A 52582-nucleotide genomic window follows, 5' to 3' on the forward strand; every position below is an offset into this window, starting at 1 on the left:
CTTTGGAGACAATAAAAAGGGAAAGATAGTAGGATCAGGTACTATCGGAGGTACTCCTACTATTGAGTCAGTCTCCTTAGTTAAGGGTCTCAAATACAATCTATTGAGTGTAGCTCAGCTGTGCGATGGCCGTAGACAGATTGTATTTGATGCTACTCAGTGTCGGATACTCGAGGGAAAAACAAACAATTTGATTTTAACTGCCCCTCGTTTTGACAATGTATATATGTTGAGTTTAGAAAAACATTTTTCAAAAAATATATGCTTAGTGTCTAAAGAGGATAACTCCTGGCTATGGCATATGAGACTTGGTCATCTAAGCATGGACCTCCTTGCCAAATTAGCTAGAAAGCAATTAATTGAGGGACTGCCCAAATTAAAATTTGAAAAATATCAATTATGTAATGCTTGCCAGCAAGGTAAACAAACGAAAAAGTCTTTTCAAAGTAAAAACATTGTCTCAACCAAAAGACCATTGGAATTACTACATTTGGACCTTTTCAGACTTGTCCAGCCACTCAGCTTGGGCGGTAAGAAATTCTCCTTAGTCATTATAGACGATTTCTCTCGGTATACTTGGATCATCTTGCTGAGTAGCAAGGATGAAACTTTTGAGATGTTCACAACATTGATTAAGAAGCTTGAAAATGACAAAGACCTAAAATTAGCTCATATTAGAAGTGACAATGGCGGAGAATTCAAAAACCAACAGTTTGATGAATTTTGCGAAGTCAGTGGCATTGACCATAACTTTTCTGCTCCTAGGACACCTCAACAAAATGGGGTTGTTGAAAGGAAGAACAGAACAATAGTTGAAATTGCTAGGACAATGCTGAGCGAAAATAGGCTTCCAAAGTATTTCTGGGGTGAAGCTGTCCACATAGCATGCTACATACTGAATAGGGCTTTAGTTAGACCTATACTCAAGAAAACCCCTTATGAACTTTGGAAAGGACGAAAGCCCAACATTGGCTACTTTCATGCTTTTGGGTGTAAGTGTTTTATACTCAATACAAAAGATAACCTTGCTAAATTTGATGCTAAAGCTGACGAAGCGATCTTTTTAGGGTACTCAACTAACAGTAAAGCATATATGTTGTATAATAAACGAACTCAAGTTGTAGAAGAGTCTGTCCATATAGAGTTCGATGAAACTGACCCTGCAGGAAAGACAACTCAGCCCACCGAAGATGAACCAAGCTCAGCTTCCGCTGACCAAACAAGAGCCGCTGAGTTATCAGTACAAGGGCTGACCAAAGGTAAAAACGAAACCGAAATTACCTTTACCGAACAATCTACTCCTGCAGATATTGTAGAAACACATATTCCAGACAACTCAACATTACCCAAAGAAATAAAAATTCCAAGAGGACATTCAGAGAAGTCCATTCTTGATGCCGCTGACAACAAGCTGATGACAAGAGATCAGCTTAGAAAGTATCTCAACAATGTTGCATTCGTCTCAGTGCAGGAGCCAAAGAACTTCTCAGAAGCTGAGCATGACGAATATTGGATCAATGCTATGCAAGAGGAGCTTGATCAATTCAAAAGAAATGAGGTATGGGATCTAGTACCAAAACTTAGGAATCAAAAGACCATAGGAACTAAATGGGTCTTTAGAAATAAACTAGATGAGCAAGGCAATGTGGTCAGAAACAAAGCCCGGCTTGTAGCCCAAGGCTATAGTCAGCAAGAGGGCATTGACTATGGTGAGACCTTTGCTCCTGTTGCTAGGTTAGAGGCTATACGTATTTTTATGTGCATATGCTAGCTATATGAACTTTAAATTATATCAAATGGATGTTAAAAGTGCCTTTTTAATGGCTTTATAAACGAAGAGGTATATGTTAGTCAGCCTCCAGGGTTTGAAGATCCAAAACTTCCAAACCACGTTTATAAACTCAAGAATGCCTTATATGGCCTGAAGCAAGCTCCAAGAGCTTGGTATGAGAGGTTGACCAACTTCCTGCTGACCAGGAATTATGTCAGAGGCAAAGCTGACACAACCTTGTTCATTAAGAAAAAGGGTAAAAATACCCTGCTAGCACAAATTTACGTAGATGACATAGTCTTTGGTGCTACTGACGAATCTATGTGCAAAGAATTTAGTAAACAGATGCAAACTGAGTTTGAAATGTCCATGATGGGCGAACTCAACTTCTTCCTTGGTTTACAAATCAAGCAAGGGAGGAACGTCATCTTCATCAGTCAGTCCAAGTACGTCAAAGAAATGTTGAAAAAATTCGATATGGAAGAATGTAAGCCCATATCAACCCCAATGGGTACTGACACTGTCCTTTGCGCTGACGAGAAAGGTAAGTCAGTAGATAGCAAGCTATATCGAGGTATGATAGGCTCTCTACTTTATCTTACTGCTAGTAGACCTGACATTCAGTACTCAGTATGTTATCGCGCAAGATATCAAGCTGACCCCAGAGAATCTCATCTTATAGCTGTAAAAAGAATTTTCAGATATTTGTAGAGCTCAGTTAATGCAGGTTTATGGTATCCAAATACAAATGACTTCACACTCATTGGATACATTGACGAGGACTATGGACGAGATAAGCTAGAACGTAAAAGCACTTCGGGAGGATGTCACTTCCTAGGAAGCTGTCTAGTATCTTGGTTCAGTAAAAAGCAACCGTCAGTGGCCCTGTCTACTACTAAAGCTGAGTACATTGATGATGGAAGCTGTGTGGCCCAAGTCCTGTGGATTAAGTAACAGCTTGAGGATTATGAAGTTAAAATTGAAACAATTGAAGTCAAATGCGATAACAAAAGCGCTATTGACCTATCTATGAATCCAATCCAACATAGCAGGATGAAGCATGTCAGTATAAGGCATCACTTCATCAGAGATCATGTACTCAAGGGTGAGATTAAGCTAACCTACGTACCAACAGATGAACAACTTGTGGATATCTTCACTAAGCCTTTGGCTCGTGAGCAATTCAACATACTAAAGGAAGCAATCGGTATGTCTAATCCTCTTCAATAAAATCCTATGTTTAAATTGAATGTTGAAGTGATTACCATGCTGAGTGATTTGTGCCAAATTAGTAACTTTTGCATGCTGAGTCGAACATAATATAAAATCACCTCATACTGAGCAGACTTACATACTGAGTGATTATCTTAAGCAAAGTTACTAAGCACACGAATAATTCTCCTACGTAAAACTGACTACTCAAAATTTTAAACACTTAAAATTCTTAACGCTGAGTAAAAGATCTGTTGCACAATTAATGCTGGCACGCGTATTAAATAGCTACCTAGGATGACATAATCACAATAATTAGAAGACACATGCGCCGATTGTGTCATAAATGCCAGAATCATTGTCGGTTGATTATCTCGAGGTGAAAATCGCCACCTCAACGATTCAGATCAATTCGACACCCCTATAAATAGTGGATGAATTCCCACTTCTACCTCTTTACACTTGAAATTTCTGGCAATCAATTTCTCTCTATCTAAAATTCCCAAACCTCTCAAAAATCTCTAAGAATCATGTCTAACGATTCACAAAATCTCTCCGGTGCTGGTTACGATGACAACCGCTCTGATGAAAACCCTAAATCTCCTGCTCAGCAGGAATATAGCGAGACTCCCACCAAGTCTCAAGAACACGGTCAACATGACCAAACTCCAAGTAAGAACCCCCACGCTGACCTTGCAACTTCGTCGAAGAAGAAACAAAAAAAGGATAAGGGAAAGAAACCAATGGAACGTACCTACTCTCTAGTCTACAACAGTGTCAGGGGATACAAGGTTGATCACTCCCGATGGTTTGCTAAGGGATTTGTAGACGCTGAAAAACCGTTCTGTGAATGGATCTCTAAAAATGGTTGAGGCGAGCTCTTCTCTATTCGAGAACCCACCTACCCAGAATTGGTAAAAGACTTCTATGTGAATTTGCGAGCTGCTGATGATGACAGGGACTATATGGTTACCCAGGTTAAGGGAAAGGAAATCTTCGTCAATCCTCCCTATCTCGCCAAATTGCTCAAGCTGACCAATAGCGGAACCAAACTCAGAACAACAAATGACTACACTAAAATTGAATATCCCACTGAGTTCTGCAAACCCGCCGGTCATGTAGGGGAAATCGCTAGTACTTCCATGGGTCAGAATCAGAAGATGGCCCACTACATCCTGACGAACTTTCTGTTCCCCAAAGTCAACTCCACATCCTCAGCGTCGAATTTTGAGCAATGCTTTATCTGGCATATGCTGACCTACAAGCCACTCAACATGCCGGTTTTTCTCATCAGTGCTTTCCAAAGAAGTACTGGCACCCTTAGGTTAGGCTCCCTCATCACCAAAATCCTCCAAGACTACCAAGTGAGCCTAGTAGAGGAAATCAATGTCTGGGGTACAGAGATTACAGCTGGAATATTGTTCGGTTTGGCCTTCGACCAACCAATCGTACCCAAGAAAGGTAAGGGGGCCGCGGTTAAGGAAACAGAGGGCATGCTGACCAGAGAAGGGAAGAAAGTAAAGCAAGCTTGCACTGACAGAAAGAGGAAAGCGATTCAAACCTCTTCCAAAGACACTGATGCTTCCCCGAAAAAGATTCGGTTTGTGTCCAGAGGAAAGAAAGCTGAAGCTGAGCAAGGTCAGAAGGAACCTAAGTCAGCAGAAAAACAAAAGAGGCAAGTTGAGCCTGAGGAAGAAGAGAAAGAAGACACTCCCAAGCAGCCTCTGCGAAAGAAGAAAAAGATTTCATCTGGGTTGAACCCTATAGATGCACCCCCTCTTGCCTCGGTGATTTCTGAAGACTCACACTTTGTGAGAAGCCAAGGAATTGGTCTCGAAAAACCACCTGCTGACCAAGAAGAAGAGTTGGGTGATCTAGGAGGTCAGTTTAATGTTGAGGAGACAATGGCTGCTGAGCATGAACAGACAACTAACACTGAGCAGGTTGAAGAACAAGCTGAGCCAACAGCAAAGGATCATGTTGACCTAGGGGTAAATTCACCTTCTGAATCTCTTGACTCTTTTCAAGCTGACCCCTCTCCTCCAAAGGCTAAGAAATTAAGGCGACTCAAGAAAAAGGCTCATAAGTCTCCAGTTATTGACCTTCTGGATGATTCTCCTCTACGGGAACCCATCACTGATCTCTCTGACATGCAATTCAAATTCTTCTCCAATCCCACTGAGCCTTCTCCAAGGGAACTCTATAAAAAGCAAGCCTCTGTTTCTCAAGCTGAGGAACAAGCCGATCCCAAGACTCCAGAAAATCCAATCTTTACCAAGCAAGTGCTTGAAGTTCCTGCTGGTCAAACCTCTGAGTCAGCTTAGGAAAAGTCTGCTCGAGTCAGCTTTGAAATTCCTCAATCTCCAACTCCAATTCCAGCTGACACTGAGCAAGTGAATAACTCTGCAGATCAACCTCTTCCAAATCCGTTAACACAAAACGCAAACCAGTCAGCTCCTAATCTGAATAAAAGTCTAGTCGCTGACCTCGCTGGCACGTATGCTTCTGGACAGCACCAAATATAAGGTGCTACTCATATTCCGGCATCTGGGCCACAAAGTGATAAACCCTACGCATACTTGCATGCTACTAAGTCTGGACACCGAATCATCGACTCAGCTCAAGCACTACTTCAGGATATTCATCAATCCAATGCCGAAGCCACTGGGTCTGATCATGTTGAGCCAACTCAACTTTCCTCTGTCACTCAGCTCTTGACTGAAATCAAAGGTCTCAAGGATCTTCTGAGTGTCATGACATCTCTCCAATCTCAACAACCCAAGCAGGAATCTATCGTAAAGCTGGCTGAACTCCAGCTGACAAATAGGTTTAACGTTTACAACATAATATCAATTTAGGTTTAATGTTTACAATATAGTATCAATTTAGGCCTCACGTACAAAATATATACAATTTAAACTAAATATCATAATTAAATTAATCATATTATATTCTTTCCCTAATAACTTTATGGGCTAATTAAAAATCTAGCCCAATTAAGAGGGGTCTTTTACATATCTAACTCACCTTGCTTCCATCTTACCAAATTAGATACTTTCAACCATTTTGGACAAAATTACCCTTAGTTCTATTCAATCATCGATCTACTTCTTCTTCTTCTTCTTCTTCTTCTTCTTCAGTTCACCTTCTTCAATTTTTGATACCAATCATTATCGATTTTTGAGATTATTGACGTATTATGTTCAATTTCCCGTAGAAATGGTATGTTTTTAGCTTATACGTTTGCTTTTCTCGTTGGTCTTGCCTCTTTCTTCATCTGTAATGGTATCGTTTCAATTTTCTCTATTTTCCACAATTTTTCTCAATTTTCCTCCATTGCTGTTGTATTTGTGACGAAATTTGTCGCATTTCGTCACAAATGCGACAAGAGTTGTCGCATTTCATCACAAATGCGACAAGAGGTGTCACATTTGCGACGAATGTGAAGAAAGCGACAACTCTTGTCGCATTTGTGATGAAATGCGACAAATTTCGTCACAAATGCGACAACAATGGTGGAAAATTGAGAAAAATTGTGGAAAATAGAGGAAATTGAAACGATACCATTACAGATGAAGAAAGGGGCAAGACCAACGAGAAAAGCAAGCGTATAAGCTAAAAACATACAATTTCTACGAGAAATTGAACATAATACGTCAATAATCTCGAAAATCGATAATGATTGGTATCAAAAATTGAAGAAGATGAACCGAAGAAGAAGAAGAAGAAGAAGAAGAAGAAGATCGATGATTGAATAGAACTAAGGGTAATTTTGTCCAAAATGGTTGAAAGTGTCTAATTTGGTAAGATGGAAGTAAAGTGGGTTAGATATGTAAAATGCCCCTCTTAATTGGGCTAGATTTGTAATTAGCCCTAACTTTATATGTTATCTTTTTATTTAGTTCTATATTCCTATTTATTATAATACAATTAATTTGTCTTTTTGCCCATTAAGATCTTATATTTGTTTTTTTATCAATGATTCCATGACTACTAAATTTCATTGCTCATGTAATATATGCAAACTAAAAGTAATTGAATATCCACAATATTTCGAACACTAGTTAAAATAATATTGATACATATAAAGTTAATAGGAAAAGAATATAATATGGTTAATTTAATTGTGACGTTTAGCTTAAATTGGATATATTTTGTAAACGTTAAACTTAAATTCGTATTATTTTGTAAACGTTAAACCTATATTGGCGCTATTTTGTACGTTAAGCCTAAATTGATGCTATATATTGTAAACGTTAAGTCTAAATTGATATTATGTGGTAAACGTTAAGTATATATTGATGCTATTTTGAACGTTAAGCCTAAATTAGTACTTCTCTAAAAACCTTAGATCTATTTTGATACCTTATCCTTTTAATAAAACAAGGATATTAACTAACCATGCCAAAAAATCCTTGAATATGCCTCTAGTTTTTTAGGCGTCAGCCAAGCTACCACTGCCTCCATCTTTTTTTTTGGTGTTGACCTGAGATAATATTGCGCATGTATTAAAAGGTGTCCATCCCAAAGGAACACTTACTTGTACAATGATTGTCCTACAAACACTAAAAAACCTATCGCAAATGTTCCACAACAAACATTAATATTTGAAAGTATAACAGAATTACAAAGACATTGTTCATCATTCTCATGTATATTCTTAAAATATAAACCATTGACTCCAGGACCGGTTCTGACAATTTAAAGGTCCTAGGCAAAATAAGGAAAATATAAAAAATGCATATCCAAACTCAATCCATGAAAGACAGATTAGGATGGATTGGATGGGCAACGGATTTATTAAGATGTCTAAAAATGAGGAAAATAAAAAGAAAGGTTGCAGCTAAAAATAAATGAAAATTCAATATTTAATAAGTAAAGAAGCAACGGACATGACAACTGTGCGTGATTCAACCGTTGTTTCATAAATATAACTCACAAGATTTTTGCTCTTTTTCCATTATATTTGTCCTTTTCTATTTCCCTTTTAACCATCAAACGGATAGCAAGTATTGTGTGCTATTCTTAGCAAAATTAGTAAAAATTAGTAAAACTTAATTAGGTACTCAAATCATAAAAATATAAACTTCCCCAACAGAATTAATAATTTCACTCAACATGATGATGACATTGAAACTGTGAACAAGGATGAAGTAGACTTTGGAGTTGATATAAATTAGGGTGCACACAAAAATCCGAAAAATTTTCACCAAACCAAAACCAAACCGAAAATAAGATTAACCGAAACCGATAGGATGTTCATCGGTCGGGTCGGTCTAAAAACCGAACCGAACCAAAATAACCGAAAACTGAATAACACCTAAAATGAAAACCGAACCTAACCGAATAATATTAGTAAACCGAACCGAATCGAACTAATTATTTCGGTCGGTTCGGTTTGGTTTTCGGTTTTAACACATACTAACTAGTTAAAATAAAAAAATAAATTAATATTTATAATTTTATAAATTTTAGTTAATTTAGTTTAATCTAAAATTTTAAAAATAGTTACGCAAGTTGAGTAGCATATTATGTAAAGTTTGAAAATTAAAAAAATGTAATTATAAAAAAAGATATCAAACCAAAGTGATTTAAATTTTAAAGATATAAATAATTAAATTCCAATCTTCTACGACCACAATTCACATTACAACCATAATTTAGACTAATGTTATTGATTTGATCAGTATTAGTGCAAGGTTTGAACAGTATTAATGTATTTTTCTTAGTAGAACAATATTAATGTATTAGACTTAATACTAATGAAATTTTTTATAAATAGTAACGTTCTCTGGACGGTCGGAGAAAAATGCAAAGTCTTGATCATATAAAGTCTCTACCTAAATTATAAATTTAGTTAATCTCTATTTCGGTCGGCTCGGTTAATTCGGTTATTTTGTCATAAAAACCGAACTGACCGATATTACCGATATTTTTTAATATTTAAAACCGAAACCGAACCTAATAGACCAAAAACCGAACCGAAAAACCGAAGTTTATCGGTTCGGTCGGTTATTTTGGTTCGGTTCGGTTTTTTAACACCCCTATCGGATGGATTAGTGTACAGTTTTTAATTTTAAAAATAATGGTTAATGGTTACGGTTACGGTTTCTTTATTCGAAAAACCATGGTTAACCGAAACTGACCGAATCTCAATTAAGTATTAAAAATATAAAAATAAATTTATTTATATGGGTAAACAATTATTTAGTCCTTATAGTTCTTCATAACTCATTAATCAATCCACTATTTAATTATAAGGTCTCTAAATTTTTTCACTTTTAATGGTTTAGTCCTTCTATCCAATATTAACATCAAATGAGATGAAAATATGTAAATAACTCTCAGTTAATTTGTTATTGTCTCTCTAATTTCAGTTTATGCGGCTTTTTTTATATTTTTGGATATAGAAACAAGGATAAAATTTTATTATTTGTTTTCCAAAACTTTATAGCCAGAAGTTTTATTAGGGGCTTTTTGTCTTTTTTTACCCGTTTAATTGTTTTTTAACACATTTTTAAACGGAGATTTGATATAAGGACCAAACAATTTAACGGAATCACAACTGAGAGATCATAATGCACGTACATTCCCTCTCCGCAGTTAATCTCTTCAACTCGACATTGATCCGCCGTCTTCCGCAGTTAGTGTTTCTGAAAAACCGATTAAATGGTTAACCGACTGAATTAACCTTAATGAACTGGTTAACCGACTACGTGCACCCCTAATATAAATCAACACTTTTAAATTTTCCAAATATTGTAGGTATCTCCTTTTATGTTTTTACTAACCCAATAAATTTGTTTCATATTGATTCCCTATTCTATTCATTACTTGCAAGGCCACACTTTATTAGATATCTAAAAAAAAAAAAGGATAAGTGTTAAATTTAATCTTTACATTTTTAAGACAACTGCATAATTGATGTTAACGTATGAAATTATATAAATTTTGATTTTAATATTTCCAATCAATATCAATTTTAGCTTTGCGTTATCGAAAATTTGAAAAAAATTAACTGTTAAATCGGATATTTTAAACAACTTTGTCGATAAACTGAAACAATTTCGTAACTTTTTATTGGTTATTTGTAAGTAACAGAACTAATAGTTTAGATAAAAAAAAAATTGTGATAACTTATACTTAACATACTTAGTTGTTAGTATTTTAACAAGTTTTAGTAACATACTAAATATCTTAGACATAATTGATATTTGGAAGGTCTGAAATGACAATTAAACATCGGTCAAATTAAATTTTTTCGATTTTTCATTAACGTAGTAGTAAAATTGATCTTGCTTGGAAACGTTAGGAGTGTATATCATTTTGTACATTAATTTGAAGTGCCTTCCCAATTTCATCCGAATTTGCCTTTTCCAACACCCATACATTTAGCATGACATCAACTTATGTGACATTTAATAATATACTGTATTGTATTAGAATTAAACTTATCAATTTAATTAATTAGGATCCAACTACATTTAACTAATAATAAGCTCAATGGTCTATTAGTAACCGATACGTGCTTTTACATCCATATTAATAAGTCAATTCAATGAACATCTCAAAATTTCATAAACATATATATGATACTCACTTTAATCACATAAATAATAATTTCAACATAAATCACTACGCCGATAATTCCTTCAGATGACGGTTTAAAACCATTATCCTGAAGAATATAAAATTATCACGAGGCTCGCTGTCGTCTGATGCGCCTTCAGACGACGATTACCTTCTATCATTTGAAATAACCTCACATGACATATGCCTATTGGTACACTATCATCTTACGAGTATTTGGATGACAACTTATTTATTATTCTCGTTACTTATATGACCCTTGAATGACAGCCTACTAAATAAAAATGTCAATAACATTATGGGATATTGGCGTCTTGGTTACAGTGATGTCAGTTTGCATATTGATTTCTGTCGTTGTAGCGTGTTTCAGATGACATAAATCTTATATAACGTTTTTTCTATTTCAATGTGGCTTTCTTTCTTCTTTTTCTAGTATTTAAATGAAATTTCTGGGTAATATTTAGATTGGCTTAGAATCCAATTCACGTTTTTACCACAATAATGAAATAGACATACTCAATGAACATCAATTTTTAATATATCAAAGATTTGAAATCAATTACAGACAAACTATTTCTTATAATCTGTATACACGAGTTCAATTCGATTTCTGAAACTAGTCAAGAACAAATAAAAACACCATAATCGATGTGAATTACATAAGGCTAATCTTCATTCCCTAAAAAAGAAATCCCCAAGTGTCTTATTATCTGTATAGCAAAAAACAATCATTAATTAAACAAAGTAATCCATAATTCCACGACAATTAAACCTCATACAGAAGTACACTCCGTCGTTTCATCTTCAACATGTCCTTTCACTTTTCCACCCTCAAACCATTATAAATAGAACGTTGTTTTTACTTTATGTTTTTCCTAACCTTAGAAAATTTTAGACAAAAAAGCATACCCTAATATCTTCACTTGAACGTGTCCACAGATGCATTTGGTTGGACTTGTGCCAACTTGCTCAAGAGTCATCTAAGTGGCTTATCAGCTTTGAAGGTATCTATGTTTACCTACTTATCTAGTCTTTTTCTTCCTGTTTTTCTTCTTATTCATGTTCGATGCATGCAGGTCCTCTAGATGGAGGCCTTTTAATATGAGCATTTAGGATAAACAATACACCCCCTACGAAGGAGATGTCTACAAAATCCACATTTTCTTCCCTCTCTAGTTCCCATTCAGTCCTCCAATTATATTAACAAAACTCATTAAGATAGTAATACTACATATAATACCATGCATATACACTGATCAATTTATTGATATTCTCAGTTTCGCTTCAGGACTAGGATTTATCATCCTAATGTTAGTCCCTTGGGGATGATCTCTCTTCCCCAACTCTTTGCTTGCCCTTCCTATCCCACTGCCATAGTTAGATTTTTCACTAGTTTTATCTATTTCTTTTCTACATCTATACTCCATGTTTTCGTCTGATTTATCTATGCATTTGCTAGCTGTTGTGACATATATATGCCTTGATAATAGAGCCCCTTATTGAGGGTCCATTTTCAGGACATGAACAAGTTGCTGAGCAATACAACAACAACATGGCAGAATTTGATGCAACTGCCAGGAGATCTCCTTAGTTTTCAAGTGCACGATGTGCACGAAAGAGAGCACTAAGCAGTTCCACAACTCGAAGATTAAGTTCCCCTTAGTTTTCAAGTGTGTGATGCCTAAATTTTTTTTGTCTAACTTGTGGATATATGTTTTGTAGATTTTGTGTAATGCACAACTTAATCCTATTTTGAAATACAAGTTTATATACTTCATGATTTGAAATAGACATCTGATACAAGTCAAACAAGAGCATGCTAATTAGTTCATACCTATTCAAGTCATAAAAGAACATAAGTGTTACCTTAATGGTAGAAATGCTACCTTACAAACAAACAAACAAACACTCTTAATCAGTTCATACCTATTCATTTTTTCTACTTAATTAATTGTAATGTATGTCTTGATAAGGCAGTACAATAGAACATAAAAAGTAAGTTCAACAAGATATCTAACAATTTCTTATATAGACAACCATTTTCCTAACACGCATCAACCAATATAACTCACATGTTGCAGCATTTATATTCATGCACATACTCAATGAACATCTAAATTATAAGAGCATGTTAATCAGTTCATACCTATTCAAATCGTAACAAAACAAACAAACAAGATATAAAAGGAAGTGAATGAAACATTACATAGGCAACATGTATAAAAGTAAGTGAATGAAACAAATATAAAATGAAGTGAATGAAAACATTACATGAGCAACATATATAAAAGATGTCAAAGACCAATTTGAGAACTAAAAAAATACAACGGGCAATAGATAGGACTGAGAAGGTTCAAAGCTAAACCCCACTAAAAGGAAGTGAATGAAATATTACATGAGGACACTTTAAAATTAGATATGGAACAAGATAACAAAAAGCATAAAAATGATAGCTCATGGGACTCCAGTGTCAAGTCTAACTGTCATTTTTGTTGTCTAGTTGCTATAAGCTTGACTAGTTGCAACATGAATTTAAAATGCGAAATCATTGTATACTTAATGAGTCAATGAACATCTAAAGTATAAGAGCATGACTAATCAGTTCATATATATTCAACCATAAACAAAACATCAACCAAGGAACATGAAGTAACTTCACGACGATTTACTATATGCTTCATACACATACTCAATGAACATATGAAGTATAACAACATGTCTATAACGTCACAACCCTTTACTACATGCTTCATACACATACTCAATGAACATCTAAAGTATAAGAGCATGTCTATAACTTCACAACCATTTACTACATGATTCATACACATACTCAATGAACATCTAAAGTATATGAGCATGGTCAATCAGTTCATACATATTCGAAAGTAGGTTGATGTAGTGTTTATATTCATACATATACTCACAACCCCTTACAACATTTTTTCTCGAATAAGATAACAATCTAAATCACATATACTCAATAACTTAAAGAAATCTTCTCATGTTATACTCTTCAATCAATATTCACATATACATAAACATTGTTAATATCCCTATAAATAATATTTGCAAATAAAAAGAGACTCAGATCAGCGCATAATCACTAATGTTAATAATATTTTCAAATAAAAAGAACAAGATCTACCTATCTCAGCACTACCCACAATAGTTTCACGAGGTATATTGGCCACATGTAATATGAATTTAAACTGTGAAATCAGTGTATATAAGATAAATAAATATATGAAAGAAGATTTTTTTTTTTTTATAGTAGGTATTTTGAAGCGGTGGGAATAATAAATTAGTTTGGTCATAAGAAAAAGTGTAATAAAAATAGAGAAAAGAACAAAAATGGTTGTTAAAAAAAGGAGTTGACAAAAAGTTCATGGAGGATATTGGTTGTTGTGAGAGTACATTTATTAACACATTAAATACTCAAACCCACAAATTTAATACGCACAACGGAACCCCTTGTTCTTCTTCTTTAAATACTATCACTCTTTCCACTTCGTTCCCTTCAATTTCACATCATCATGAAGATCCCTTCAATCTTCAGAAACAACAAATGGCCTTCCTGCAATTACCCCAAGACTACTTCCTTCGGAGCCACCACCGGCGAGGACATTTTCAAGACAGTAAACTCCGTTTTCTTCGATTCTGTTATCGACGGTGTCCAAACTCCCAACTCCTTTTTCACCAACTCTTCCGAAACCACTAGCTTCTCAACCGACTCAGAGGAATTCGACGGTGCCTCATTAGAGGTTGTTGTGCGAAGCGTTAGATCTGAGAGGTTGTTTTACGAGCCTGACGATACGAGTTCGATAGTAGCAAAGGCGAAAGACGGCGGATTCCGTTTGGAAGAGAGTGTGGTAATGTCAATGGAATCGGAAGATCCTTACGGCGATTTCAAAAGATCAATAGAGGAAATGGTGGAGTCTCACAGGATTCAAGATTGGGATTGTTTGGAGGAATTATTGGGATGGTATTTGAAGGTTAATGGGAAGAAAAATCATGGGTTTATTGTTGAAGCATTTGTTGATGTTCTTGTTGGAATTGCAGAATCTGCTGCTAATTATTCTGATTCAAGTACTACTTTTATCTCTGCTGTTTCTTCTTTTTCCCATTCTTCTTCTGTTAATGGAGGAAATCATGAGATTCAAGAGGATCCAAAATTCCTAATATCTTAACTTACTTTAATTACCTTATTCCTTTTTTGTGTATATTTACAGAGGAAAACTAATTGAATAGTCAATTATTATTTATTATTTCTACTTTTTTTTAAGTTTTCTTCAATCTCAAACACTTATCGTTTATTTTTTAATTATACATACTCATTTCATTAATAGATATACATTTTGCATTCATCTCCGTGTACCTAATTTAATAAATAATCAATTTGAACAAATTAAACCTTAAATAAATTAATAGAATGACTTAATAATTGACAAACAAAAGGTTGAATTTGTATCTCAAGTCTTACATTTAAAAAATAAAAATATTTTTTAATATATAAAATATTTATAACGAATACCGGTTACGGTGTGGATATTCTCATACTCATCAACCGTCACATGTAATGATTTTAATCTCATATCCATCGCATACTTTTTTATATAAGGTATAAATAGGCTCATTAAAATCGGATAGTCTCATATCCATCCGTACCTAGAATTCACTTATAGTGCTGCAATGTTAATTGATTTTTTTTTTTATATTGATGTGTTTATCTTTAAACAAAAGCTAAGTTTTATACATAGATAAATTTAGGCCCCGTTTGTTTGGGGAAAAATATTCTGCAGGAAAATATTTTCCCAATTTTCCAGTGTTTGTTTGGGCAGAAAAATAAATCAAAGGGAAATAAGTGGTAAGCCAATGGAAAATAAAGGAAGAAATAATAGAAAATGTTTTACCCTTTTCAAAAGGGTAAAAGGTAAAACATTTTTCCCAAAACGTACGCGTTTAGAGAAAAATAAGGAAAACGTTAAAAAAATATAAAAATACAAAAAATATGAAACACGAAAAACCATGAACAATGTGAAAACGTTACAAAACACGAGAATATGAAAAAAACCCCGTAAAAAACATGAAAATGTGAACAAACATGAAAAATATATAAAAAAAACAAGAAAATGTAAAAAATACGAAAACGCAAAAAATGCTAAAACGCAAAAAAGAAAACACTTGAAAAATCACAAAACATGAAAATAAAAACAAATTTTCACATAGATTTTTACTTTTCGTGATTTTCACATTTTTTCAATTTTTGTGTTTTTAACAAATTTTCACGTTTTCTTGTGTGTGTTTTCATGTTTTTCTGTTTTCTATATTTTTTTCAGGTTTTCGTGTTTTCCACATCTTTTCACATTTTTTAACGTTTTCGTGTTTTCCACATTTCTATTCCAATTTTTTTTTTGCTATTCTATTCCTTTGGTGCTTAATTTGTGCTTAATACATGTGGATCTCTGTTTTGTGTTTTATATATACAATTGAAAATAAAAAAATACATAAAATATAGTGGTTGGAAAATATTTTCCAGTGTTGTAACCAAACACCGGAAAATATTTTTCAGTGTTGTTGCCAAACATAGAAAAATATTTTATTTTTCTACATAATATTTTTCCTGCATAAAATTTTCCAGAACATAATATTTTCCCACCAATAAACGGGCTTAAGATAGAATTTTTTTTTGTTGGCAACCCCCTCCTCCCGACCCTCCAATCCAATTAGATTTTAAAAAAGGAAAAAACGTAAAAACTGGTGTTCATGTTGATGGTTGAATGGACCAACCATTGATGGAGGAGCTACATCTGTTTTCTTGTTAAACCGTAATCGGAATCAATGCCAAATTAATTTTAAAGCCGAGCGCAGATAATATATGAAATTAACTTTAAAATTTTCAAGCAAAATCAATTTTAATTATATGCTATAATTTTTTTTTTAAAAGATTGGTTTAACGGTTACATCAGATTTTCCAAACAAGTTTGTCGATAATTGAAACAGGTCCATATATTTTTATTTTTGTTTTTTTGTAACCACATTAATAACATAGAAAATATTTTAGACATTTTGACAAAAGAAGTTGTGATTAATTTATATATAGCAGATTTAGTTTTTAGCATTTTCACGTCATTTTTATAATTTTGTTAGTACACTAAATATCTTAGACATAATTAATATTTGGAAGGTCTGAAATGATAGTAAAATACTGACAAAATCAGTTTTTTCTAGTTTTCGATAACATAGAGCTAAAATTTATTTTGTTTGAAAACGTTAGAGTTAAATTTGGACCACTTCATACGTAAAGGTTAAATCTGTACTTCCATTAAAACGTTAGGGTTAAATTTGATTTTTATCCCTATTATAATTATTTTCATATATTTATGTCAAAAGAACAAACATCCAGCCACCAAAACTCTATCTCATTTATCATTAATACGGTGAGCATGAAACTGAGAAATAACCATGACATTTTCAGCTCATGAAACAACGATATGGGAAAGGTTACTAGTGATACTATAAAAAAATGAAACACCAATTGCCACGCCAGTAACGTTTACCACAAATTCTTACAAAAGGTGAATTACGACATGAGTCTAGGTGATGCAAATACTTTATCAACAATTCTTACCAAGATAGTCTCTTAGTTGCGAAGTTATGAAGGGCTAATGAACCTTCTCATATACTTGTGAGTGTTATGGCGGATGCGACTGTTAGTAACATATTTGTGTTTTTTGACTATGTATGAAACTGATTTAATTTATCAACGTTAGAAATTAAATGGCATCATTTGTGACGTTTGAAGTAAAATTAGTGTTAACCGTCAATGTTAAGAATACTTTTATACCTTATCCATTAATTACTTATTAATAAATTAAAAATTTATTATTGACATAAATTAATTGTAAGCCTTAACACAAAATAAATATAGTATCAAATATATATTCATCCTTGTTGAAATAATATTAGATCATTATAAGTTTGATTACATATATTTAAGAGTAAATAATTTACTAGTCCCTTACTTTTTACTTAGCACGCTGTTTAGTCTCCCTATTTTGCATTATAAGGTCCATAGCTTTTACCAATATTAACCCTTTGGTCCTTTTGTCTAGTTTTTTTAGAATTGTAATCGTTATATCTTAGCATAAACAGATATATATAAAATAACAGAGTAATATGGTCAACTTGTATTGTACTGTGGTTGTCCTAAAAACTAAGATATGTTCGGTTAAAAATCTAAAAAAAATAGATAAAAGTATCACAAGATTAATATTGGCAAAAGATAGGGACCTTAAAATGTGTTTTTCAAAATAAAAGGACTAAACAGTGTGTTAGGTAAAAATTAAATGACTAATAAATTATTTACCCTAGATTTAACTAAAACGTAAAATAAATAGTATTAATACATACGTCTCTCATGTTGAAGTGGTTTGCATCTTCTCTCACGAGATGAACCATACTTTCTACGTTTTGAATTTCATAGTTATTTTCTCATAAAACACCCTTCTATTAAGTGATGGAAAGAAATAAGGAACTCTCTGCTGCATATGCTCGGTTAGGTTTAAACGAGGAGGAAGAGGATGGACTGGAGATAGGCGATGAGTTACTTCAGTCAAGTGAACATCAACAATAAGTGACCCACTACGAGTCCATGAAAAGCACCTTAACGACGATATGGAGACTAGTGAAAGATCTCACAATTACTGAGACAGATATGAAAGGGCGATACCTCTTTCAATTTTATCACGAGTTGGATGCAGCTCATGGCCTTAATGACGACCCTTAGACCTTCAATCAAAACGTGCTAATAGTGAAACAACTTGACCTCTCGGAACAAACAACACAAAATGACCTATCAGAACTTATTATATGGGTAAAAATCTTAAACCTGCCAATTGGGTTTCAAACCGAAGTAGTATGCAAGGTTATTGGTAATCAACTATGCACTTACATAAAATCGGGTTAAAAAAAACTTTACAGGGCTTCAAAGAAGTTTCTTGCGTATCAAGGTTTTGATTGATATACGAAAACCAATTCGAATGGGTTGGAGGCTTAAAAGAGCAGCGAGAACTGAATTTCGGTGGACTTTAGATACGCACGTTTACCATAATTTTGCTTCTACTGTGGCATCATCGGGTATGCAAATAAGTTTTGCAGTTTGTTATTTGACAACCCAAATAACCTGCAGAATGATTATGCGGAAGCTCATCAAGAGCTGCGAAACGAAAGTCGGGTATACAGATAAGGAAGGAATGGTTGCATGATCCAACAGAGGAATATGAGAAAACTCAGGTTGCAGAAAAAGAACAGACGCAGGAGGGCAACATACCAAAATTTGATAATCGTCAAATATAAAGACATTGATCTTTTATCACAACTAAACAAGTTAAATAAAAGGAAATTCCAAGTTTATTTAAGTAATCATAAAGTATTCATACAAGTGTAAAGTGAGACTGCACCTTATGATTCTAAACTAATAAACTTAAACTACCCCAAGTCAAGTATTATGTTTAGGGATCAACATAATGTTGTTGAGACTTGCATGTAATAATGTTTACTGTTGTGAACAAAAAGCTAATCTCGCAAGCTTTAGATATTCAAATATCTAGGCATTTACATGGATCCGGTGAAGGAGTTCATTAGGATTGGAGACTCGACGAGATAACATGATGGATGGATTTATCTAGTGTCACATGTTTTGTCTCAAAAGTATTAATATGTATAAGTAATCCTCAGACTCAAACAAACATTAATTAGTGATTCTAGATTATGGAGTGTGATGCTTTGACTCTGTTTAAACACGATCCATAACAGGAAGGATCATGAGGTGTGTGCAAGCAGGTGTTGGGTATCACATAAAGTAATTGCGGGATAGTTAATGTTAGATTGAGCATTATCGTTCCTGATAAGTGGAAGATATATCCATGGCCTTTTTTGGAGAATTAAATCGAAATCCTTGAAAGTTGATAGAGTTAAGAGTAGAAATGGAGATTTCACTTAACCTATCTATTCAGAGTTAATTCTATCTAAACAAGTAAACAACCGTCTCATTATATGTAACTTGATATATTCCATAGTTATAGATTCGTTTAAGGATATAGCTGATGAAGGATCGAATTATGCTGGACCTAATACGGAAAGGTAAACGTGGGTATCAACCTGACTTCTTATCGTTTTAGGAGAATACTTATGGTTTTGCTTTTCACAATATGTGCACTCATTCTATTATATATTTAGTTGAAATTAATTAATTTAAATTAATTCCAATAAACGTATTACTAGAAAATTATAGGATTTGTTAGATGCTCATGGAGGCTGGAATCCGTAGTTAGTGAGGGAGGATTTTAATAAAAGGGGTCAGAAGGTCATTTTTGCAATTCCTTCGCAGAAATTTGTGTCAAACAATGGGTGGTACTAGATGTTTCATAAGAAGGGGCTTTACATAGTTGGTAGTGGGTACAAAGCGTTTATTGAATCTGTAGAGGTTAACACTAATTAGGTCAACTGGTCTCGTATTTCGGCCCTTTAGGTTGCTCCTAAGATTAAAAACTGCATTTGTCACCTGTTCTCATCCTCCCTTCCGATGATGTCAAATTTATCGAAGTGACCTAGACTTCACGCTAATGTCTACTATGCGACTGGCGAAGACGATAGCCATATTTTCCTTGATTGTCCTACGACCAAAGGTGTTTGGGCTATTATTTTTTATGATTCTCGTATGATTTTGGTAGGAAGCTTTTTAACGTGGTTAAATAACTTTATGTCGACCGCGACAACACCGGTGCCGGCTAAAGTAGTTGTTGTCATTTAGTCTTTGTGGAAGCACATGAACGCTGCACTTTAGGATAACAAAAAATTACAGTTTGGGCGCCTTGTGCAACTACGAAATAAGATCTCCTTGTTAGAGATAATATTCTCAATACATTAGTAGTATCAACTTCCGCATCCTCCGAAGCCTCTGATCATCCCCAATCCCCGACCTATTCTCAATACAAAGCCGCTGCGGAATTGCATGATGTTCTCCCTGTTTGTGGCATGATGTTCTCCTCATGCGGAATTGCATCTTGTATTTCCGGTGTGATGGTGTCCACAACATCAATTGGATTGATATCTTCGTCATTAGGATCATTCTGAGCCATAGCAGTTCGGCAGTGGCATTTGCTACTGCTTTGTATTCGCTCTCCGTTGAGGATCTGGCTATTGTGGGTTGCTTGCGGGTCTGCCACGATACAATGCTGGATCCAAAATAGACACAAAAGGCACCCGTGGATCGTCGATCATCAGGACACCCTCCCCAATCACTATCTGAGTAGCAGTGGATGTGCTGTATTGGTTTGACAGACATGACTATGCCAAAATCTGATGTACCCTGAACATAGCGTAAAACCCTTTTGACTCCTTTCCAGTGTTCATCAGTTGGACAGTGTAGAAACTGACATAATTTGTTAACTGCAAATGCAATATCAGGATGAGTGAATGTTAAGTATTGAAGTGCCCCCACAATGCTTCTATATTCATCTCCAGAGGTTAAGCTGGTGCCTAGCTCCTTTGAAAGTGTTGGTGTGGTGGCCATGGGCGTTAGTGTAGGCTTGGAGTCAATCATCTTCACTCTGTCGAGAATGTCAGCCATATACTTGGCTTGACACATGTGAATGCCATCTTTCTCATATCGGATCTCTATTCTAAGAAAGTATTCTGCTTTGCCAAGATTGCGAATGGGAAACTCACGTTCGATGGCTGCAATAGTGTTGGTGATGTGTACTGGGGATTCCGTTTTCCTCAATCCGCAGCCCGCATGAACCACCGCACCACCAACGCACACCGTCGGTGATACCTTCCCTCCGGAGGTTCGCGCGGCGCTAGAAGCTTATCAAGCGGCCAGCGCGAGGGCGGTGATCGCTCGGAACGGCCTGCACCGTCTGCCGCGGCAACGACATCAGCCGGAGCAAAAGTTCCGATTCAGCAACCATCAGTTCAGGCACAACAATCTGCAACACCTCAAACCCTATTTTCTCCATCAGTTCTGGCTGCCCTAGCAGCATATCAGGCGGCTGAAGCCAGTAACAAAAATCAGGTTTTTTCTGAATCTAATACTTCACCGTTTTGTTACAATACCCAAATATCGCATGATCCATCACCATCTTTTTTCTCAAATTCTTTTCACAACACTGTTGATGCACCGTCAACCAATGTTAGACATAATTTTATTTCCTCATCCATCCCTCATAATACAAACAATCCTGTCCATCCAGAACCTATACCCACTCATGTTGAACAACCTAGATAACCACCCACAAACATCAATATCAACATCAAATTAAATCCGAATAACTACAAAGCATGGAGAATGTCCATGGAATCTACCCTTCAAACCTATCATCTTCTTCCTCACATTCTTAGTTCAACACCACCACCACCCAAATTTATTCCTAGAACAGGTTTTGTGACATCAGCTGCGGATTTAATCATAAATCCATCGTTTACTCAATGGGATGATGTAGAAAATGTGGTTAGGACTTTGCTCCTAAATTCAACCACCGAAGAGGTATTTTCTGAGATTGCATATCTCAAATATTCACATGATATTTGGCTAGCTTTAGAGGATGCCTACGGGCTAATTACAGGCAGCAAGCAGTTTCAGATGGGAGTTGAACTGCATGAACTTGAGCAAGGAGGAATGTCTGTTACGGCATATATGCAAAAAGTGAAATCCATTCTCGATGAGTTGGCTGCCTCAGGGAACCCTTATCCTCGACATCTACTACCATCAGTCCTTTACAAAGGCTTAGCAGAAGAGTATCGCTCCACTGTTCAGAATCTTGTAACTCAGCGAGGTACAAACATTAACTATCAAGAGATTTTGCATAGCTTGAAGATAGTTGAGGGCATGATTCAATCGACCAGGAAGACAACTCTGCTTCAGCCTGAGGCCAATGTATCCACCATGGAAGCAAATCAAGCAAAGAAGCAGAATCCAAAGAAAAGAAGAAGTGGCAAGTGCTACAACTGTGGTGACCCAAGCCACTGGGCTGACAAGTGCAAAAGACCAAAGAATAACTCAAGAACACAATACAATCCTGGACCACAAGCGCACATGGCATGGCAACAACCACCAAATCCATTCATGGGTCCTAATCAGCCGTGGTACCCAGACACAGGGGCAACTAATCACATGACGGCAAATCCGGCTCAACTTCAACAAATGCAACCATATCCAGGATATGATACAGTTCAATTTGGCAATGGTCAAGGTTTGCAAATTTCTCACTTTGGAAATTCAAATATCAATAATCTGAAAATTAATGATGCCTTACTTGTTCCCAAGCTTACCAAATCTTTACTATCTGTTCAAAAATTTACCCGTGACAACTCATGTTTCTTTGAATTTTGGCCTAACCATTTTCTTGTGAAGGACCAAACAACTGGGGAAATCCTGTTACGGGGCCCGAGTAAAGATGGACTATATGTGCTTACACCCACCCTGAAGGAGGCGCTAGTTGGAGAGAAGGTGTCTTTTGAAAGGTGGCATGCACGGCTTGGACATTGTCAGAATCAGACAGTCAGCTCAGTTCTCAAAGGAAACAATCTATCCTCTTCAAAACCAGTTAGCAAATGTTCTTTTTGTCCATTAGGCAAGCTTGCTAGGAGCTCTTTACCATCTATTAGTCGTTCTAGCACATTTACTTTTGAAAACTTACATCTGGATGTTTGGGGGCCAGCTCCAGTTGCTTCTTGTCTTGGCCACCGTTATTTTTTAATAATCATTGATGAATTCACCAGATTTGGATGGGTTTTTTGTTTAAAGAATAAGAGTGATGTTTTTTCAACCTTCTGTGATTTTTATGCCATGATCTCTAATCAGTATAGTGCAAGGGTTAAGAACATTTATTCTGATCTTGGGGGGGAGTTTCAAAAACTACAACCTTTTTTCAAACGCCATGGCATTATACACAAGATTGCATGCCCTCACACTCATGCACAAAATGGTATAGATGAGAGGAAAATTAGACATGTTGTTGACACTTGCCTTACTTTGCTAGCCAATGCATCTTTACCTCCACAATTTTGGAACTATGCCATGATACATAGCATTAGGCTGATTAACTACTTACCGACCAAAATCCTAAACAACAAGTCACCCTATTTCTTGTTCTAAAAGAAACAACCTGCCTATAAGGCCTTACGCATTTTTGGCAGTGGTATTTATCCCCTTCTTCGTCCATACAATCAGCACAAATTTGATTTTCGCTCCAAGTTATGTGTCTACCTTGGTCCGTCAGAAAATCATTCTGGGGATATCTGTCTTGAATATGCCACTGGACGCATATACATCTGCAAGTTTGTACAACACAATGAAAAAGTCTTTCCTGCATCAACAATCACTGCACCATCACCTTCATCTAGCAACTCAGGGGTAAGCACATCATGTCAACTACCATCTATACTCGGCCCGTATCCAGGTAATTTCTCTAATCCCAACCCTATAGTATCTTCTTCTAACCTGGTTCCATACTCTGCACCCATCATACCTGGACCTCATCTTGAAACCCCAACTACTCCCCCTGACTCTGAAGCCACACACAGTGCTCCTTTAGTTCCACCTCAATATCTGTCACCAGTGGTAGCTGCTGCATCAACACCTGTTTCTCAGAATGATCCTAATGACGAAGATAACAATCCAATTGATGCTGTGGACACCATCACATCGGAAATACAAGATGCAATTCCACATGAGGAGAACATCATGCCACAAACAGATTCTCCTCCTCCTGAAAGTGCACCACATGCTCCTATTCCACCTGAAAGGCCCAGGCCTCGCAATGCACCGCTGCTTGGTCCAAGACAACATTATATGCAACTTCGACAGTCATCTCTTCAATCAAGAGGAAGGTTTGAGGGACTATTAGCTACTCATCCAAATGGTACAGTGGATCCCACATGCTTCAGTAAAGCCAACAAACAAGCAGAATGGCGTACTGCAATGTCTGAAGAGATCCAAGCTCTTCTGGACAATGGAACATGGCAACTTGTACCAAGACCACATGATCAGCATGTCATCACCTCCAGGTGGCTCTTTCGTACAAAGAAGAAGTCGGATGGAACCATTGAGCGTCACAAAGCTCGCTTAGTGGCACGCGGATTCACTCAAAAAGCTGGGATTGACTACAAAGAAACATTCAGTCCAGTAATCAAAGCCACAACCATTAGGTCTGTATTTGCCATCGCAGCAGCAAACAACTGGTTCGTCAATCAGCTAGATGTCTCCAATGCCTTTCTCCATGGCAATTTATCAGAAACCATATATATGGAACAACCGCAGGGATTTCGGGACAGTGACCGACCAGATCATGTTTGCCTTCTCAAAAAGAGTCTCTATGGATTGAAGCAAGCACCGTGAGAATGGTTCACTCGCCTCCGAACATTTCTCCTCTCCCTTGGGTACAAAATGTCACAGGCTGACAACTCTTTGTTCATCAGGCGCACTGATACTGAAAAGACTTACATTCTGTGCTACGTTGATGATATACTCATAACAGGGAACCACCCGGCACACATCACCAACATTATTGCAGCCATCGAACGTGAGTTTCCCATTCGCAATCTTGGCAAAGCAGAATACTTTCTTGGAATAGAGATCCGATATGAGAAAGATGGCATTCACATGTGTCAAGCCAAGTATGTGGCTGACATTCTCGACAGAGTGAAGATGATTGACTCCAAGCCTACACTAACGCCCATGGCCACCACACCAACACTTTCAAAGGAGCTAGGCACCAGCTTAACCTCTGGAGATGAATATAGAAGCATTGTGGGGGCACTTCAATACTTAACATTCACTCGTCCTGATATTGCATTTGCAGTTAACAAATTATGTCAGTTTCTACACTGTCCAACTGATGAACACTGGAAAGGAGTCAAAAGGGTTTTACTATATGTTCAGGGTACATCAGATTTTGGCATAGTCATGTCTGTCAAACCAATACAGCACATCCACTGCTACTCAGATAGTGATTGGGGAGGGTGTCCTGATGATCGACGATCCACGGGTGCCTTTTGTGTCTATCTTGGATCCATCATTGTATCGTGGCAGACCCGCAAGCAACCCACAATAGCCAGATCCTCAACGGAGAGCGAATACAAAGCAGTAGCAAATGCCACTGCCGAACTGCTATGGCTCAAATCTCTTCTCTCGGATCTCGAATTTCCATTACCCACCCCGGTTCAGTTATGGTGTGATAATGTTGGAGCAATCTACCTCACCTCAAATCCAGTGTTTCATGCTCTCACGAAACACATTGAGCTAGACTATCATTTTGTTCGTGAACAAGTTCACAGAGGATTTCTCAGTGTCAGATTTATTCCAACCGATGATCAAGTTGCAGACATTCTCACCAAGCCGCTAGCTCCGGCTCGTTTCACGATGCTACGCTCCCGCCTCTTCGTTCGTGCCCGCCATCGGCTTGAGGGGGGGTGTTAGAGATAATATTCTAATTATCTCTGTAAATAGATTCCTATCTAGTTAGAGTTTTACTCTGTCTATATTCCTAGCTAGGTAGAGTTTTAATACGACTATACTTATGTATTGTATTCCTATACAAACTGTTATTGGCTCACTATAAATACAAGGCCTCTGAGCCAGAATCATTAAGCTGATTCAATTCATTATTGTGCCATTATTATTCTCTCTCTATCTCTATAATTCCCTCATCTATCTAACCCTAGATTCAACACTCCTAGAATGGCAGACAACGCAGAGTTTGCACATTTCGTCTTCGAGCGCGAGGATTGTTTTTCCAACTCGCTGCCGGCGTCATCTGGAGAATCATTGCTACTGTAATTTGGATGTTAGGGGTGTTCCCTAGGGCGGAATACTGTTCAGTGGGATGAAGGTCGGTGCATTTATACTTTTTATACATCAATAAAAGGTTGTTTTGAGCCTATTTTAGCCGAAGCAATTGCATTTAGGGAAGCTCTTTCTTGGATAAAAAGATGCCAATCGCAGTAATGTCATAGTTCTCTCAGATTATCTTTTGTACTTTAGACAATTCTGCAACATTTCCATCATCTTTCTTAGCTGGATGATATTATTTCAGAATGTGTCTCCATTAATAAGAATTTAGATAATATTTTTTTTGGTTAAACGTTCAGTGAACTCGGTGGCTCATACTTTAGTTCGAGCTGTTAGTTCTGTGTATGTTCATGGAAAGTGAGCCTATACACCCCATTTCAAAGCGATATTCTTAGTTCCTATTTGAGTTAATAAAAAAGTTGTACCGTAAAAAAAATAGTACTAATACATTGTATTATTATTAACGTGACTTTTCACTGCTGCATAAATATAATAAAAAAAACCTTAATGATCACTTAAAGCACATATACGTAATTTATCACTTCTTGACTACCAAAACTAGGGATCCAACAAGTAGTTAATTTTTAGGGTAAATAATTTATTAGTACTTATATTCTTACCTAACGCACTGTTTAGTTTTTCTATTTTGAAAAAATACATTATAAGGTCTCTATCTTTTGCCAATATTAGTTTTTTTTCAGGATAGCCTTAATAGATACAAAATGATCATGTTACTTTGTTATTTTCTGTCTGTTTGTTTATGCCAAATATAACCGTTAGAAATCTAAAAAAATAGACAAAGAGACTAAAAGATTAATATTGATAAAAGATATGGATCTTATATTGTGTTTTTTAAAATATGGGAACTAAATAGCATGTTAAGTAAAAATGAGGAGACTAATAAATTAATTTTTTTTTACACAACTCAAGGCTTATATAGTACTATATTTTTTTGATTTTTTTTTTTTTTTTTGTGATATGTGTAAACTCAAAGAGTAGTCCAAAGATTAATTTAATTATTTGGATTTCATCTACGACTGTGTGTGAATTTTGGAGGTTCTTCAACCGGACCGAATATCCGAATAAAAATATCCAGAATTCGATTGAACCGTTGACTTACTTTGGTATAGATCGGGAGATTTTCAAATTCATAATATTACTGAGTAAATATATTGGGGATTCTGAAATTGGATTGAATATCTGAAAAAACAAATTCAGAACCAGATTGCACCGGACTAAATCTAATTATACCGTTGACTTTATTAAATATAATTCTAGAGATTTTCAAATCCGAATGGTAGATACCATACTCACCCTACTTTCATCTAGGAGCCGTGAGTAAATTTGGTCTGCAATTAAGGCTTTGAATATGAAAATAAAATGCAGCAGAAATAGGTGAAGTTTGAGCGCAAAAAGGAGCTGATACATTAATGATTTGGTTCCATATGTGTGATTTTCTTTTATATTTATCATACAACTCTTGTTAAAGTCAATAATCAATTAAAAGAAATTTGATGCTTCACATTACTTTCAATTTAGTTACCAACACAGCTTATGTGAACACAGTCAAGGAAGGCTACATTATACAAATTTATGACTACTTAGGAGGAGGTTTGAGTTGCTCTAAAACCCTAGTCAGCTTATATATGTAACTTCAATATTCATCTCGTGAGTTGGCTTTCTTCAACGCTTCCTTTCTAAGGAGCTCTAATATGTATTCATTGTTAAGCGGCGTGTCCTCCTTCGGCTTCAATGTATTTTGCTCCGGATGTCCATGCCGACTGCCCGAAGGCTTAGTGGTGGAACGATTCCTGCTACGACCCTAGGACCGATCCTTCCTTTTTGGTTTTTCACGTCGGCATGAAGGGTTTACTCGATCGAGAATATCTCGTTATGGGCGACAGGCATCAGAAACCTGCCTTTGGGGTCTTAGTGGATTCCCAATTGGATTCCGCTACCTGAGCATGCTTATTTCGGAGGTCCTCCTTTATCTTTTTAGTTGCTGCTAGAGAACGATCATCTCCCATCCATGGACCGTTTTAGCATTGTCCATCTCCTCCTACATAGCCATCATATTTTGACTAAATCTTTGAAATACTTCTTCCGCCAAAAGTTGGTATTGGGGGATCCAGTTAGGGTTGTTGATGAACTTCCTACTCATTATTTCGATGGAGTTCTAATTGAACTCAACTGAACGTAGCCATGACTGAATAATCTGAATAATCGTGGAGGATTCTACTCCACGTTCACCGCACCAATGATAACTTGTTATTTGATATTGCTTACGTGTCCACACCGTTGGAGAAATACGATGTCATAATGAACCTGTAAAACAGAACGTAAACCTTGGGCGAACCCGCTCCGATGACTAAGTCAGTTTATGATTGGATCGGATTAAAAGATATGAACTAGTTGTGATTAGTTAACGTATTATATCTTGTGTCAATATATGTTTATTTATAGGGTTTTTTAGGTTTAAGGTTGTCAGCTTTTTAGGAATCCTTATGTGACTAGACATTTTTATCCCTCAAGGAGTTCGAATCCTAAGAGGAATAATTTATTTCGTAGATTCTGGAAAATTCTCTTGTGATCAGGGCTTAGAACACCACTTGCCGAATTTTGGTCTCCACATAAACGTCTTTGGACTGTTATCATTGAAATTGGTCCGCTGTCGTTTGGGCTTGGGCCGCTAGTTCTTTATGTGGCCTTTTGACTCCAAAGAGAACGGGAATAACGTCATCGACGTGATGTCATTTTTGCATGATATCACAACATAAATTTTAAACAATTTAATATTTATTGACTCCCAATATTTCTCGAGAAAGTGTTGAATGTTGAACTTGAAGTGATGTTTTTAACTGTTTAATCTGACCAGGTTGGTGTCATAAACTCTAAGAGGACAAAATGGATGAAAAATATGCAAAACCTTCAATTTCAATTAGGGGAAAAATGGCTGACAAAGCATACAAAAGAAAGGCATTTTCCTATCAGATTCTTCTACTTGTGAGCACTACACCAATGCTCATTGTCACGGCCCGCCAAAGTTCATCCGAGGATTGGCTAAAGTCATATGCCCAATGCGCCAAGAGAAAGGGGTCAGGGGTAAAACGGTCATTTTACTATGTTCCATTCAACACTCACTTCCCACAAAGGTACCTAGAGGAGTCCAATTGCTTCCATATTTTATATGTGGTTCCTTGGAATCAATATGAAGCTATGTGCTTTGGGAAGTGCGGGAAAAATATTAACTATGGGAAAAATTGCCATGGAAGAAAGTTACGGGCCAATGTGCATGCCAGTAAGCACAATGAACCTCTGTTCGTGCGGGGCAAGTAGGTAGCAGGCCCATAGACTGTCAGGAGTTGCAAGACAAGGCTGGAAGCTGCGAGGAACTTCTCCCCAGTGAACCTCAGGTTGCTGAGCTACGGGCCCAGAAAATTCTAGACGGGCCCGAAACGTGCCAGAACGGGCCAGATTCATCCGGGACATGCCAGATTCGTGTGGAAGGGGCCGAAATAGTCCGGAATGCACGGGAAGAAACCGGAATGGTCCGGGAAACTTCCAAGGACAACTTAGAAATGTCCCAACTCTTCTAATTTATTCTTATTTGTTCTTTATCTAGAATTTTCTAGGATTTTTATGTATGAATGTTTCTAGAACCTTCCTAGGTTGCCTATAAATAGGAAGGTTAGGCTCATTTGTAAGAATTAAAGTGTGAGACACTTAGCAAGTGAGAGTGCCTTTGAGAGTATAGCTTTGTAAACTACCATTTGTAAAGAATTCTTTCTTAATAAAGAGTGTATTTACTTCACTTGACTTTGTGCAAGATCCTATTTTTCCGTTACAAAACGTTGCCTAGCATTCGAGCTACGCAATCGAGGTTAAGGCTGAACTAGTAATCGGGGAGGATTTACTAGTTCCGCACGGTCGACAGATAATCGGGAGGCTGTATCTGTGACATCGTGCATCAACTAAAATTGAAAAGATTGAAGATATGTATTTGTTACAAGAAAAATATAGGTAGAGATAGGCATGTGTATCCACTTCTAAGTCAAATCATATATTTCAATGAGAGTTTCAGTAAACTTTATTAATTGCTTAAATTTTAATCGGGCGACAAATCAAATCCTAAACATAACAAGTAGCGGTACCGACTTCTTACCACACAGATCAACCTTTACCGGTGATTTAAGGGATAAATTACATACGTGGTGTACCAAATTTGCACTCTTTTACACTTTAGGATACAATCTTCAATTTTATACATTAAAATGTACAACCTTATAGTGACGACGCACTATGATATATATGACATACTATTAGAGGTAAATCATGACATATCAGAATAAATTACAGATGTGATATACAATCTCTATATCATTTCACATTTTGGTATGTAACTTTCAATTTTGCACATAAAATGACAGGTCAACATTAATCAATGCACCACATAAACACTTTTCACCTCCTAAAAAAATAGAAGTGAGACCATCCAAAATTAGATTATTTTTAACATGAGGTTTGGGTTTCACTACCATCAATTTCAAATTAGTCGGAGGGGAAGTAATAGAAAGAAAATAAAAGGAGAAAAAAGTGAAATATCTAGTAAGAGACAAAATTAGTATATTAAATAGGGAGGAAAAGTTGAAAAATGGGTAAATTACAATAGAAATTGAGAAAGGAAACCATAAAAAGAGAAGGGAAAAATAGGCATAAAACTTTATAATGTGGTGTGTACCACTTCTATTTTGTAAGAATGAAAATTGATGATGTGGTGTGTTGATCAACATTGACCGGTAATTTAGTGCGTAAAATTGAAGGTTGTACGTTGAAATATGAAATAGTTTAAAGATTATATACACCACGTATGTTATTTATCATGATATGTTACGATATCTTTTTTTTTTTTGAGATTAACGTAAAACTTTATTAATGAATCAGGGTCATATCCTGAATCAAGATATTACCAATAAATATAGGAGCAAAACTATGAATGAAAGAATGAGCATAGGAACGGGCATTACGTGCCAATGCATGAGTTTCCCCATTCGCTAACCTTGAAACAAAGACTAGTGAACAAGTCGGGTGATTCTGAAAAAATAAACAAATATACTCAATCTTCGAGCCGTACTCCGTGAGATCTCTTTTTCCTTTTCGAATGTTGCCAACCACCTCTTTAGCATCAGTTTCAAATTCCACGCGACAGTATCTTTGTGACAACACCCAATCAATGCTCATCCTAAGAGCTAGAGTTTCTGCCATTTTGATGGAAACGACTCCTGTTAGACGAGGTGCCACGGTCTAATCTCCCGGACGGACCGGGGGGTGGACACCTCATGGCGACGTAAGCGGTGATTGGCGCCGAAAGCAACCAATCGTGGAATCAAGCTGCTCGGCAGGACCGGAGCTCGGAGTATGGAAGAGTCGCCACCCACGAATGGGAAAATGAACACCGATCCCTTGCGGGAGACCGGTGAGGGTTCGGGAAACTTAGGTACGAGCCGAGAAGGCTAGCTCCTTTCCGGAGAAAGGCTACTAGGCACCCCAACATCGCCCGGTTATGAACCACCGGCCTCCTACTCAGCGTGTTAGGCGATAACGGACTAATCGCATATTTCTTTAAGTTTAAAATTCATTTGAAACCTTTTCTTTCTCGCTTTGAAAATCGTTTTGAGCATGTTATTGAAAGCCATTTTAGTAAAGAATCACCCATTTTGCATAAATTTAAAGTATACAGGAGAGAGAGGGGGAGAAGAGAGAATTGATTTATTCACAGCATGTCTTATGCTTCGATTCACATGTTAACTCTACACTAAACTCACTCCCCGAAAACGAGTTTATTTACTTGGTTCGTACCTTAATCGCCGTTGGAACGATTTAGGTACGTTTCAAAACCCCGTTTATTTATGTGGCCTCTACTCGAACCGCCGTTGGAACGACTCGAGCGTTTGAAGACGTGGAATAAAGAATTTTAACCCGAAAACATGGTTAGGCATACAAGTCAATTTATTTTGTACAAATCATTTAAGAAAACAATTCAAAACCCTATTATTCACAATGAAAACGATTTTAATTACAAGATTCGCTTAATCCGTCGTTGGAACGGATTAAGGTTTTAAAACGTGATGATTTTAAGAAATGGTTTAAAGAGGTCAAGAAAACATTATTTACACTTTTAAGAATATCTAGAAAACTTTAAATTTAAATAACCAAATTAAACTCTCTTTTTGTGATTTCATTTTTCCCTTTTTACTCAATTAACCCTTAACATTATCATAATCACAACAATAAACCAACTAAACCAAAATTTACCCAATCAAATGCATTTGAAAGAATATACATATAAGTAGGAAAATAGAGGAATATATATAAATATATATGAATACCAAAATAAGTAATAATATCCATTAAAATACAATAGATAAAATATTATACAAACATAAGCAAAAATGGTGATGTAAATGTTAATAAGTATAATGAATTCTTATTCTAATAAAAAACATAAAAAATGGATAAGGTTTATAGATAAGAAATTAGCATTTAGTCCCCCCCAAAATGATATATGATGAATAGATATAGAAAATAATCCCAAAGATTCCCCAAAACACTCAAATATGTCTAGTTTAAGTGAAATGAAAAAGAAAAATCTATATATATACATATACTTTATTAAGTCCAAATAATGAAAAATAATTTATAAACACATTAAATAACAATATGTACCAAGTATTTAAAAATAACTTGAAAGTAAGTATTACATAAATATACATATATATATATAAAGGATCAAAAGCTTAAAAGTTGAGAAAGAGGGACCAAAACAGCATTTTTTACATTCCAGCAGATTTACGGACAGAAAATCCGTCGGTAAACAGCAATCAGTGACAGAAAAAGGAAAATTACAGAACTGCTCCAACTGTTTCCAGATTTATTCAAAAGCTTTAAATTAAGTCTAATTCAATCGTTTTGGATTTTCGAACTACCAAAAATGGATCATAGTCAATAACGAAAATTCCTAAAACGACGTTTTTATTTTAAAACATTATTCGGAAATATCTTTTCAAAAATTTATAATTACAACGTTTTTAATACCCGAACTACCTTTTAATCGGATCACGGTTCGTATTGGGATATCAAAACGAGGTTTTTTATTTTAAAACAAAACCGAATTTTACTTAACACGAGATAAAAAAAATAAATAAAGACGAGAAATTAAATAAAACGTGATAAATAAATGAATAACTAAATAAATAAAATTAGGACACAAAAATAAATAAACAAAAGAAATAAATAAATTAAATAAAATAAAACGAGTCTAGTCCTCGGATAATACCTCAAGTTCGGTATTGACGGTTGAAGTCGGTTGATTCCACGAATCGTGCCTTTCCGGTGTTTTTTGTATTTTTGGTAAAATTTTAACTTTTGGAAAATTTGGAAAAAAATATTTTCTCCAAAAAATTGACTTTCTCTCTCTAAAAATGTTTAGAGTGAGAAAGCTCCAAGAAAATCCCCTCCTTGGATGCATAGGGATCCGTGCCTTATATAGGCATGGATCCCCGAAAACTTTGGACGACGCCCGATTAAAATTGGGCGTCGCCCGAAGTAGGTTGGGTGATGGGCTATCACTCAACCTATGTTGGGCGAACGCCCAACTTAGTTGGGCGAACGCCCAACTTATGTTATGTTGCGCGGACGCCCAACAAAAGTTGGGCGTTCGCCCAACCACGTTGGGCGTTCGCCCAACGAATGTTGGGCGTTCGCCCACCGCTGTTGGGCGTTCGCCCAACATCGTGGGGTGCTCGCCCAGAGGCTGCCGGGCGCGTGCGCCCAGCGGCCGTCGGGCGTACGCTCCGCGCTGTCGGGCGCGCGTGCCCAGCGGCCGTTGGGCGTGCACCCCGCGCTGTCGGGCGTGCATCCAACTGTTGTCGGGCACGCGACGACTGCCGCTAGGCGCTCGCACCACGTTGCTGAGCACTCGCGAGCCGTCCACTCAGCGATCGCGACTCCTACTGGCCTCTCGTTTTCGTTTTTTTTTTCTTTTTCTTTTGTTTTGTGTTATTATACATTTTTTTCGCGTTAAAACTCCCGGAACCAACCGCTTCAACCGTCTTGTTTCAGGTTTTCGTCACAGGTCCTCCGACTCGGTGTCTACAACTCCCTTTATGACCATACTTCGGCCCCCCTTATACGCACCATTTTTTTCTCTTAAAATTGCTCCTGCCCCAAAACTCCCTTCCTCAAAAAATTATGCTACATTTGTAAGCTTGTGATAACTCCCTCCCCTTCGGCTTTAGTCAAAAGTTGTGATAGGACTTCCGCACAGATAATAAACAAGTGTGGTGACAGTGGATCCCCTTGTCTAAGTCCTCGCTTGGGAGTAATCGGTCCCACCAGATTAGCGTTAATGTAACCGAGTACTTCACAGTGTTGACACATAACATAATCCAATTAACCAATTTCTCACAAAACCCCATTCCGATTAGAGTTTGTTTCAAGAAACCCCAATCCACTCTATCATAGGCCTTGCTTATATCAATTTTGAGGGCTACATCACCTTCCTGGCCTCTATTCTTATATTTGATGTAATAAATCGTTTCAAAGGCGACTTGAACACTATCAATAAGTGACCTTCCAGGCATAAAAGCTGATTGGCTTTCAGATATTATACCTAGCAGAATCAATTTTAGCCTATTTGCTAAGACCTTTGTGATTATCTTATACAACACATTACACATGGATATGGGTCGTAGCTCTGTCATCCTCCTAGGATTATCACATTTAGGGATTAAGTTTGCAATTGTATCATTCAAATTTGGTGGGAATCCACGGATAGATAACCATCTTGAACAAGCAAAGAAAATATCCTTCCCAATTAGAGGCCAAAAGTGTTGGAAAAAACCTAGATTTAGCCCGTCAACGCTAAGGGATTTCTTTGGATGCATCTGAAAAATTGCTCAATGAATTCCTCAAAAGTGAAGTTTGTCGTCAATTGATCATTCATGTCAGTTGTAACCTTCTCAACCAGGCCATCAGCGTTTGTAAGTCCTACAACATTCCCTCTATTGAACAAACTCTTAAAGTAGCTTCTTACCACCTCCTTCATGCATGTTGCATTTGTCACTTCCACATCCCTATCATTGAACAAACTTTCAATTTTGTTTTTCTGTCTTTTGGCATTCACATTAGCATGAAAGAATTTCGAATTCGTATCCCCTATAGCTAACCAAAATACTTTTGCCCTTTGTCTCTAGTATGTCTCTTCTTGCTCAATTAGCAAATTTAACCTCCTCTTTTTAGTGAAGAAATTTTGGATAGAGGCAGTATCTTCACGATCTCGAAGTTGTTCTAAGAGTCTTTTGCATAAGTCGATCTTCTTCCTGAATCTCCTCATGTACTGCCGACCCTACTCATCAATCTCTAAACTACAGGCTGTCATTTTTCCATCACCGTCACTCCTCTATTTCTATGCCATCAGCCTCTAACAAGTTCCTCAATTCCATCCTCTTGTATCCAGGCTTTCTCAAACGTAAATCTCTTCCTGACTTGTCGTATCGCTTTCTCCTGAAATTCAATCAATAGTGGGGAATGGTCTGAGTAGGTAGCCACAATATTAGACAATTTATAACTCGAGAACATACTGCACCATTCACTAGAGCCGAAAGCTCTTTCAAGTTTCTCCCTAACCCAGTGTTGTGACCTCTTCCCTCTATCCCAAGTGAATGGGCTACCTCGCATTCTTAGCTCAAACAGATTACTAGTCCGAACTTCCTCAAAAAATTGATTGATTAAATACTGAGGATATAGCGGCCCACCAGCCTTCTCACACTGATGTAAGATATAGTTGAAATTGCCACTTACCATCCATGGCATAAAATTACGGGCAGCCAGACTTCTCAACAGTTCCCAAGAATCCTTGTCTATTCCGATCTGCAAACCCATAAAAGCCAACAAACCTCCACTCATCTATATTACCCTCTCGAACAGTGGCCTCGATATGATGGTCTGAAAAAGATCTAACATTCACCATATCCTTATCTTTCTATAGTAGCGCTAGACCTCCACTGTGGCCCCTCGTATCAATCACAAAACAACCTTCAAAACTAAATTTTTTACTCAATATTTCAACTCGCTTTTTGTCAACTAGTGTCTCTATTAAAAAGACTATTGATGGGACATGAGCCTTCAGCAGCTCACCTAATGATCGAACCGTCTGAAGGTTTCCCAAACCCCGATAGTTCCAACTTAGACAACTCCTGGCGCACGGCGGACCTGCTCCATAGGTCTCGTTGCTTCAACATTAATAGAATAGGATTTATACTATGATATCTTGGAAGGATCCATCTTTTTCTGTAAGTTACCTGCTGTTGCGGTCACATGTTGCTTATTTTTGTCTACTGCCTCGACTCTTCTTTGTTTTCTATCCTCCTATAGTGATAGTTCTATTTCCTCATCCATAACTATATCCTCCTTCTGCGCAATCAGCCCTCCAACATCTCCTGTATTGGCCACATTATTCCCAAATCAGCTATCCCCAGTCGATCTCTCCCATTGCTCCTCACTACTACTACTCCCACTTGGGGTGCGAAGCCATCGAGATGCTCTCTGATCCCCTCCCCTTCCCAGTGATGCACGAAGCCAGTCACCCCATTCTCTTGTAATTTCTTGTTCTGGTATTCGGATAAGAATTTCATAATATTGATCAGTATGCCCTTTGTGACCACAAATGTAACAGAAATTGCATAGGCGTTCATATTTAAATCTGATGAAAGACCAGTCTGAGGCCGATTTTTTCACCTTCTTACATCCATTGAGACTCTGATTCTCAAAAATTGTCTTCTTATGCCCGCATTATTATTCAGATCATATTCTTTAAAAGTTCCAATAAAGTCACCAATTTGCCTACCAATAGATTCTAACATACAACCAATTGGTAAATCATGTACCTGAACCCATATATCTACAAAGTCCAGATCAACTTGCTCAGGAAACGCTCCACCAGTACCATCATGTTATTGTCAAAGGACCAGGGTCCTCTAGTAAGGACCCTATCTTTGTCAACTTTATGAAAAAACTCGAAGATAAATAGGTTTGTGGTTACTTCAGAAATTGCTACTCCTCTTCCAGACCTCCATAAATCTGCAAGTTTTGTTTTCATGGCTAGGAAATTGACAAGTCGTTCTGTGAGGAACTTTCCTATTAATGAGTGCCCTCCTGCAGTCGGGTTGCTGGATTCTATTGCTTCAAGAAAATCGAAAGAATCATCTTCATCCCTTGACAATGTCAGGTTAGCAAAAGTTCCTTCAACACTTCCTTCATCTTGTCTCTCCATCACTTTCCTTCCTACTCAGATCCGCAGCCCCCTTCTTTCGCAAAAAACACTTTTCCAAAGCTCGGGAACCCTAGAAATCGTACACCTTCGATCAAGATTTTACACATCAAACAATCAGACAAAACGCACACGATTCCGGCGCCGGTGACTCAACGACACTCTTACTCTGACGAGAAGAGATACTCCCATGTTAGAACTCTAGAGAGAAACTGAGAGACAATAATTTTTCACTTAATTGCTTAACATCTTATCAGTATCATGAACATATACAATATCTTTAATAGTCTGTCATATATGTGAGATCATATTATAAAATTATACATTTAGTGTATAAAATTGAAAGTTGTAACATAAGTAATTTAGGTGTGAATAGAGATATACATAAAATTGATGGTTAGTTGATTAAATTGGAAAATATAGAAATAATTGATAAAATGATTTATGTGTAAAAGTAAGAAGCATAAAAGTCGGGAGAAGCAATTGGGCCACAGAAAAGGCAAATGGTGAGATATATGGCAAGTGGTGCGTCAACTCTCCATGTCTTCCTTGGTCGTTCTTCTACTTGTTCAATACCCATAACATTAATTAGACTTCCGATTTCTGGCTACTTTAATCATCCAATTTCGAGGTGTTTCGCTGCCCAGAAATTCTCACAAACAATTCATTATACAACTATGAATCCACCTAATTCACAACAAGGTACGTATTGTGTGCTGCGACTACAATTTTGGGTAATTAAATCATATTATTCTTACTTTTGTTGTTGGGTGATAGATTGCAAAGAAGAGCAAGTTAAAAAGCAAGAGAAAAGAGAACGCTGTGCGAAGGAATCATGTGATGAATTGGGTTTGGGTGCAAAAAAGCGTTTCTCAGATGATATTATTCCTCATATTCTCAACTTGTTAGTTCCTCTCTTTGTTTTTATAACTATTTTACTTATTTTTATAGAAGAACTGATCAGTCCCTTCCTGATTTTATTAACTTTTAGAAGCCATTTAAAATATTTATTCAAATTGAATGAATTGAATGTTGAGTTCATTCCAAATTTCATGGTTGGTAAGGGATATGCTAAACTAGATTTAGGGGCTTGTGTTCTTCCTGTTTGCTGCTGCTTTGTTTTTTCAAAAAGTACTAATCTCTCCTTTTCAAGGTAAACAAAAACATAAACTAAACACCCCTTTAAATCATTTTTCTTTTCATATGGAAAGTTGTAGGAGATTAAGATAGAATTACTTGAATTAATCCAACAATCTAAAATAAAATAAAATAAACAAATGCAAAAAGTTTAGGTGATTAAGTCATTTTGTGTCTACTTCTATACAAAAGAGAAACTTTGATTATTGGAGTAATAAAAAAACAATACAACAACAACAAAGCCTTAGTCCTGAAATGATTCGGGATTGGCTAACATGAACCATCATATGAAACCGTGCAATCAAGTCGTGTCAGCGACACAAATTCTCTCTCCACTCTGTTCTATCCACTAAGAGTAATAAAAAACAATATACAAGAAAAATTTGTAAAACCTCACAAACTCAAGTATTTCTCAAACTTTCTAATTTTCTTGGCTTTTAATTTTTTGATTTAAATTAAAGATTACATGCTTATTTACACTGCTTAAAAGATTAATGAAAACACAACTAATTTATATTCCCAAGTATTCTAAAAGAATGCTTTGCCAAATAATATGCTTTTTCACTCTCTAAAAAAAACAAGCTTTCCCATGCTGTTAAATAATCAAGCTTTAGCACATACTAATTAATCATGAATTAATAGTTAATATTAATAAGAGTTATTTACAAAACTGATCCAGAGAGGCCCATTTATAATTTTAGACCCATTACAATACCTCTTATTGCCGAGCCTTAGCGCAACGGTAAACGTTGTTGTCGTGTGACAAAGAGGTCACGCGTCCGAGTCTTAGGAGCGGCCTCCTGCCAAATAAATTGGCAGGAGGGGACGCGTAGTGCACCGGGAAGGTTTGAACAGGTCTAATTTGATAAGATGTGTTCTAATTGCTCTAAATATCTACATGAGCCTCTCAATTAGGCTAGTTTTGTAAATAACCCTTTTAACAATCTCCTCAACTATTTATTTCAGATTACTCCTCCTCCCTCCTTCCCTTAGGGCCATACATATCATATTCCGAGTCCTATCAAGTTGTCAAACAACTCAAACTTTGGTAAATCATACATGTTTAATGAACATGTCAGCCAAATTCTCAGAAATATGAATTTTTTTCACCAAAATTTATCCCTCTCTCACAACTTTCTGAGAGATATGTCAATATTGCTTTCTTTATCACAGTTAATATACATGATCTCTTGCTTAGTTGTAAGTTCACCAAACAAAATTTTCAGTCATATTGTTTCTTGAATGGCTTCACAATGCCATGTACTCTACTTTTATTGTTGATAACACAACTGTATGTTGTAGAAAAGCCTTCCAAGTGATAATATTGTATCAACAAAGGCAACGAATTGAAATGTTAACTTGAACAGATTTTTGAGGAAATGTAGAGAATAGTAAAAACAGAATTGTAGAAAGATCCAGTTAATATGGAAAGTCAGTCCATAAAAAGTAGTAAATAATGCAAGTGAATGTGGATGCGTTTTGCGAGAAATGTATGTAAACCTGATGAGTTATGTTGGTGGTTTCAGATATGGATCCTGTGCTACTGCCGGTGACTTCGAAATCTATGCTCCAGATGCTTCTTTCGAAGATCCTCTCATGTCTGCTCATGGGTATATATACATATATGTTTTCTTTTGTTACATATGGTAATTGCTCGGTGTCAAAATTATCAGACATAATAATAAAATTATCAGACACACGAGTTTGACAACTTTTAAAAGCACATAGTTTAAGTTTGAAAATGGTCCAAACCAGAGGATTTATTTCTGCATTTTTCCCTAAAAGTTATTCATGATCTTATTTATCAGTTTAAACTTTCGAATCAAATAGTTAATTGTAAAAAACACAGTGATTTGAATTTGATTTTTAACTGAATTGTGCAGGATACAACAGATAAAATCAGCCTTCTATTCAATTTCTAAGGCATGTAATACATCTAAGAATTTTCTTTGAAAATACTTTGTTGTAGGTGCAATGAGACAACTATTAATATTGTAATGTTTGTTTGTTAAATACTTGTCAGGTATTTACTGAATCAAAAATTGTTGAATACAATGTGAAGGAAAATATACCGGAATCAGGAAAGCTCGAGGTACTTACACTTAATTATTTCTTTTTGGACTGTTAATTGTTTAATTATGAAATGCATATATCTGATCCGAAGCTGTGAGTCCAGATATTGATTGAAAACAAACAGCATTACAAGATGTTGGGGAAAAACATAGATATGAACTCACTAATTAAGCTATATGTGGAGAATGGCAAAGTTGTTCGTCACGAAGACTGGTACGACTTTGAAACCTTCAAATTTTTTAATTACCTCTAACTTCAATATCATACATTTTGAGAAATCACGGGTTTTATTTTCAGAAGCGTAATTGCACTCCTAGCTATCGAAAACCACTATTTGAAAGGAGCGTGTCATGTCATTTAAAGGAGGTGCAATTTGCATCTCCACCAAATGAAGCACGAGATGTTTAGTTTATATATATATATATATCTTTTGTTCGTGATCTATCCAAAATTTTGAATTGAAATGAATTGATTTGAATGGGTAAAGGTGGGACAAGGAGCCAATAGAGAATAGAGAAACAAGCAGATATGCAGCATTGGGGAAATTGAAGGAAATAGTGAGAAGGGGATCTATGATGGCAACTCATGCAATGATGGGCTTTGGGAAAGATCCTAACCCTCAAACTCATAATACATCAAAGTAAATACCTACTACCTATTTGATATATCAAGATCTTCTATCTATATATGGTGTGGATGATTTTTTATATATATATTTTTAGTAATGATGTCTATATTAAGGCTGTAAAATACGTTTAGTAGAGTGGACATCACAAATTAATTAGATTTATATTTTTATATTAATAAATAAATTATTATATAAATATAATTAAAATATGTATTATATTATTTAAAAATTATTTAATATAAAAAAACACCTATATTGTAACATATATCCTTAAAAATATGCTAATTAAAAAAAAACATTTGAACAACAATAGTATTATATAACTCAAACAAGTAAAAAATAATGTCCATAAGTAGGGGTATCAAAATGAGTTATTGTGTTATAATCGTGTAATATATATAATATAAACGATACAAAAATGATAAAATTGTATGGATTTTCATTCTTGTTTTTTCTTCTACCCTCTTATGTTCTTTGTTTCCTCTCCACTTTCTCATATTCTCTTCAGAGTTCTTACCAGTTTCCTTAACTAGTAAGTGTTCTTGTCTTTTCTCCCTTTTCACTTTCTTTGTTACATGAAAGTTTCGATTAGAAAGCATTCTCTTCTTAAACTTTGAATACCTGAGCTTGCCAACTATATGTCTTCTAATGATTTTGGTGAAATTGTTCCTAAGAAACAAACTCTAACCAATCAAATAAACCCTACCAAAGAATCAAATCCCCATGTTTGGGATCAACCCTCTGCTTTGACCGTCGAGGAATTACTGGGTTTGACAAGCACATACCCAGAACTTCAGTAGATGGAGGTCCTTTTTTCGTTTTAGGAGCATCACACCAAATCTGGATTAGATGGGTGCTTAGAATTCTTCCCTTGCTACTAGAGTGGGGTATGAGATTTCGTCTCAGTAACCGAAAGGACCTCTAGAGGTCCTTCGATCAAGGAGGCGAAATATGGCCTCCGTAGGTACAAGAGCCTTTACAAACTCTTTAAGCGATTTAAACTAAGCTATGAATTGGACATGAAGAGACATATTAGCAAGAGTACATGCATCAAACAATCAAAAACGAAAAATAATACTAAGGATAAAGCAAAGTCACCTTTGTCTAATTTTTGGTAGCCTTTTTCACCCATATATAAGATTTTTCCTTTTTGATTTATGTATGCTGAACAAAGTTTGGAATAAACCATATCTAACATATCTTGATAAGACCACTGTTAGGCATAATAATAAAAAAAAAGAGCACAATTCCTCCTCAAATATGAGTGCACTAGCAGGCTTTCATGTTTTGGTACTACAAGGAGCCTCATTCCACTTTGTTTCAAAAGGATAGCCATGTGCATGGGGACCTCCGGGATTGACGGATTCATTATATCTAGAACCACCTTAACTTAAAAATTTTGATATTTTGAACCTTCTTTTTTAGAAAATCCAATCGGTTATGGTGAGTCTGTCAATAAATCATATCATCAGTACCTTTCTTCACATGTTGCCAAGAAACACAAAACTAAGCACTAGTCATGGTAATGCTAAGATCCAAGCACACATTGGAAAAAGCAAGAAGTTTGATAGTGACGTTTTGTCCCTAAAACGTCCCTATCTTTTTAGCATGATTTACGATTTATTTTGAGTTAATAATTAAGTTTAATTACAAAAATAAGTGTGTTTTTAAATAGCGAAATGATAATAAAAATCGTACTTTTAATAATTTTCGTTACTTTTGTATTAGTTTTAGAAGAATAAAAGCAGCAAGTAATCTTGGTGTTCATAGTCGTATTTTGTAGGTTCGAGTAAACACAAGAACAAATGAAGAAATAACCAAATTTCAGCCTGATCCATGCGGAGCGTGCTTTGCACTACGCGGAGCATGCCACGTCACCACACAGTGCCCATTAAATTACGGCAGTCAACCTTATCTTGTGCCTCAGATCAATGCAGTCCACGTGGAGCGTGGAATGGTGTGAATCAGTTAACAAACTTCAGATCATGAAACACGCAGAGTGTAGCCTAGAGTACGCGGAGCGTGCAAGAGTGATAATTCAGTGATGAGTTCTAGGACCTCAACCACGCGGAGCTTGCCTTGGTCTACACGGAGCGTGGCTGGGTCAACACCTTTGGGTCCAGTCTACGAAAATGTGAATTCTGCAACGAAGTGGGAAAAGTCATTTTACGCGGAGCGTGGCCTGAAAAATCAACAGAAGAAGTGTGAATTATTCCAAAGACTTGTGTAATTATGATTGTGCCCGCAAGCTTGATGTGTATAAATAGGAGCGCTTAGCACTCATTTAGGCATTCAGATTTTGTGTAATAAAACTCTACCACCTTGAGAGCTTGTTCATTCATTCTGTTACTCCGTCGAAGTTCCGTTTCATCCCCATCCACCAAGCTCTAGAGTTCCACCTCCAAGACCTACGAGACGGCTTTGAGTCCGGTTGGCTAGTTCCAATGGCCGATTCTTCTTCTCTTTCTACTTGTTAATTACCTTGCACTCTTCATATGTACTAGGCTTGGTTGTATTTTGCATTTACGCGTTCTACATTTATAATATATGATTTGCAATTTCAGTTTCTTTATACGTGTTGGTATTTATTGCTCCCTTCATTCCCTTATATAGGTCATTCTAGTAAATTAGTTTTTTCCCCAAATATAAGTCATTATAGGATTCCGAGAACTTTTAGTTTAGTTTTTTGGTCAAAATATTAAATTTTTTGTATTGATACATGTGTTTTTTAATATTTCAATGCTTATTCCCCAATAGTGATATGAGAGAGAATTTTTTTTAGCTAACCAATATATTTCTTAATTTGTGTGAAATACCCTAGAATGACCTTTATAAAGGAATGGAGGGAGTACTTGTTTTGATATTCGTAATTGACTATTGTGTAGGGGGATACGAACTCCAAAACCTTTTAGGAATCGTATAGGAGTTTCCTTACCGGAGTTGACAAACCGGAAACCGTAAGAATTGACAAGCTACGGAACTTACGGGCCCTAATTTATGATCCCGCGAATTAGACTCGCCTTTAGGAGGAACCACATAATCTAAGCACTTAACGGGTCGATCGGTCTACACGTAATCGTCTTTACAAGAGTAAATTGTCACTCGTATATGTTCTGAAATATTGTTTGTTGTATATTGTAAATTATCATCACCCATATCTCTTCCTTAGAGTTTGAACTATACAAATCTGTCTCACCCGTAGTTTAGGAGTAGTTTGTAGTTGTTGCCCAAACCAAACTAAAGTATCCATCATTTAGATAACGAATAGAACCGAGTAGTTTAATACTTGTAGATATAAATTCTGTGGATTCGATACCGGACTTAAACCAGATTTATTACTTGATACGATGAGGTACACTTGCCCCCTACGTAGCGTCTAATAGAGTTAAAGTACGTAGAAAGATCATAATCGTAACGCACATCACACATAACTTACCGCTCTACTAGAGGCACTCACCAAAGTTCCAGTCAGGCATTTGAGAAAATCTGGCAATGACACATGTGATACTCGTTCAAGGCTTCTTCTACACCTCTAGGCAACATAAAATGACTGTCTCATTTCAGAAATTGCTTCAACATCCCCAAGGCCTAAAGGTGGATCAAAAGTCCATTGATTCTCAATAGGAGGACAGACAATCATATTTTCCAATTCTAGATAATCAGCCACCACATCTATCAAATCTTGGACAGTTAATATGGAGGGTTGAGAATAGACATTCATATTAACATGTTTAGTATTATTCGACACTCTACCGGTGGTATTATGAAGTTCCCTGCATGAAGAAGTGTTGTGAAATTTGGAAGACCTTGGACGGATGGTAGAAGAGAGAAAAAAAAAGGAAGAAGATGATTCTTAGAAAGGTTCAGGAATAAAGCGAGCTTTTTTCAATGCAGAGAAATAGAGGAGAAGACGATTCGAGAAGAAGCAACTAGATAGAATTTTTTTCAAATTTATACCTAATTTGAGAGATATTGCCACGTGGAAGCCTACTTAAATATAGGTTACAGCTATCAATCTCTATAAATAGTTATCTCAAATATCATACGGTACACAACAACTTTTTTATTACTCTAGTTTATAGTCAATATACTAAATCTTAGTATCCTCATTGACTTAAACATCAGAGCAAGGACGTCAGACTTCTGTCCCTCTAACAGTTTATTGATCTCATCCCACATATTAAAATACATTCTATCAAGCTTGTATTGTATTGGAGTTTGGAGACATCATTTATTATATGTTAAAATTTTAAACATTTATTTTGAAAGGATACTCTTGATAAGTTATGGTAAGAAAATTTTAAGAAAATAAAAATTAACTATATAAAAAAAATTGAAAAGTCCTAAAAAGAAAGAGCAAAAATGAGTATATATATAAAAAAAAAGGGTTATGGTTAATGAATAAGAAAATGTAAAACCGTAAAGAGAAGATAATAAGGAAATGATGAGAAGGTGATAAAAGGAATAGTGTTTGTATTCTTTTTAAATAAAGCATTCAAAACAATGCACTTTTTCACTTTTATTGCATATTTCCAGACATCCCACCATTTCCAGTACTATATATTTTATCTATAAGGGAGAATTTAGCATAAAAGTAAGGGAATTCTTGGATCACCAACTTCCAATAACAACTTCATAATTCACACTTCATTTTCATATAGTTGAGACTACCCATTTTCTTAGGGTAAAGTGGCTTGGGAATGGATATATACCCACTCAAAAAGTTAATGCTCCATTACATTTACATTATTATTATTTCATTCTTATGCTACACTATTTCCATCTTTAACATATTTAAACAAATATATATACATATATATAACCTTCAAACATAAAAGGCAAAAAACATTTTGAAGCTCCTAACTTTTCAATTTTCGGTGTATTAAGTTTCTGATCTTTTATTTGGGTACATCAAGCCCTTGATCTTTCATTTTTTTGTTCCATCAAGCTCTTTGTTAACCGAAAAGTTAAATAAATTGGATGGTGTTAAAGTAGAGAGTAGTATTGTAATGACCCGGTCCGGAGTGGGTGGCGTTGGGGTAGAAGGTCTGAGCAAGGAGCGGCCCTAAGGGATGGCGATGGGGGCAGGAATGAACAGAAGCCCGCATCGAAAATGGAGAGGGGGTGATTGAGGCTTATTAGTAAGATGTGAATCCAATACATGAAGACGCGTTTTAAAGCCGTGAGGTCCAATGTGTTGGAATTGGGCCAAAACGGACAATAACTACATGGTATTGGACCAGGGTGTTACAAGTATAATGTTTTATTTGTTTATCTCCTCACCAATTTCAGAAAATCTCATAAAAAAAGTGATATCTATAAATTGTATTTAGATAGATAATTTATTGGTCTTTATATTTTTACTTAACACATTATTAGTCCTTGGTTCACGTGTCATTTGGTCGGACCGAATGGCTCGGATTGGTTGGACCGAATGATGTAATAAATAAATAAATAATACTTAGAGAAAAGTACAAAAATAAACCTTGTTACACATGTTTTCGATCACAGCCTTATAGTTTAAAAATTTACAAAATAGTACCTTGAGGTTCATTCCATTAGTAAACATATACCAAATTGACTAACGGTATTATACAAGAAGGGGAATACTTTTTAACCCCCTCACCCCTACACCTACTTCTGATCTGCAACCAGGATGTGACTACATTATGCAACATCTGAAAGTTGTAGGAAACCTTGATATAGAAAAACCTACGGTGAGCTGTCCAGATATAATTCTGGAGACATGACTCAATTTAAGATGTTTCTCCTCTTTCCAAATAACCAAATTAGAGAAGATTAATGCTGAAAAGAAACCAACCAGTAGATAGACAAAGAGAACTTAAAATTAAATTAGGCTTCCAACTACATCATATAACATAAAAATGAAATAGATGTGTTCCATAAATAAAGCAGCCAATGTAAGAGACAGATAGTGCAGAAAAATTACATAGAACAGAAATCACATCAGATGCCTTGGGACATTAAAATGCAGTATCTGATAAAGCTTTCGATAAAAAGAATTGACACAATTGTTAATTGATATTCTAGTTTCTCAAACATTGGGTTAATTTGGTCATAGATTTAGAGTAGTAAGCTAATTAAAGATTAGATTTAGAAAGAGATGGAAATTCAATTGATTTTAGAGAGAGAAATTAACAAAGAGGAGAGGGAAGAGAGAGAAAGAAAAAGAAAAATAAGAAATTAAACAGAGATGGAGAATATGGTGTTTTTTTATTTTAGGGTTTGTTTGTAATAATTAGATAATAAATGAGGTTAATTTATAAAACAAATAAATATAAGGATCAAATTAACTCTTTTCCTTTTGACTTTTAACACCGTTAGTCAAATTGGTATGTGTTTGCTAAGTGAATGAACCTCAAGGTACCATTTTGTAAATTTGTAAACCACAAGCTGCGATCGAAAACAGGTGTAATCACAATATTTTTATATTTTTCCCTAATATTTATATGTATTAAATATCTATAATTAATTTAAAATTATTTTTATAGATTATATATATCCAAAACAAATTATTAACCACTTTTGGTTTGTTATTTTTTTGTCAACTTGAGACTTAAATATATAACGGATAAATAGAGTTTAGAATAACTTGAAATATGTTAACGTATTCTATGACATTCGATCTTTTCAACAGTATATTATAAACTCAAAACGGACAAGTGATGAATGAGAAATTGACGTTTAAAGTGAACCACTTGAAATGGTTTAGAATAAGATAAAAATAAACTAAGCATTCTTATCCCACCTAAGAAAGAAATGAGAATCTTAACTAGTTTATAAGTAAATGCCCTTCACAAGCCTTTAACCCAGTACTAGGGGAAAGACTCTCTCACGGGCAGTGGGTGCAGTCGAGCCACCATCAGATTAGGGGTGCACTTACACGACGTGGGCGACGCGAATGGCACATTGAAATGAGCTCTCTTGTACCGGCCTCCTTTTGCTAAAATTATACGTGTTTATCTTTTTTTTTTACATATTTTTTTTTAATATCTGCTCAGTGTGAACTAGGTTGCACCGGTTTCGGGTTTAACCACCGGTCAAACCGGTCCATCGCCGGTTCAAACTGGTTTTCAAAAGGCTGATCAACCTAGTCAAGCTTGGACCGAACTTTCTACCGATTCCCAGTCGAACCAGTTCGATCAGCCGGTCCAGTCCGAGTTTGATAACATTATCTAAAACTCTAACTCTGAGTCTTATTAGAAGCTTCGACCTAGACATGATCCACTTAGGGATGTGCATCGGTTCGGTTTAAACTGCAAACCGAACCAATTGAATTCGGTTTTTCAGTTTTTCGACATTTCGATCCGGAATTGGTTTTAATTTTAAGTGTATTTTGGTTCGGTTTGATTTTACAAGTTTAATTTATTTTTTTTATTGTTGAGATAATAACCTAATATAGAAATATTTTGAAAGTGTTTCAATTTTTTTAGGTAAATTTAACGAGAAAATATAATGGTTTTTATTTGTTATTTTTTATTTTTAACTTACTTTGGCTTGTTCGGTTTTGCACTGATGCACAGCCCTAGATTAGGAATGCAAACGGGGCGGGATGAGGAATGCATTTCTCATCCCCATCCCCGACTAGTCAGGGATTCCTCGTCCCCGTTCCCGTCCCCGTGAGACAGACGGGGATAGATTTGTCCCACATCCCCGTTCCGCTGGGAATTTCTGTCCCTATTGGGATCCCCATCCCCGTTTTAAAAAATATTTTTTTTCTATTCTATATCTCCGTCCTCGTGTGGAATCACCATTTATATTTTAAAAAAATCAGTATATCACCATTTATATTTTAAAAAAAATCAGTATATACTAAGGCTAAAAATCAGTATATATTTTTATTACACCAATGGTACCTGAACTTTACATAGTTTACACTTTGGTACCTAGATTACATTTTGTCCCAAAAATATACCTGAAGTAACGATGACCGGACAATTTAGTATATTTTTACCGGTTATGACCGGTCTACGCGAGTTTCATGAGTTAATTACATTAATAGTACCCGAACTTTACCATAATTCACATTTCGGTACCTGGATTTTATTTTATCCTAAAAAGATAACACAAGTAAACATGACTGAAAGGTTTAGTTCATTTGATCGGTTAGTGACCGGGTAACATGAACTAAACATTGAGACTCACCATACACTCAATTAACATAAAATTATAATATTGTCATTTATGAGCTAAATGACAGTATTATAATTTTATGTTAATTAAGTGTATGATTGGTCTCAATTTTTAATTTAAAATGGTCAAAATCGGGTTGATCAATCACTGATCGGTCAAATATACTAAAATATTGAGTCATCTTTACTTGAAGTGTATTTTTTGGACAAATGAAATCTAGGTACCAAAATGTGAATTCGGGTAAAGTTCAGGTACCATCAGTGTAATTTACTCGTCAAAATCCCATTGACCGGCCATTAATCGGTAAAATATACTTAATTGTCCAGTCATCGTTACTTCGGGTATATTTTTGAGACAAAATGTAATCTAGGTACCAAAGTGTGAATTAAGGTAAAGTTCAGGTACCACTAGTGTAATTTACTCCAAGTATAAGTAATCATTCTAAAAATGTTCATTTAGTCGTTGTTAATAAAAATATATTCATTTAATCTTATTTAATTTTTTATTTAGAAATAGGTCTATTTAATATAAGTTTAATATTATAAATTATAGTATTTAAAATATAATTTTAATTATAATAGAGAATAATTGGGGATCCATCGGGGATTCCCCATCGGGGATTAACGGGGCGGGATCGAGAATCCCCACGGGACGGGGATACCATTCCCCATCCCCGCCAGATAATTATCCATATTCTCGTCCCATGGGATTCTTATCGGTGATTCCTCGTCCACATCGGGACGGGTCGTCGATGGGGACGGGGAATCCCCATCCCACTTGCATCCCTACCCTAGATCCACTACAAAATGTAAAACAAAACTCACCAAGCTTTTTCCCCTTTATAGAGTCGAAGAAGAAATCGAAACCACGGCCATCATCATTATTAAATAATAATGATCAAAGAGCATTAACTTCTCCTCACATGGCCCTTTATGAAAAGGTAAAAAACAACACGTGGCGAGCAGAGGCAAACCGTCGTCAACTCGAACGACACCCAACACATATAAACGTGGTCTGACACACCCATAATTAAGAGCAGATGAAAAGACAGACAAATAAAATTGACGGAAGCTTTGTACAATCTCCTTATCAATCCTTTGGTTCTCAAAAATCACAAAATATCAAGAACAAGCTCTTTTATATAAGGACTCGGGTCCATTTGATTCAACAAAAACAAACAAACGCAGTGCCTCGGGGGCAAAGGTTTTCCCATCCTAAAGAATGATACGCTTGACCCGGGGGGATATATGATATTAGATGATGTTATGTGGAAAAATTAGCACCTGTCATTTTATCATGTTGTCCTACGTTTTGTATTTACATTTTCCCTAAGAGTAGTTACAGCTTGTATGACACGTGGTCTGTCATGTTGTCCTCATTTCTCCTTTTGGTGTAATGATTATATACTCTGTACATTGTCCTTTGGATACTTATCAATGAAAATACCTAGAAATCTTTCTCTTTTAGCTCTTCTCTTTCTCTAGAATTTCTCTCATATCATTTAGTATCAGAGCAACACCCATCCTTCACCTGTGATTCTTCCCACCATATCCAAAGTTTACTAACAGCAGAAACCCGCTCGCAGGAACTTAAGAAAATGGAGGAAAACATCAAGATCATGGTTAAAGGAATGTTGGTAGAAAATAACAAATTAATGGTAGAAAATAGTAAGAAACAGGAGTAGAGTTTTCTTAACGAGTGACGAGGCAGCAAAACACTATGCTCGAAGAGATTAAGGGTCTGTTCGTGAAGCTGAACACGTCTGGTTCCCACAATCGTCCGCCGGAGATGGTGAATCTGAATGGATCTAACTCAGATAACCCACCCTACCAACTGGCGACACGATTAACCAAAGTGGAGTTACCTAAGTTCGATGGTACTGATTTGGAGGGCTGGTTATTCCGGTGTGACTGATTCTTCCAAATCAATGGAACACCTCCAGATTCTCAAGTGAAGCTAGCTTCCTTAAATTTGACTGGGTGTGCTCTTGAGTGGCACCAGTCTTTCCTGAAGAACATAGGCAAAATGGATGACCCACCGTGGACTGAGTACATGACCGACATCAAAGGCAGATTTGGAGAGAGAGGAATTTGACATATGCTCTCACAAGGTAACAATCTCTGAGTAATATGTTTTAAGCTGTTTCTTGAGTGGGTTGAGGGATAAGCTTGCTCTTCCATTGCAAATGTTAGGCCCAAAATCTTTACAACAAGCATATGCTCTAGCAAGGCTACAAGATGCTTATCACAATGCTATAAAACCCAATCGAACTATCAGTAACCGACCCAGTTCTTCAGGAACTTCAGTAATTCCCTACACCCCAAATAATCAGTAGAAATCCTTACCCCCATTACTTCCCACTCTAACTGTCCCCAAACTTCTTACTAATTATGCCCATACCACCAACAAATCCCAACCAACTACACCAAACAACCACCTCAAAACCCATCCCAACCTAAAACCAAGAGACTTACAGAAGCTAAGCTAGCTGATAAGAGGGCTAAGAACCACTGCTTTTGGTGTGATGAGAAGTTTTCACCAGGTCATCAATGCAAGAAGAAATACATGCATATGATCATGGTGCAAGAATGCCCTGAGATAGAAGAATTGAACAGTGAAGAAGTCATAGAATAAGCACATGACAATTTTGCAGAAATACCAACCATATCTCTATGTGCTATGGGAGGATTATCGGAAAATTCACCACAAACCATGAGAATCATAAGCAGTTTCAAGAAAAAATCCCTACACATACTCATTGATTCAGGTGGATGTGAAATGGTCCTTGGGATTGAATGTCTTATTACCTTGGATGACATCACATGGAACTTTAATTCT

At 36.1% G+C, this 52582-nt stretch overlaps 2 protein-coding genes across 3 annotated transcripts; both read left to right on the top strand.

The window, feature by feature from the left end:
• Positions 1-14046: 14046 nt before the first annotated feature.
• Positions 14047-14854, top strand: LOC136227363 (transcription repressor OFP13). The gene has a single exon (XM_066016003.1). The coding sequence runs from the start codon at positions 14110-14112 to the stop codon at positions 14761-14763; it is 654 nt and encodes a 217-aa protein (XP_065872075.1). The 5' UTR covers positions 14047-14109; the 3' UTR covers positions 14764-14854.
• A 23357-nt stretch (positions 14855-38211) lies between these two features.
• Positions 38212-44113, top strand: LOC136227900 (uncharacterized). Of its 2 annotated transcripts, none has more exons than XM_066016698.1 (8): positions 38212-38454; positions 38530-38656; positions 40416-40499; positions 40773-40812; positions 40913-40981; positions 41066-41175; positions 41450-41602; positions 43361-44113. In XM_066016698.1, the coding sequence occupies exons 1-8, from the start codon at positions 38256-38258 to the stop codon at positions 43371-43373; spliced, it is 795 nt and encodes a 264-aa protein (XP_065872770.1). In that variant the 5' UTR covers positions 38212-38255; the 3' UTR covers positions 43374-44113. The 2 variants fall into 2 exon arrangements, with proteins under 2 accessions (XP_065872770.1, XP_065872771.1); XM_066016699.1 differs by having other exon boundaries at positions 43374-44113.
• The last annotated feature ends 8469 nt before the right edge of the window (positions 44114-52582 follow it).

This window comes from Euphorbia lathyris, chromosome 4, assembly GCF_963576675.1.
Source record: "Euphorbia lathyris chromosome 4, ddEupLath1.1, whole genome shotgun sequence".
NCBI classification, from domain to species: domain Eukaryota; kingdom Viridiplantae; phylum Streptophyta; class Magnoliopsida; order Malpighiales; family Euphorbiaceae; genus Euphorbia; species Euphorbia lathyris.

Excerpts from the sequence above, each read along its gene's own strand:
- LOC136227900 (XM_066016698.1), top strand. The coding sequence starts at position 38,256 with ATGGTGAGATATATGGCAAGTGGTGCGTCAACTCTCCATGTCTTCCTT. Across the intron at positions 38,657-40,415 it reads ATTCCTCATATTCTCAACTT|ATATGGATCCTGTGCTACTG; the intron begins GTTAGTTCCTCT and ends TGGTGGTTTCAG. Across the intron at positions 41,176-41,449 it reads GTTGTTCGTCACGAAGACTG|GTGGGACAAGGAGCCAATAG; the intron begins GTACGACTTTGA and ends GAATGGGTAAAG.
- LOC136227363 (XM_066016003.1), top strand. The coding sequence starts at position 14,110 with ATGAAGATCCCTTCAATCTTCAGAAACAACAAATGGCCTTCCTGCAAT.